This window comes from Sarcophilus harrisii, chromosome 4 (genome assembly GCF_902635505.1).
Source record: "Sarcophilus harrisii chromosome 4, mSarHar1.11, whole genome shotgun sequence".
In the NCBI taxonomy this organism is placed as follows: domain Eukaryota; kingdom Metazoa; phylum Chordata; class Mammalia; order Dasyuromorphia; family Dasyuridae; genus Sarcophilus; species Sarcophilus harrisii.
Window position 1 is genome coordinate 338,527,450 of NC_045429.1, and position 51,579 is coordinate 338,579,028.

General features: G+C 42.6%; 3 protein-coding genes across 4 annotated transcripts; 2 read left to right on the plus strand and 1 right to left on the minus strand.

Annotated features, from left to right (window-relative positions):
• Nucleotides 1–7,515: 7,515 nt before the first annotated feature.
• Nucleotides 7,516–24,325, plus strand: IFI35 (interferon induced protein 35). 2 transcript variants are annotated; one of them, XM_031966342.1, is made up of 8 exons: nucleotides 7,516–7,733; nucleotides 9,356–9,436; nucleotides 9,613–9,705; nucleotides 23,082–23,229; nucleotides 23,306–23,412; nucleotides 23,489–23,675; nucleotides 23,771–23,877; nucleotides 24,019–24,325. In XM_031966342.1, exons 1-8 carry the CDS (start codon nucleotides 7,713–7,715, stop codon nucleotides 24,208–24,210), a joined length of 936 nt encoding a protein of 311 aa, XP_031822202.1. In that variant the 5' UTR covers nucleotides 7,516–7,712; the 3' UTR covers nucleotides 24,211–24,325. The 2 variants fall into 2 exon arrangements, with proteins under 2 accessions (XP_031822202.1, XP_031822203.1); XM_031966343.1 differs by lacking the exons at nucleotides 7,516–7,733; nucleotides 9,356–9,436; nucleotides 9,613–9,705 and adding an exon at nucleotides 16,198–16,469.
• A 228-nt stretch (nucleotides 24,326–24,553) lies between these two features.
• VAT1 (vesicle amine transport 1) lies at nucleotides 24,554–34,187 on the minus strand (the record flags this gene model as incomplete). The annotated part of the gene is made up of 6 exons (XM_031968665.1): nucleotides 24,554–26,356; nucleotides 27,007–27,248; nucleotides 29,707–29,796; nucleotides 29,960–30,130; nucleotides 30,480–30,687; nucleotides 33,651–34,187. Coding segments are annotated over 6 exons (1,332 nt in total), but the record flags the coding sequence as incomplete, so codon positions are not given.
• Nucleotides 34,188–38,441: 4,254 nt separating this feature from the next.
• Nucleotides 38,442–41,672, plus strand: RND2 (Rho family GTPase 2). Its single transcript, XM_031966344.1, has 5 exons — nucleotides 38,442–38,622; nucleotides 39,018–39,105; nucleotides 39,847–39,956; nucleotides 40,569–40,703; nucleotides 40,873–41,672. The coding sequence occupies exons 1-5, from the start codon at nucleotides 38,521–38,523 to the stop codon at nucleotides 41,131–41,133; spliced, it is 696 nt and encodes a 231-aa protein (XP_031822204.1). The 5' UTR covers nucleotides 38,442–38,520; the 3' UTR covers nucleotides 41,134–41,672.
• Nucleotides 41,673–51,579: the final 9,907 nt, after the last annotated feature.

Below are 51,579 nucleotides of genomic sequence, written 5' to 3' on the forward strand. Positions count from 1 at the left end.
TTCATCTTATCCTGTACTTTAAAAAAAATGCCTAGCTGTTAAACCTGCAGAATCATAAGTGACCTTCAGGAATTGTTTAAACCTTTTTTATGCTAGTATTTTAGATCTGAACACCGATTCCAAAACACTCTTGATGGAAAATGCTATTCACAGCCAGAGAAAGAACTGAATCTTGAGTTGTGTGCTATTTTTACTTTTTTTCTTTGTAGTTTTTTTTCCTTTCTTTCACAACATGTCTAGTATGAAATAGGTTTTACATGATTGCACATATATAACCTACCAAATTGCTTTCTTAGAGAGCAGTGAGGGGAATATTTGGACCATAAAATGTTATAAAAAATGAAAATTAAAAATATACATGTAATTGGAAAAAGGTAAATGTTATTTTAAAAGGTGAGGATGAAATGAGATAAAGTGCTTTGCATGTTACATTTAAATGCTAGTTATTTAAAAGCATTTGGACATTGTAGAAGAATAGATATCTCAGATAATAAATTTTTTGTTTGCTAATAAAATAAAGTACTTTATCCTTTAAGAATTGCAAATCATTTTTTAAAAGAATTGGGATGCCTGCTAACTTGGGTCAACTCTTTGATAGGGAAAATTTTGAGCAAATCTTTCCTTTTAAAAAAAATGGTCTTATTCCAATTCCATAGTAGTTGGAAACCTTTTTGTGAAAAGAATTAAATGCCAAATAGGAGTTTGCATTTGATCCTATGGGTGATAGGGAGCCAGGCACCAGATTGGGAATGACAAGATCAGCTTAGCTTTAGAAAAATGACTGGTGGGATGGGCAGACCCTTGAGTTAAGCACCAAATAGGTTTTTTTTTTTTTTGTTTTTTTTTAAGAGTATTCTAGATAGAGGGTTATAGGGAGCCTAAACTAGATGAATGCCTTATAAATGAAAATAGTATATTCCAGGTGACTGAATAAGAAGTCAAGGTTGATAATTTGATTAGAACAATGATGTGACCCTTGAAAGTGAGAGAAGGCTTGGAACTGTTACTTGAGAGTAAAAGTAATCTGTTTCAGACATTGATAAGTTCTATGAGCTTGGCTGGACAGATGAAGTTTAGAGTGAGAAAGGTAGAAGTGGGAATTGTTCACATAAAGATAATTGAAGTTGTGAAAATTTATGAAATCAAGAAGGGGGTCTAAGCTTTGGGGTACACTCCAGTATGCCATGGAGTAGTTCAGAGAGAACCAAGCACTATAATGAAAACCCAGAGAGGAATGAACATCAGAAAAATGTGGTAAACCATATCAACAGCTTCAGAGAAGAAAAAGATGTGAATTGATTAGCTATTAGATGTGGTCATTAAGAGATAATTAGCAAGGAAAATGACAAACATTCAAGACGTGGAAAAAAAGAGGCACTAATTGGGGTTGTGAACTGATATAATCATTCACCTCACAATTCTACTTATGTCTTTTTTTAATCTGGTGTCCCAGATTCCGGGAATGCCCTTTACTCACCTATATGTGCTTACTGGCTTCCTTCAAGACTGCGCAAATCAAATCTATAGGAGGCCATTCATTGCCACTGCTGTGTACTGCCCAATCATGCCCCAGGTGCTTTGCCACTTGCTTCTGAAATTGCTTCTAATTTACCTTGTATGTGTTAAGTAGAGGCTGCTAAATGGTATGGTAGAATGCCAGACTCTTCCTGAATTCAAATCCAGCCTCAGATACTAGTTATATAATCCTAGGCAAATCACTTGACCCTGTTTCCTCATCCGTAAAATGAGCTGGAGAAGGAAATGGCAAACCTCTACAGTATCTGTTTCTTTACTATGAAAATTCTAGATAGGTCAGAGTCAAACATGACTGAATAGCAATGACCATAAGAAAAGGAAGCGGGGTTCACCAAGTCTATTGCCAAGTTTTTTGACCTACAAGCCAGAGATCTCTAAGCTCCGTGACAGTATCCCTACAGAGAGGAAAGGAAGCAGCCTTTTTTCCTGCTGGGATCATAATGACTGCAGAAGAGTTAACTTTGTGTATGACTATAACAATGCTTTATTTAGTATGGGAAACTAATTCATGCTGACCCATAACAGGATGCTTTAAATAAGAGAAACTACCTTAGAGAATCAACTAAAACACTATTTGAAATAATTCACAACAAAGTTGCAGGATGTAAAATAAATCCACATAAATCATCAGCATTTTTATATATCACTAACGAAACCCAACAGTAAGAGATACAAAGAGAAACTCCATTCAAAATAACTGTTGATAGTATAAAATATTTGGGAATCTATCTGCCAAGGGAAAGTCAGGAACTATATGAACAAAACTACATAACACTTTCCACACAAAATCAGATCTAACCAATTGGAAAAATACTAAGTGCTCTTGGATAGGCCAAGTGAATATAATAAAGATAACAATACTACCTAATCTATTTATTTAGTGCTATACTAATAAGATTCCCAAGAAACTATTTTACTGAACTAGAAAAAATAACAATTCATCTGGAAGAACATAAGGTCAAGAATGTCTAAGGATTAAATGAAGAGAAAAGCAAATGAAGGCGGCCTAGCTGTACCAGATCTAAAACTATTAAAATACAGTGGTCACCAAAATCATTTGGTACTGGCTAAGAAATAGAGAAGTTGATCAGTGGAATAGGTTAGGTTCACAGGACAAAATAATCAATTTCTATAGCAACCTAGTGTTTGACAAACCCAAAGACCTTAACTTTTGGGATAAGAATTCACTATTTGATAAAACTGCTAGGAAAATTGGAAACTAGGATGGCAGAAACTAGGAATAGACCCAACACCTAACACTGTATACCAAGATAAGGTCAAAATGGGTTCATGATCTAGACATAAAAAATGAGATTATAAACAAATTAGAACATAGTTTATCTCTCAGATTTGTGGAGGAGGAAGGAATTTGTGACCAAAGAACTAGAGATGATTATTGATCACAAAATAGATCATTTTGATTATATTGTTAAAAAGATTTTGTACAAACAAAAGTAATGCAGACAAGATTAGAAGGGAAGCAATAAACTGAGAAAACATTTTTACAGTTAAAGATTCTGATAAAGGCCTCATTTCCAAAATATATAGAGAGAATTGACTCAAATTTATAAGAAATCAAGCCATTCTCCAATTGATAAATGGTCAAAGGATATGAACAGACATTTTTCAGATGAAGAAATTGAAACTATTTCTAGTTACATGAAAAGATGTTCAAATCACTATTGATCAGAGAAAATGCAAATTAAGACAGTTCTGAGATACCACTACATACCTGCCAGATTGGCTAGAATGGCAGGGAAAGATAATGCAGAATATTGGAGGGGATGTGGGAAAACAGGGACACTGATACATTGTTGGTGGAGTTGTGAATAGATCCAACCATTCTGGAGAGCAATCTGGAACTATGCTCAAAAAGTTATCAAACTGTGCATACCCTTTGACCCAACAGTGTTACTACTGGGCTTATACCCCAAAGAGACCATAAAGGAGGGAAAGGCACCCACATGTGCAAAAATGTTTGTGGCAGGTCTCTATAGAGGCCAGAAACTGAAAACAGTGCATGCCCATCAATTGGAGAATGGCTGAATAAGTTGTGGTATATGAATGTTATGGAATATTATTGTTCTATAAGAAATGACCAGCGGGATGATTTCAGAGAGGCCCGGGGAGACTTACATGAACTGATGCTGAGTGAAATGAGCAGGACCAGGAGATCATTATCCACTTCAACAACAAGACTATACAATGATCAGTTCTGATGGACCTGGCTGTCTTCAACATTGAGATGATTTAAACCAGTTCTACTTGATCAGTGATGAAGAGAGCCAGCTACACCCAGAGACATGGTGGGAACTGAGTGAGGACCACAACATAGCATTCTCACTCTCTCTATTGTTTGCTTGCTTTTTGTTTTCTTTCTCAGTTTTTCTTTTTCTTCCTTCTTGATCTGATTTTTCTTATGCAACAAAATAGCTGTATAAATATGTGTACATATATTGGATCTAATATATATTTCAACATATTTAACATGTATTGGACTACTTGCCAGCTAGAGGAGGGAAGGAGGGGAAATATTGCAACAAAAGATTATGCAAGGATCAATGTTGGAAAAATTGCCCATGCATGTGCTTTGTAAATAAAAAAAATAAAAAATAAGGAAACTAATTCATGCCTATTCACAAGGTTACAAAATAGAAAGGAGGAAGCATTTAAGTTGCTGGTAAATGATAAGGTTTTTTTTGAACAGATCTCTGGATTTTCTTAAAAACTTTTCAGGATAAGAAAAAGGGCTTGCATTGATATTATATCAGTAGGAGAACAATGTTTGGTAAAGAGAAGAAACCAGAGTTGTTCGACTGAAGGTTTAAAAGGTGGGGTGATTTAGGGAATTTCATAGCCTCTTCAGTGGGCTGTCTGTATACCTGTAATACAGTATACAATACTGTATACCAGTAATGCAGTTGTCACTGCATATGACAACCAATTTCTTATTAATTTGAGATAATTTCTGCTTCCTGATTTTTTATGACCTGATATTTTATGAGTTTTTATGACAATTATTATTGTTCAGTCATGTCCAACTCTTCATGATCCCATTTGGGGATTTCTTTCCCTCCTTTATGGTCTCTTTGGGGTATAAGCCCAGTAGTAACACTGTTGGGTCAAAGGGTATGCACAGTTTGATAACTTTTTGAGCATAGTTCCAGATTGCTCTCCAGAATGGTTGGATCTATTCACAACTCCACCACATGTTAACATGTATACATTCTGGCTACTGCATATGACAACCAATTTCTTATTAATTTGAGATAATTTCTGCTTCCTGATTTTTTATGACCTGATATTTTATGAGTTTTTATGACAATTATTATTGTTCAGTCATGTCCAACTCTTCATGATCCCATTTGGGGATTTCTTGACAAAGATACAAATACTGAAGTAGTTTATTATTTCCTTCTTTAGCTCACTTGACAAATGGATAAACTGAGGCAAATAGAGTGAAGTGATTTACCCAGGGTTACAGAATCGGTGTCTGAAGCCAGATTTGAACTTGGGAAAATGTCTTCCTTGTGCTCTATCCACTTGGATACTTAGCTGATACTTATAGAACAATAATATTCCATAACATTCATATACCACAACTTATTCAGCCATTCTCCAATTGATGGGCATGCACTGTTTTCAGTTTCTGGCCTCTATAGAGACCTGCCACAAACATTTTTGCACATGTGGGTGCCTTTCCCTCCTTTATGGTCTCTTTGGGGTATAAGCCCAGTAGTAACACTGTTGGGTCAAAGGGTATGCACAGTTTGATAACTTTTTGAGCATAGTTCCAGATTGCTCTCCAGAATGGTTGGATCTATTCACAACTCCACCACATGTTAACATGTATACATTCTGGCTACTGCATATGACAACCAATTTCTTATTAATTTGAGATAATTTCTGCTTCCTGATTTTTTATGACCTGATATTTTATGAGTTTTTATGACAATTATTATTGTTCAGTCATGTCCAACTCTTCATGATCCCATTTGGGGATTTCTTGACAAAGATACAAATACTGAAGTAGTTTATTATTTCCTTCTTTAGCTCACTTGACAAATGGATAAACTGAGGCAAATAGAGTGAAGTGATTTACCCAGGGTTACAGAATCGGTGTCTGAAGCCAGATTTGAACTTGGGAAAATGTCTTCCTTGTGCTCTATCCACTTGGATACTTAGCTGTCTCTCCCCCCACAAAACAAACAACAAAAATCAAAACATCCCACAGATTAAGGCAAATGAGTGTAAAATGAAGACTATTTAAAATGTTTCATGCTTTTTCATGAAATTCTTTCTATTCCCTTCTGGATCAATAAGATAGTAAAGCAGAGATAGTTGTTGGGAGCTAGTGGAGCTTGAGCTCTACTATCTTGTTCTAACTCAACACTGGGGTTGCTCTCAGACCTTTATGAGTGATTAGATTTTTTAAAAAACCACCTCTTGATTTTGGAAGGAGTGTTTGCTGGAAGCTCTACCTGGCAATGCTTTTACCTGTAGAAACTTTTTGCCACTCCCACCCCTTTTGAATTTTTTGGGGGAGAGGGAATTGAAGTTAACTTATCCAGGGTTCCAGAGCTTGGAAGTGTTAAGTGTCTGAGGTCACATTTGAATTTAGGTTCTTCTGATTCAAGGGTCAGTGTTCTATTACTGTACCCTTTTTGAATTTCTTAACCTGTTTCCTCTGATGCTTTGTAGGTATACACACCATATATATATATGCAGTGTTTATGAATATGTAACCATATATGTGTGCATGCATATGTGTTTACATGCATATATAAAATATTGTATTCTTGCACATTTATATGCATACTTGTGTGTTATGTAGATATGCACACATATATATTGTGTATTTTAAAATTCCACACCCTGCCTCCTTACATGATTTAGAACAAAACCTTTGAGGTACAATTTCCAGTAACGGACCTACATTACTTTTGTATTTATTGGACTGAAGATGGGGAGGGGGGGACGGATTTTAAAAAGTAATAATGCCCAATACTCATCACTTTAATTTGTTGAAAGCAGACCCAAGAAAGGAAATCTTGGTCTCAGTTTTTGTTCTCTTGATCAATTAAATCAATCAATGGCATTTTTAATCCTCTTTATGTCCTCCATGGCTTCCTTGAATTGCTGTCATCCCCCCACTCTCACATATCTTAATTTCTGTCCTATGTTCCTTTATTAACTGCCATGTTCTAAATGAATTTTTTCAATAAAAGGAAATGTTTTTTAAAAGACTTTATTATATATAATTTGCATATAATATACATTTATATATGGCTAATATATATAAATATATAACATTTTACATAAAATATAATATATAAATATATATTATTAAAAAGGCTATTATATCAATATTAGCTATTTTTATTATTGTTTGTACATAGTTCAGTGGTACCTTTTTTGTCCACATTTATGTGATACCTCTGGGCCAAGTGCTTGAAGCAGAAAGGTAAAAGATAGTCTTTGTTTTCAGAGTGCTCACATTCTAATAGAGAAGATAGCTTGCAAACAACTGCATTAACATTATACATATGCAAGATAAATTGGGAATAATCAACTGAGGGAAGCCACCAGAATTAAGAGGATTCTTGTCTTCCTAATTAGAATGTGAGTTTAAAGCTGACTGCTTTTGCCATTCTTTATGTCCCCTGTACTTAGCACAGAACACAGTAAGCACTTAATAAATGCTTGTTGACTGACTACTTAATAGTCATTGTTTGCTTCTTGTGGGATTGAGTGGAAGCCTGAGATCAGATGAAGAGATTTACGTTCCTGTAGGTGAGGCTTCCCTGGGAGGCGGATCTCATCTCCTGTCCGTGTCAGAGTTGGAGATGGGGAGACCCAGCTTCGAGCTGGCTGGGGGTGGTGAAGGTGGGCACTTGTTACTGTTGGGCAGGGACCTGTCTCGGCTCCCTCTGAGGATAGGGAAATCAGGGAGGCGTGGTCACTGAGGGGTGGTAGTTACAAGAAATGAAAGTGGAAGTAACTTAACTGGGGAGAGGTTGGAGATCCTCCAGCTTGTGTTTCTGAAGAGGGCTGAAACCCAGGGATCAATCCTCCATAGCTCACCCCCCTTTCCTTCCTTCCCCTCCTCGAATCCTCATCTCCAGGTGGCACCCTGAGTCTTCGTGTTACCCCTAAGCAGATAAGAGAAGAACCTCATGGACCAGACAGATAATAAGGTAAGTGGCCGCCAGAATGACAGTCTTCCCGGCTGGTGGACTTACAGATAGAAAGGGGTCTGCTGTGGCTGGGAGCAGAAATCAGACTGCTTATTCAATACTTCTTTGGCTTCCTTGCAAAAGAGAGGAGAAACAGACTGAGCCCTTACCCCACATGAAATCAACCCCACGATGTCTCAAATAAAGCTCCTATTCATTAGAGTCTGAAGGTGTCTGCCTCGCTGTCTGAAGAGAAACATTAGTCCCTGGGCTCCCCCCCAAAATCTAATGACAAAGATAAATATCAATCTTCATTCTTAATTCAGTGCAATCTGTCTGCATATCGATCTATTCTCCTGTCTCAGGTGTTCTTTTTTTAAAACGAGTTGTTTTTATTTTTTTTTTCAATTAACAATCATTTATTTTCTCTCCCTCTCCTTCCCATCCCCCATCAAATCATGTTAAAGAAAAACTAAACCCTTATAATCAATATGCATAATCAGGCAAAATAAATGTCCACATTGTATACATCTAAAGAGTTATGTTCTCTTCTGTCCAACTCTCTCTCTGTCAGGAGAGAGCATTTTTCATCATCAGACTTCTAAAATTGGTCGTTGCATTGATCAGACTTAAGTCTTTTAAAGTTGTTTATCTTCTTTATTATATTATTATTATTATTATCTAATTTATTCTCCTGGTTCTGTTCACCTTCCCGTTCATCAGTTCATAGCACATGATCCCAGGTTTTTCTGAAACTGCCCCTCTATCACTTCCATTCAACAGTGTACCATAATTTGTTCAAACACTCCCTAATCAATGGGCATCTGTTTGGTTTTCACTTTTTTGTCACTTTAGAAAAAGCTATTATAAATCTTTCACACGTATAAGACTTTTCCTTCTTTCTTTCATCTCTTTCGGGCATAGAACAGGTAATGGTATTTCTGGGTCAAAAGGCATGAACTACAGAACTCTGCACAAAGTTCCAGTTTGATTGCCAAAATAGTTGTAATTCAACTAACATCATTTCCACTTTTTACTTAGGTAGCATGAAGTCATTAAACATTTTTGATCCTCATTTTCCTCATCTGTAAAATGAATCGGTGATAATTAGATCAGAGGGTCATGGACTGAATGCTAAAAGGGACCTTATGAGTCCATCTAGTCCAATCCCCTCATTTTACAGAGGAGGAAACTAAGTGACCTACTCAGGTTCACAGGCAGGATTTGAATCTAAGGTCCTCCAAAATCCACATCCAGTCATTTGCTTTTAAGGTTCCTTTTACCTCTGTCTATGATGCTCTGTGTATAAATCTTGCCACAGCATGAAAGCACCAGAATCCACATTTCTTGAGGGACCATGTTTTATATAGTGCCCAAATCCTATCCAGGGGTCCTCAAACTACGGCCCGCGGGCCAGATGCGGCAGCTGAGGACATTTATCCCCCTCACCCAGGACTATGAAGTTTCTTTATTTAAAGGCCCACAAAACAAAGTTTTTGTTTTTACTATAGTTTGGCCTTCCAACAGTCTGAGGGACAGTGAACTGCCCCCCTATTTAAAAAGTTTGAGGACCCCTGATAGCCCCTGATGTGCTGCTGGGGGGATGGGAGGTACTCAACAGGGCTTGTTGATTGAATGACAAGGATCAACTGACCCATGAGGATGCTTTGGGAGCAGACACGCACAGACCTGAGGAGGATGCATGGTGGAGATTGAAGCTTCAGGTGAGTCCCATGGAGGTCAGCCAGGGCCCTCTCCAGGAAGGAGAGAGAATGGATTGTATTCCAGGTAAGACCTTCCAGAATCGGGAACCTTTTCCTTGGGTAGGTACGTTTTTTTAGATAGACAAGTAATTAATTCAGCATCACCTGTCTCTCCCCACCTCCCCTTTATTGAGTAGGAGCTCTGCCGTCTGAAGGAAGAACAGAAGAGGTTGAAACTGAGAAAGGAGGAATTACAGCAATTCCGGACAAGAATCTTCCAAAAGGAGGAGGTAAAGGGACAAGCAGACAGAGGTGGGGGTTGGGGACTAAAGGGAACTTTTTTTTCCCCTTTTCCCTCACATCCAGTAAGGTTCCCAGTTCTGTGAGGTCTATATCTGAAAATCTCTTTCATCTACCAAAAGGTGGTCTATTCTGGTCATACCAGATTTCAAACTGTATTATAAAACTTTATTTCATAGAACTCTCCTTCACCTGCTCTATATCTCCCCAAACTGAACTACTCATTAATCTTCCGTATGAGGTCCATTTTAAATATTTAATATTAATATTTCATATTTATTTTCATATTTAACATCAATAATGAATCTTTAATAAAAATTTAAAATCTAACTATTTTCAGTATAATTGTTTTCCTTTGTAGTGCTATGTATTTTATTTTATTCATTTAAGAACATTATTCTGAAAAGCTCCCTCACCTCAGAAGGGGTCCCTAGGCTTTATCAGACCATCAAGGTGTCCATGACACCAAAAGGTTCAGAACCTATTCTTTCCCTTCACACAAGCCATCTATAGAATGGCCTCCTTCATATTCTGGCTTACCAAAAAGTCTCTTCCTTCAGGGTTCAGATCAAATGTCCTGCTCAGCTCTCCTTCCTGTTTCTATCTCTCTTTGATCTCTTCTATATATGTTTTTCCTAAATTTTATGCTAAAAATTTGTATATTTGTATTTATGTTTCATATCTAGAATCTAAAATCCTTGAAGGCAAGAACTATGTGGTTTGTGGTTCAATCTTCATATCTCCCAAGATGCCTTACAATAAGTAGGCATTTACAGCCTGAATTTTAATTAGTGAATTGTTCAATTAATTTAGGTCATCAAAGTGGATATCTTTTGTTTTTTACATTTACTACATTTCCTTCTATATCTCAATTTAAACCCCCTTTCAGAGAACCATCTTTTATAACAGTTTTGGGGGGTGGGGTGAGGGAGTGAGGCAATTAGTGTTATATAACTTGCCTAGGGTCATATAGCTAGTAAGTGTTAAATGTCTGAAGCTAGATTTGAACTCAGGTCCTTAAGACTTCAAGACTACTGCTCTATCTACTGTGCCATCTAGCTGCCCCCATATAACAAATTATTTTTAGAAAAAAAGAAAAAGAAAAATTTAGCAAAACTCACCTCTACCTCAAAAAAATCTGACATTATGTGCAATGTTCCACACCCCTGTATCTCTGAACTCTGCAAATGAATTTTTTTTTTCTCATATTTCCCCTTTCTGGCCAGGAATTCATTAGAATTTTTTCATTTAGTTTTATTTTTATAAATACATTTTTATTGATGTTTGTTTTTTACATTGTTTAACTTTCTCCTAGTATCCTTTGTCCTCCTCACTCCCAGAGAGCCATGCTATCTAATAAAGAATACTTTTAAAAAATTTTAAAACATTTTTATTTCAAGTTTTAAGTTCCAAATTCTATCCCTCCCATCTCTTCCACCCCTAGACAGTAAGCAATCAGATGCAAGTTATACATGTACAATTATATAAAACACTTCCATATTAGTTATTTTATGCAAGAACACTTGAATAAAAGAAAAAAAGTGAAAAATAGTATGCTTCAGTCTGTACTCAATATCAGTTCTTTCTCTGGAGGCAGATATTATGTTTCATGATTAATCCTTTGGGATTATCTTGGATCACTATTGCTTAGAATAGCTAAATCATTTACAATTCTTCATCAAACAATATTGTTGTTGTAGGGTACAATAGAAACCAGTCCTGTTCATTTCACTATGCATCAATTCATGTAAATCTTTCTAGGTTTTTCTGATATCATCCTACCTGTTATTTCTTATAGAACAATAATATTCCATTACAACCATATACTACATTTTGTTTAATCATTTCTTAATAGAATCCCTTTGATGAATCCCTTTGGGCATCCTTTTGATGTCCAATTCTTCACCACCATGAGAAGAACTTCTAGAAATATTTTTGTATAAATAGGTTCTTTCCCTATTTTTATGGATAGAGATCTAGCAGTATTATTGCTAGATCAAAGAATAGCATAATCTTATAGTCCTTTGGACATGTTCCCAATCGCTGTCCAGAAGGGTTTGTTCATTTCACAACTCTATCACTAGTATATTAGTATCCTAGTTTTCCCATATTCCTTCCAACCTCCAACATTTTCCTTTTTTGTCATATTAGCCATTTTGATAGGTGTGAGGTGGTACCTCAGAGTTGTTTTAATTTGTATTTCTCTGATCAATAGTGTTTTAGAGCATTTCTTCATATGTCTATAGATAGTTTTGATTTCTTTGTCTTAAAACTACTTGTTCATATCCTTTGACCATTTATCATTTGAGGAATGACTTATATTTTATAAATTTGATTCTCTTCTGTATATATTTGAGAAATGAGGCCTTTATCTTGTTTCAAAAATTTTCCCTCTAGTTTTCTGCTTTTCTTATAATTTTATTTGCATTGGTTTTGATTATTCAAAACCTTTTAAATTTTATATAATTAAAATTATCTATTTTATATTATATAATGTTCTGTATATCTTCTTTGGTCCCAGATTCTTCCCTTATTCATAAATCTGACAGATAAACTTCCATGTTCTCTTAATTTGCTTATAGTATCATCCTTTGTGCCTAGATCATTTACACATTTTAACCTTATTTTAGTATATTGTGTGAAAGTTGGTCTTTGCCTGGTTTCTGCCATTATGTTTTCTGGATTTCCTAGCAGTTTTTGTCAAATAATGAGTTTTTCTTCCAAAAGCTTGAATCTTTGGGTTTATCATATACTAGATTACTATGATCATTTACTATAATGTAATGTGTACCTAATCTATTCCACTGATCCACCACTCTTTTTTTTTTTTTTTTTTTTTTTTTTTTTTTTAAGCCAGTGCCAGATTGTTTTGGTTATTACCACTTTATAATACAGTTTGCGATCTGGTATGACTAGACCACCTTCTTTCACATTTTATTTTTCATTGATTCCTTGAATTTTTGTTCTTACAAATGAATCTTTACAACTTTTTCTAGTTTAAAAAATAAACTTTGATATATTACTGAATTAACAAATTAATTATCAAATTAAATTAATTGATAAACAATTAATTAAATTGGTTTAATTTACCCATGAGCAATTAATATTTTCCCAGTTGTTTAGCTATGAATTTATTTGCTCTGTTTGTCTTGGCACTTAGCCTGCCAAGTACTTTATATTGTCTAGTTATTTTAAATGAAATTTCTCTTTCTATTTCTTGTTACTGGACTTTGTTGGTAATATGTAGAAAGACTGATGATTTATGTGGGTTTATTTTACATCCTAAAACTTGGTAAAAGTTATTCATAATTTCAAGTAGTTTTTTAGTTGATTCTCTAGGATTTTTAAAGTATAGCATCATATCATCTACAAAAAGTGATAATTTTATTTCCTCATTCCCTGTTCTAATTCCTTTAATTTCTTTTTTCTTCTCTTATTGCCATAATTAGCACTTCTAGTACAATATTAAATAATAGAGATGAAAATTGGCGTCCTTACTTCATCTCTAATTGTATTGAGAAGGCTTTTAGCTTATCCCCATTACAGATAGTGCTTGCTGATGATTTTAGATAAATATTACTTATTTTAAGAAAAATGTCTTTATTCTTATGACCTCTGATATTTTTGATAGGAATGGATGCTATATTTTGTCAAAAAAATTTTCTGCATTTATTAAAATAATCATATGATTTCTATTGGGTTTGCCATTGATATGGTCAGTTGTGTTAATAGTTTTCCTAATATCCCTGTATTTCTGGTATAAACCCCACCTGGTCGTAATGTATAATCCTAGTGATATATTGCTGCAATCTCTGTGCTAGTATTTTATTTAAAAAATTTTGTATCACTATTTTGATCTAGAATTTTCTTTCTCTGTTTTAGCTGTTCCTGGTTTAGGGACATCATATTTGTATCATTCTCTACTTATTTTTTCAAATAGTTTAATAGTATTGAAATTCATTGTTCTTCAAATATTTGGTAGAATTCATTTGTGAATTTTAAGTTGTTCTTGGGGAATTTTTCTTCAGAAGTTTATTGATGGCTTGTTCAGTTTCTTTTTCTAAGATTAGGTTATTTAAATATTTTATTTTTATTTTTTTCTTCTGTTACTTTGGGCAATTTATATTTCTTGTAGTAATGCATGAATATTCATTCATTTTATTTAAATAGTCATATTTATTGGCATATGATTGGCAAAGTAGATCTTGACAATTGTTCTAATTCCCTTTTCATTGGTGGTGAGTTCCCCACTTTCATTTTTGATACTAGTGATTTAGTTTTCTCTTTTCTTTTAAAAACCTAATTAGCCAATGTTTTATCTATTTTATTGTTTTTTCCCCCATAAAGCCAGATTCTAGTTTTACTATCCATACTCCTAATTGCTGTTATCATACTAAAGTTGAGTTACAAATAAATCTTGCCATATAGAAATATAAACAGTTTAATAACCTTATCAAGTTTATGTTTTTTTTTTTTTTTTTTTTGGTGATTTAAAAAAAATAAATTTTCTTACCTTTTAATGTTTCCCTTGAATCTTATATTTGGAGGTTAAATTCTCTGTTCAACTCTAGTCTTTTAATTAGAAATATTTGAAAGTACTCTATTTTGTTACATATCCATTTTTCCCCTGAAAAACTATATTCAGTTTTGCTGGATAGGTGATTTTTCATTGTAAGCCTAACTCCTTTGCCTTCTGGTAAATCATATTCCAAACTCTCTGGTTCTTTAATGTGGAAGCTGTCAAATTCTGTGTAATTCTGGCTCTAGCTCCATATTTAAATTGTTTTTTTGGCTACACGCAATACTTTCTCCTTGATCTGTGAGCTCTGGAATTTGTTATGATATTGCTGGGAGTTTTCGTTTGGGAATTTCTTTCAGATGTTGGATAGTGTATTCTTTTAATTTCTATTTTACCCCTCTGCTTCTAATAGACCGGGGCAGGTTTCTTTGATAATTTCTTGAAAAATGTCCTGCCTTTTTTTCTCCTTGGTCATGCTTTTCAGATAGTCCAATAATTCTTATATTCTCTTTCCTGCATCTATTTTCTAAAGCAGTTGTTTTTCCAATGAGAAATTTCATATTTCCTTCTATTTTTTTAAACTTTTTTGATTTTGTCTTATATTTTGATGTCTCATTGAAGTTGTTAGTTTTCACTTGTTCAATTCTATTTTTTTTTCATAATTATAACTTTTTATTGACAGAACCCATGCCTGGGTAATTTTTTACAACATTATCCCTTGCACTCACTTCTGTTCCGACTTTTCCCCTCCCTCCCTCTACCCCCTCTCCCAGATGGCAAGCAGTCCTATACATGTTAAATATGTCACAGTATATCCTAGATACAATATATGTGTGCAGAACCAAACAGTTCTCTTGTTGCACAGGAAGAATTGGATTCAGAAGGTAAAAATAACCCGGCAAGAAAAATAAAAATGCAAACAGTTTACATTCATTTCTCAGTGTTCTTTCTTTGGGTGTAGCTGATTCTGTACATCATTGATCAATTGAAACTGAGTTAGATCTCTTTGTCAAAGAAATCCACTTCCTTCAGAATACATCTTCATACAGTATCGTTGTTGAGGTATATAATGATCTCCTAGTTCTGCTCATTTAAATTAGTATCAGTTCATGTAAGTCTCTCCAAGTCTCTCTATATTCATCCTGCTGGTCATTTCTTACAGAACAATAATATTCATAACAAACATATACCACAATTTACCCAACCATTCTCCAATTGATGGGCATCTATTCATTATCCAGTTTCTAGCCACTACAAACAGGGCTGCCACAAATATTTTGGCACAGACAGGTCCCTTTCCCTTCTTTATTATCTCTTTGGGGTATAAGCCCAGTAGTGATACTGCTGGATCAAAGGGTATGCACAATTTGATAACTTTTTGAGCATAGTTCCAATCAATTCTAATTTTTAAGGAATTATTTTCTTCAGTGAAATTTGGACTTTCTTTCCTGGTTCTACTCATTTCAATTAGTATCAGTTCATGTAAGTCTCTCCAAGTCTCTCTATATTCATCCTGCTGGTCATTTCCTACAGAACAATAATATTCCATATTTTAGGAAATTATTTTCCTCAGGAAATTTTTGTGTCCATTTTATTGCTTTTTTTCCATGCTTCTATTACTCTACTATTTTTTCTTTTCCAAATTTTGCCTCTATTTCTCTAACTTGTTTGTAACTCATTTTTAAGCTCTTCCAGGAATTCTTTTTGGGCCTGTGATCAAATTAAATAGTTCGTTGAGGCTTTGCACATAGCCCTTTTGACACTATTGTCCTCTTCTAAGTTTATGGCTCCTCCCTGCGACCATACTAACTTTCTGTGGTCCAGCTCTTTTGTTTGTTTTGGTTCTTGCCAGTCCCCCTGACTTTTTTGTGGCTTGCTGTTTCTATGTGAGAGTTGGGCTCTGGTTCCACACTGTCCCTAGCTTTTTGTGTTGGGGCTTTGGGTCTTACTACCAGCTTTCACTGGGCTTCAGAGCTTAGTTTCTCACTTCCTTTGGAGGACAGACTTCTCTCCTGGCTTGTACTGGGGGCTGGGGCCTCCCTGTTGGCCTCCCCTGATTGTGGGTTTAGCTGCTGGCCTGCTCCAGGGATGGGGCCTTGCTGCCGGGTTGCTATGGTAACAGAGTCTTTTGGGCATCTAGCCCTAAAGGAGGCTTCTTGTTGCTGGTCTGTCCAGGGCTGGGGCCCTGCTGTTGGATTACTATGGAAAAAAGGTCCCTCTGCTGGTAGGCCTCAGGTCAGCAATGGGGTCCAGGACCTTGCTGGTGGCTTGTGCTGGGGGTGGGACCTTACTGTGCTCAGGCTGCTCACTTGCCTCAGGGTTTGCCAGGGCAGGCCTGCTGATGGATTGCCCTGGCTCAGAGCCCTGCTATAGGTCCCGGCCGAAACTGGCTGCTGCTAATGCTCTTGAACTTCTTTCCCCTGGCATCCCACTGAAACACATCTTTCCTGATTGGGCTTGCAAGTTGCTTCCCTGCTCCTAGATCAATTCTGAAGTGATTTTCTAGTTGTTTGGAGGGGAATTTGGGAGGGCTTCAGAGGGTTCCTTCCCCCATTTTGGCACCAGAAGACAAAGAATATATATATGTATATATTTTAGAGAAAAAGAGAAAGGTAGAAAAACCATTCAAAATTAATTAAGATATTTTTTTTAAAAGGGAAAATATGGGTAATATTCCACTTATATGGCCCTCCCACCATTGCAAAAGAGTGGAGTAGGGATATCTTCTCATATTTCTTCTTTGGGAGCTATGTTTATTTTTTGAAATTCTGTGGTGCTCACTTTCAGTTGTTCTTGGTGGTGGTCCTTCTCATTTAGTTTGTTGTTGTCATCATATTTATTGTTTTATTAGCTTGCTTTACTTCAGTCTGCATCAGTTTGTGTAAGTCTTTCAAGGTTCTTTGTATTCACCTTATCTGTCTTTTAAAAAGTAGGGTGATGATCCATTGTACTTATGCATGATAATTTGTTTAATAATAATTTCTTATTTAATGAGCATCTACTTTGTTTCCAATTCTTTGTTACCACAAAAGGTATTGCTATAAATATTTTGGGACTTCCTTAGGGATGCATTTATCTAGAATGACAATCTCTGAATTAGTATAGAATTCTGAATGGCATTTTATTATAGAACTCTGAATTAGTATTTTAGCATAATTTCAAATTGATTTCCAGAATGCTTATTCTAATGCAGAACTCCACCAACAATCCATTAACATACCTGTCTTTCTACAACCCCTCCATTGTTGACTATCCATGTTTTGTTTTCTTTGCCAATTTATTGGGTGGGAAGTGAGACCTTGAGGTTGTTTTGATTTGTATTTCTCTTACAACTAGGAATTTCATGTAGTTTTGAGTAGTTGTGAGGAACAAATCTGAACCTGTGGTAATTTAACTACATTCTTTCATGTGGTAATAGTTTAAAATTCATTTTCTGAAAAGTTTATTTCTTGTCCAAGAGATGGTTAAGCCATTTTAAAGATCTCTTTCTACCTCAGTTCCTTGTCTTTAAAAGGGGTGATTCCATTCAGTTCAATAAAATTTTATTAACAATTATCTCTATGGCAAGAACTGTTCTAGAGGACATGCAAAATTTAGGTGAGGCTGGTCCTTACTTTCATGAAATTTATCAAGGGGTAGGAAATGTGACTCTTAATAGTTAATAATTTGTGAATTCATCAGTTGTCACTTTCATTGATACATACACAAATAAGTATAATATGAAATAGCATGTGATAAAGGCAGGAAAAAAGTACAATCAAAGGCAGCTTCCTGAAGGAGGATGCATTTGAACTGAACTATACAAAAGAGGCAGGAGTATGGCAGATATAGACACATTCATCATACTGATCATTTTGGATCTACTTTTCTTTTGTTTTCTTTTTGAGAATGTAGCTCCAATATTTATACTATTTATAAATTATGTACATGAAAATATATAGAAAATAGTTTCTGAAAAGGATGAGCTAATGATGAAAAAAATAATTTTTTCAAAATTTAAAAAATTTATTATAAAGTTTTTTGCTTTCACTAAAAATCTGACAGTTTTTCTAGTGAGAACAATATTAATGACTGTTTCATTATTTTTGAAAATATTGGCTTAACACTTGATGATAAAGTGATTTGAAGGATCATAAGAAAATAGATTTAAATCTAGAAGGAATGTTAGATCCTTCCTTTCACAGATGAGGAAACAGGCCTACAAAAATAAAATTACTTACTTTAAGTTACACAGATAGTAGGTGGCAAAAGATTTGAACCACAGTCTACTAATTCCAAAAATCTCTGAGTGTAAGTTCAGTTTATACTGACCCACCATGACCCAAAGATCCTCAGGGAAGAACATCTCGGGGTGCACTTGACAAATCTTGGTATAAAATTGTCAACCTCCAAAACTATCTATGAAATTGTTTTTCTTAAAATTTGTCTAATCAGTTTCCATGATATTAGGGATAGGAAGCTCATGATCTTTGAAAGTCCAGAGGGTCTCTTTTCCATCTGGGAAGAAGGGACTAGTAGCAGGTGGCAAGATATCCAACTAAGCTCTGGTCCCCTGGTGGTGGGTTGCTTCCAAGCTGACCAATGGGTTTGGGTAAGTCACGTCCTAGAACAAATCCTTGAGAATCCTGGACTTGGTTATTTAAGCCCCAGACCCACTGGCAGCAGTTGCCAACACTACTGTCTTTTGCTTCTTATTCACTCCCACTTTTGAGACATCTATGCTACTTTTTCCCAGTTGGCACAAACCTTCCTTGCTCTCTTAGAGGTAATTGGGAAGAGAGAAGAACCTGAGCAGACAGAAGCTTCCTTCTGTCTACATCCATGGGAAGCATTTCCTCCATCCTCGACAGCTGAGCTCATGGAGAACTCCTTCCCCCAGGATTCCACAGATCATGTCCCTGGTTTGTTCTAGAGTCTAGGAACTCATTGAACAGCTGTGTGGCTTTCTTTGTGACTTTAATATTTTCTTTGGATACCTCCATAGATCATCTTGCACACCTGGAGTACTCCACTTTGGAGGCAACTGCTACAGAATAGAAATAGGAGAACGCCATTTCCCAGTTTAAAAAAATCTTTAGAGGATATGAACAGTCCTCAGAAAAAACAAGTTTGGAAACGCAGCCCCACAAAAAAATGCTCCAAATCATTTATAATAAGAGAAAAAGAAATCATAACAAGCTTGAAATTTCACCTCATACCCCCAAAATGCCAAGTTAGAAAATATGACAAAAGATGGGAAGTCAACATTGGAGGGGTTACAGAAAAACAGGCACACTCATGCATTACTGCTGGAGTTGTGAATTGTATATGTTTTGTTGTTTTCAGTCTTGTCTGATTCTTTTTGAATTTTCTTGGCAAAGATACTTGAATAGTTTTGCCATTTCCTTCGCCAGCCCATTTTATAGGGGAGGAAAGTGAGACAAATAGGTTTAAGTGACTGTGACTTATTTATCATTATTTAAATTATTTGAAAAATAAGAAAACAATTTTTAAAATCTGAGTATTTTGTATCATGTACTTCTTCCCTCTCCCTAAGCAGTCTGGTAAATCCTATTGGGCCTCTTCTTTTTTTAATTAAAACTTTTTATTTTCAAAACATATGCATGGATAATTTTTCGACACTGACCCTTACAAAACCTTGTGTTCCAAGTTTTCCCTTTGCACAACCCCTCCCCTAGATGGCAAGTAATCCAATATATGTTAAACATGTTAAAATATATGTTAAACCCAATATATATTTGTATACTTATTTATACAATAATCTTGCTGCACAAGAAAAAAGGGGGAAAAAAAAGAAAAAAAAAAAAACCAAAATGCTAGCAAACAACAACAGAGAGAGTGAGAAAGCTATGTTGTGATCCATACTCAATACCCACAGTCCTCTCTCTGGGTGTAGATGGCTCTCTTCATCACAAGATCATTGGAACTAGTCTGAATCATCTTATTGTTGGAAAAAGTCACATTCATCAGAATTGATCATCATATAATCTTTTTGTTGCCATGTACAATGATCTCCTTGTTCTGCTTATTTCATTCAGCATCAGCTTATGTAAGTCTTTCCAGGACTCTCTAAAATCATCCTGCTGATCATTTCTTACAGAACAATAATATTCCATAACATTCATATACCAAAACTTATTCAGCCATTCTCCAATTGATGGGCATCCATTCAATTTCCAGTTTCTTGTCACTACAAAGAGGGCTGCCACAAACATTTTTGTATGTGTGGGTCTTAATTTGCATTTCTCTGATCAATAGTGATTTAGAGAACCTCTTCATATGACTAGAAATGGTTTTTATTTATCTGAAAATTGTTCATATCTTTGACCATTGGAGAATGGCTTGAATTCTTATAAATTTGAATCAATTCACTATATATTTTAGAAATGATGGGTCTCTTCTTAGATTAATATTTTTACATTAGGATTACAAAGAAAATATTGAAATAAAGATGCCATTTGTTTTCTGAACCAAGTTCATGGATTTATTCCTAGAACCTTTGCTAGAGAATTAGTGCAACTACAGATCAATGTTCGACAAAAAGAGCCACTGGACAATGGGTTGATCAAACAGAGTTGAAAAGGAAGAGGAGGAGAGGGAGCTAGATGGCTTTTAAGACTCTGTAAAAGCATGATGTTTGTGAAAATCTATATATAAAAATTGTATATGTTTAACATATATATTGGGTTATTTGCCATCTATGGGAGGGGGAAAACTTTATAACACAAGGTTTTGTAAAGGTGAATTGAATTGAGTTGAAGATTATCCATGTATATATTTTAAAAATAAAAAGCTTTAATAAAAAAAAAAGACTTTGCAGAGCTCCATGCCCAACCTCTCTTTTTCAATACTTCCACTTCACTATATATATATGTTGCCATATAACAATATATGATTGTTCATCACCACTGATTATAAAAAACTAAAGATGAGAATCATAAGGGAGAGGCCCTTGGGAGCAGATGCAACATAGAACTAATGAGGAGTTCTCAAGAACAGAAATAAAAGAAGTCATCAAACATTGTCTGCTAGGAAGAGCAGATGAGATGGTCATCTCCTAGAACCCCCTCAATGTCAGGAGAAAGGAGGGAAGGCCTCCAATACATTGGGCGGACCAAAAAGGTGAACTTTTGGGAAACATGGACAAAAGTTGCACTGGGTGGATGATAGTTGAAAAAGGGATTATTTCAATAGTAATCTAGTGTTTGACAAACCCTAAGACTCCAGCTTTTGGGATAAGAACTCACTATTTGACAAAAATTATTGGGAAAATTAGAAAATAGTATGGCAGCTAGGTATTGACTCACACCTAACTGTATACCAAGATAAGGTAGAAATGGGTTCATGATGTAGACATAAAGAATGATATAAACAAATTAGAAGAACATAGGATAGTTTCTCTCTCAAACCTGTGGAAGAGGAAGGAATTTGTGACTAAAGAAGAACTAGAGATCATTATTGATCACAAAATAGATAATTTTGATTATATTAAATTAAAGTTTTTGTACAAACAAAACGAATGCAGTCAAGATTAGAAGGGAAGCAATAAACTGGGAAAACATTTTTACATCCAAAGAGTCTGATAAAGGCCTTATTTCTAAAATATATAGAGGATTGACTCAAATTTATGATAGTTCAAGCCATTCTCCAATTGATAAATGGTCAAAGGATAGGAACAATTTTCAGATGAAGAAATCGAAAGTATTTCTACTCATAACAAAAGGGTTTTCCAAATCACTATTGATTAGAGAAATACAAATTAAGATAACTCTGAGGTATCACTACACACCTGTCAGATTGGCTAAGATGACAGGAAAAGATAATGATGAATGTTGGAGGGGATGTGGAAAAACTGGGACACTGATGCATTGTTGGTGGAACTTTGAAATTGGTCCAACCATTCTGGAGAGCAGTCTGGAATTATGCCCAAAAAGTTATCAAACTGTGCATACCCTTTGATCCAGCGGTGTTACTTAATTGTACACTTAACAGTGTATACTTAACTTATATCCCAAAGAGATCATAAGGAGGGAAAGGGACCTGTATGTGCAGGAATGTTTGTGGCAGCCCTGTTTGTAATGGCCAGAAACTGAAAACTGAGTGGATGCCCATCAATTGGAGAATGGCTGAATAAATTGTGGTATATGAATATTATGGAATATTATTGTTCAGTTAGAAATGACCAACAGCATGATTTCAGAAAGGCTTGGAGAGACTCATGTGAACTGATGCTGAGTGAAATGAGCAGAACCAGGAGATCATTATATACTTCAACAACGATACTGTATGAGGATCAACTCTGATGGATGTGGCTCTCTTCAGCAATGAGAGGATTCAAACCAGTTCCAATTGTTCAGTGATGAAGAGAGCCATTTACACCCAGAGAGAGAACTGTGGGAAATGAGTGTGGAACACAACATAGCAATTTCACTCTTTTTGTTGTTTGCTTGCATTTTGTTTTGCTTCACTTTTTCTCTTGTGCAGCAAGATAATTGTATAAATATATGCATATATTGGACTTAACATATATATTCTACCATATTTAACATATATTGGACAGCTTGCCATCTAGGGAAAAGCGTGGGGGCAGAGAGGGAATTGGAACACAGGGTTTTACAAGGGCTAAAGTTGAAGAATTGTCCACGCATATGTTTTGAAAAATAAAAAGAAAGAAAAGAAAGAAATTTCGAAAGAAAGAAAAAGGGACTATTTGAATTGGTGAGATCCATTTGAGACCCCAGAGGGATCACCAAAGGGGGTCTCAGCTGAATGGGATTTCGGCCACTTGCAAGTGAACTCTGGAGATGACCCGACTCGCTTTGATCTGTATCTTCTCCCCATCTTCAGGTCCCCTTCCCAGTGCCTCAGGCGGCTATGGTGTTTCGAGGACGCAAAAAGGAGAAAAAGGAAGTGCCCGAGACCCTGATTTCCAACCTCCGGATCCATTACCCGCTGCCTGGGAGTTCAGCCTTGGTCAGCTTCGAGGACGCTGGAGGTAGCGGAGGAACGCGGGAGAAGGGCTGGGCCGGGTGAGGGAAGCCCAGGCTGACCCCTCCTTGTCTGCCCCGCAGTGGCAAACGGCCTGCTGCGGCAGCGGGAGCACCGCGTCCCTCTGGAGAAGTGCCGGCTCCCCGTCCGCCTCCAGCCTGTGGAGCTGCCCGTGCCCACGGCCATCAAGGTTCTAAGGGTTCGGGTGGGCGGCTTCTCGGTCCCCGGCGGGAACGGCGGTGCTATTCTCCGCGTCCCCTGCCCAGGTCCTGACCTGGCTGTGCAGAGAGAAGGTCCTCATCATCGGGCTGCCCCCCGCCCTCCAGCTGGGCGAGGAGCAGCTGCTGGACAAGCTGGAGCTGTTCTTCAGCAAGCCCTCCAATGGCGGCGGGGAGGTGAAGACGCGGGAGCTGCTGCCCGGGGCGGCTGTTCTCAGCTTCGCTGATGACCCAGGTGACCGGTCGGAGGGGCTTCGCTGAGTAACCAGGGGGACGGGGTCTCGGGCACCGCGGGGCTCAGGAGCCTTCCCTTTGTTTCTCCCTCCCCAGTGGCTCAGCGCCTGACCAGTATATGTCACTTCTCGGTGCCCCTGGGCCCGCACTTGGTTCCCTTGAGAGTCTTTCCTTATGTCAATGGGAAGATCCAGGAGATAGAGGTAAGGGGGGGAGGGGAGGAGGAGGACGTCACACCGTTAGAGGGCGGTCCAGGCCTCTCATCTGGGGACCCGTAACCCTGTTTTACTGCTGGGGATCCCAGCCACCCCACCCCAGCCTTCATGTCTATATGCCTCTTCCAGATAAAATGCTGCCCAGCCCCCCACTCAGTGCTGGTGCGCGACATCCCAGACATCCTCGATGCCGAAGAACTGCTGGATGTCCTCGAAATCCATTTCCAGAAGCCAAGCCAAGGTGGAGGCGAAGTGGAAGCTTTGGTCTGCGTTGCCCCAGGGACACAGAAGTTGGCCCTTTTCACCCCAGTGTCTGGTTAGCGACTACAGTCCTCCCTGGGCTGCTGCTTCTCAGTCCCCATTCTGTATCTCCTTTAAGGGGAGGGGAGACGTCCTCATACCCTCCTCTTCAGAAATTAAACCTCTATTGACATCACGTTTTCATCCATTTCACTCAAACAGGTAGGGAAGAGGGGGGGAAAGGGAGTGCAAATCTTTTGTCTCTTTGCATGTCCAGAGTTTAGCAGGGGCCTGGCGCCTGGAGGCTTAATGCTTATGATCCGTGTGAGGAGAAAGGCCAAAAACCCTTGGGGCTTTCTGCGGCTTTCTCCACAGTCACATCCTCATTCCCACTCCCCAATACACACTCAGAAAACTCATTGGAGACAAGTTATAGGGACAGCGCTTTATTGACACAAAGGCAGCTTCGGCAGTGGGTGGGCGGGGAAGACAAACACAAAAGCAGAAGTCACATTTCGCGTTAGGCCTTGCTCAGAAAAAGGAGGGAAGGATATAAGCCCATCCCCTTCCCCACACTGGTCATTTGGCAGTGGCCAAGGTAGTGATCTACCTGTCCCTTATCCCCCATTCTCAATTTAGAGACGAGGGGCTGACATAGGTCACTCTCAGAATCCTGACATTTGGCTCCAGCTCAGGATGCCCAAATCTGCCTACTGTTCTCTTCCCTCTCCCCACCCCCAACCAATCCCCAATGTAAACAAGAAAGCCAGGGCTATGTTTAGAAACTTGCCTCCCAATTTGAGGAGGAAAAAAATTAGTTGGGGCCTTAACAGGACTCAAGCTGGAATGTGCTTCAAATTTTATTTTGGTCCCAGAGTTTGGAAACGGACACATTTGTTTCTAAGCCAGGCTGGTAAATTCCACAGTTATCTGCAAGGCTGAAAAAAAATTCTCCCCAACCAGAGACTGTTAAGTTAGACTGGAAAAAGGGTGGGGGAGTTTCTCACAAGCCCCAGAGACTACAGGCTGTCTGGATCCCCACCTCCTCAGACACATAGATTTTTTTTTTGGCAGCGCAGTGGGACTGGAAACCCCAGCTCCATCAGAACAAGGCACTGGGGAGTGTTGGGGTAAGAGAACGTGGGGTGGGTGGGTAGGAAATGATAGTACTCCCCATGAACACAAGAACCTTTTCAGATGCTAAGGCACTGAGAACAGATCTAAGGAACTCAGTGGAAGAGAGGAAGCTAGGGGGACTCCTGCCAGGACCCCTCAGAATCGGGGTGGGGGGAGTTGGTCCCTTCCCTAGGGTGTAAGACACAAATTAGATCAAACCTGTGGAAGAGCCCTGTGTAAGGAAAGGTCCAGTTGTGCTTTTAAAGTCAGGAATAAGGAGGGAAATGCTGACTGGACTTAGCCACTTGCTATTAATTGCTTACATTTACAGAGGGTGTCCCAGAAATCCCAGTGCCATTTTAGCAAGCTTAAAATGGCACTAAGACTTTTAGGACACCCGGTATATTATTTTAGAGAGCGGTCAACTCTGGGGCTCTTCAGACTTAGTGGGAATAGGAAGTGCACCTGAGATGGGATATGTGCTAGACTCAAAAGGACGTCCTCCCTCACCCCCATCCTGAGCTGGCATTTCAGTTTCTTTGGGGGAAATAAGAGGGTAGGATTGGGGAACAACAAGCAGAGACCAACTCATACACAACAGGGCAGGGAGAGTGGGAGAGGGGAAGAGGTTAAACTTGGCACAAGAAGGGCAGAAAGCCCAGGGGAACAAGAGAGGGTGGGGTGGGAAGAAGCAGCTGGGCCTCTGGGCGGTCCCCGCCCACTCAGCAGGGCCCATACATCCAAGTGGTCACTTCCTAACCTTCTGAGGGAAGTGGGAGGGAGGGGAGACAGCCCTGACCAAGAGAAAAGAAACAAGATTGGAGAGAGGTCATCACACCACGAAGACCATCTCTGACCCTTGGGAGGGCAGTGTATTTGGGAGAGCTGGAGAAAGAAGGCAGAGACATCAGTAGTAACCCAAAAGAATATGACTTCCTGACCTCTCCATTCTAGACCCCCCCCCCCCAAGTCTTAACCCTTGTCCTCTCTGCCCCCCAGCCTTTCTCCCCTGCCATCACCCTCCCCCCTAGTTCTTCTTCTCTGTGTTGGGCACCAAGATGACTTTGCCCACATTCTTCTTCTCTTGGATTTGCTTCATGGCGTCAGCCACCTGTGGGGGAAAGGGGAAACAAAACAAAACATTGAGGCTTTTCTTGACTCCTGGAGTTCCTTTCCCTCTACTCCCATTCGGGGAGTAATCCAAGAACAAGGTATTCCTAAGGCTCAGAGGACTAGTAGTTGAAAGAGACCATCCAGAGAGCATCAGAGCCAGGCTCAGAACACATTTCCATCCCTTCTCAGCTACCCTCGCCATTATGGTACAAGAGCTGTAGAGAAAGCACTGTACAGTGGACTTGGAGGAACAAAGTGGGGAAATAAGCATTTGTAGAGCACCCACTGTGAACCTGGCACTGAGCTTAGCACTTTTACAAAGATTATTTCACAGGACCTTTACAACAATCTTGAGAGTTGGTGCTATTATCCCTATCTTACAGCTGCGAAAATGAAGATTAAGTGGCAGAGCTAGTAAATGTCTGAAGCTACATTTGAATTCTTCCTGACTCCAGGTCCAGCACTCTGGCCGCCTTGGTATTAGGTAAGTCTTTGCCACCTGCCACCTAAGTAAACACAGGCAATGCTTTCTGAGTCTCACTGCCCTCTTACTTAAGTAAAATAATAATTCCTATGGCACCTCGTATTTGAATGTCAGCTTCATAAAGCAGGTCCCTTAAGGCCTGCTTGGGCCAGCCCCCAGCTCACCTTCTCAAAGGGCCAGACTGAGTCAATGTGAGGCTTGATGTGGCCCTCGCTGTAAAGGGTCATCAGCTGCAGCACCACCCTGCTGACCAGCTCCACCTCGTTCTCCAGGTAGTTGAGGTTGAAGCCACAGATGCCCCGGTTGGCCTGCAGCAGCTGCAAGGCAGACACGCTGAACTGATTCCACCAGGTCTTCGCCATTGCCATCAGGTTCCGTTTGGGGCCGGTCAGCAAGTTGGCCACCCCTGCGGAAAGAGGGGACACATTCATCAAAAACCACCCACATCCGCTCCTGGTGGAGGAAGGAATCCGAGGCCCACTGGAGCCTTTTCTCAAACAATCTCCACCAGGGCAGGAAGCAGCGAGTGGAGAATTCCACACCAGCGCCTGATCCTGAAGCTTTCTCCCCGGCTTATTTTAGAATGCTCCAATTTGCTCTGATTTTTTCAATCTGTGTGTGGCTCAGGTAGTTTTATTTATTTTTTTAACATAAAACCCTGTAAACACACAAAACATATACATCCATGTGTACACATGACACACAAATGTGTTAGGTATATTGAAAACAAAAAATCTGGTGCGTATACATAGCACAGATTTAATACAAGTTGTATATTAAATATGCACATTCTTTAGAGGCAGAAGCAGGGCACAGTGGGTAAAGAGTAGGCCTCAACCTTAAGGAATTAGGAAGACTTCAGTACAAATTTTGCTTCTGATCTCCATCAAGTCAATTATCCATCAGAGCCCAGAGTATAACCACCTCAGTTGGAAAGTAGGAGTTGATTTGCATTGATAGGAATGTCCTCACTGGGCATTCTTTATCATGAATAAAACTACAAATCTACTCAAGTTAAAAAACTAAATTATATATATGTAATTATGTGTACATATATATACACACATATATACATACTACACATATATTTTATGTATACACAAGTGTTAAATCAGGAATCTAAGCATTTTTAGAAGGAGAGGGACTAATTTCAGTCTTTGCCTAACTAGACTCCCTTTAAGACAATGTAGTGATTTATCATTGCTCATTTTACACATGAGGAAACTGAGGCAAACAAGATTAAGTGACTGTGTTTGCCATTTCCTTCTCCAGCTCATTTCACAGATGAGGAAACTGAAGCAAAGTTAAGGGACTTCCTTGGGCTTATACAGCCAACAAATAACTGAGGTCAAATTTGAAATCAGCTCCCCCTGACTCCAGGTCCAGAGCTCTATCTTCTTTGCCACCTGAAGGAAACCTACAGTTTTCTTAAGGCGCTCAGATAATTTCCTGATATCTGTTGATGTGTTTGTGTCTACTTTGACACACTTGTGTCACTGTATCAGAGTTGATAAGGACCATGCGGGTCCCACCCACACCTGAACAGGAATCCTCTCCTACAACATTCCTCACAAGTACTCATCCAGCTTTTATCTGAAGAACTCTAGGAAGGTCTTTTAGCCAGGGTGATTATAATCTTGGGGATTTTCTACTTTAAACGTGCTACATCTTGTCTTTTTGAACCTGAATGCTACATTAGCAGATGGTTTCTGATAGCTGTCTCAACTGGAAAATCAGCAAACCCAGGCACCATCTTTGTTGCACCTGGGTTTGTGAACAGCAGACAGGCCCATGGCCAGGCCCAGGGCTGCCTCCTTTTACCTCCACAGGACTTTGAGGCCTAGGATCTCCAGGCACTGCCAGAACTTTAGCACTGTCAACACATGTGGGCAGAGTCCACACACCTATCACTTTACAGCACACTAGTTTAGACAACCTACAACTTCAATCTAGTTGTCTGTAATTTTTCCATGATACCCAGCGCTGTTAAAAACTCCTTTGCACGACTTTCATCTCTTTTCCCCCATCTTCCTTTTGGGTTATTTTCTTGTGGAATAGTCATCAAAGTGGAATCGGTAAGCTGGTCAAAGGGTGAGCATTTTTATAACTCTTGTTACACATTTCCAGACTCCTCTCCAAAAGAAGGAAGCAATATATGATTCAGGGAATAACATTAAGATGAGGTTTGCATTCCTTGGGCAGTGAGAGTAGCAATATTTAGGGCAAGATGGTAGATGGAGGAAAATGGGAAGGAAATGAACATTTAATAAAGTCCCAGACACTTAACAAATATCTCATTTGATCCTGAACAAAATTTGGTTTTACATTTTAAAAAAAATGTCTCAAAAGCCCCTTCCTTGCCCCCAGCTGTAACTTTCCCTAAATCCCTTCAGTGGGAGTACGGAATGCTGCAGAGAATGCTGGACAGGAAGTCAGAAAGGTCTAACCTCATCTCGGGACACTTATCAGACCTGTGATCATAGGCAACATTCAGCCCCTTTCTTCACCTGCAAAATGAAATGACTAGATTTGATCCCTTTAAGGTCCTTTTCTTATCTATGACCTTATAAATGAGAGAGGAAAGGGCCAACCTCCCTTTCCTCAGAGATTTGGGAACACCTTTCCCAACTCACTTCATCTGCAGACCACTTGACTGTTTTCTCTTGAACTCATTTATTAAAAATTAAACTTTAAAATAAATTAAAAAATAAATCAGTAAAAATGTTCCCCAGTTATCCATAAAAAGGAGGATGCAATGCCAAGTAGATTGACAAGCATTTTTACCTACTATGTGCCTGATACTGCAGATCTCAACTTAACCCCTCTCCCTCAGGGTCTCCTCCCACCCCCTGAAAGAAACTCACCGTAGGTGACAACTTTACCCATTGGTTTCAGAAGGTTGTAAGCTTTGTAGGTATCTGCTCCACCCAGTGGATCCAGGACAATGTCCACTCCTGTAGGGAGGGCACAGAAAGTCAGCGGGGGGGGGGGGGGGGGGGGGGGGGGGGGGGGGGGGGGAGCTGGGCAAAGGAAGCCCCCTCCCAGGACACACACACACATGGAGCCCTCTCCCCTCTCTCTCTCTCTCACACACACATACACACAACACGTGCTCACCTTTGGGGGAGATCTTTTTGACTTCATCCACATAGTTGGACGTGTGGTAGTCGATGGGGTGACTGACCCCCTTCTCCTTCAGCACGTCGTGCTTGCTGGCTGACGCGGTCCCAAACACGGTCACGTTCTCCACTGTCTGGCACAGCTGGATGGCTGCCATCCCTACCCCTCCTACAGACAGGGGACGGTCACAAAAACAACATCTAGGAGGCCAAGTCTCCTGGCAGGCCCTCACGCACCTCACCTCACCTCCCAGCCCACTTCCACATTCACATTCCATGCCCAGATTTCCATAGGAAAGGGGCAGGGGCAAGTTGCTATGGAAACCACACCGCCAAACCCAACCTGGAGCCTGGATGTTGCCAAGGCAACACCACTGCTGAGGCCTCTGGGAGGTTCCTGGGCAGTCCAGGCCAAGGTCTGCCTGGTGTTGCCATGACAACAGCCAGCTTGGTGGCTGGGGGAGGAGGCAGGGGTGGGGGAGGGGACCAGCAGACAGAGGAGGAGAGTCCAGCATTACCTGCAGCCATGTGCACCAGGACACTGTGGCCAGGCCGAAGATTGCCACAGTCGAAAAGGACCATGTACGCGGTGATGTAATTGACTGGCAAGGCAGCTGCCTCCTCAAAGGACATGGCTTCTGGCATGGGGAATGTCTGCACTGCTGGCACAGTCACCTCTTCCTGCCACATCCCGGCCCGCACCAGCACCATCACCCGGTCCCCTACCTTGGGGGGGAGGGGGAGGGAAGAAAAAAAGACTTTTCATTCCACAAAGAAAATTATGGAGTCTGGGAGGAGTCTGACTCAAATCACCTGGTCCATGGGGTCTTCAGCTTGCCTGTATCTAACAGTCCTGTGGGTCCCTTCTCAGGGGAAAAAAAAAAGTATTTTTTTTTTATGCGTAAAATAAAATACAAAAGATTATAAAGGAAATAGATTCCACTGAAATTCAGTTATCACTATAACCTTAAAACAAATCCATGGGCCCCTACGTTAAGATCATTTTATGCAGAAAGAAACTTAGGCCCAGAGATGAAAAGGATTTACCTAAAATCACACACAGCTATTAAGTGGAGGAGGCAGGACTCAAGTCCAGCTTTCTAATTCCCAGGTCATGTTCTCTTATTTAACTATTGTCCAAGGATCCTCCGCGCTGCCAGGGGAGGAGGTATCTCTCCGCAGAGATGAATAAAACCATCCCTCCTCTTACGAACACACAAGAATAAACCAATACTATGCTATGGGAATTCAAAGAAGGCAGAGAGTGAAGATGGGGATGGGAATCAGACTGGATCCTGACAGATAGGGTAGAATTAAATATTATTCTAAAAGTTTTATCACGTTTAAGTTCAAATGGCTTTAAACCACATTAAGACTTCTGGAACATGCTACATACACAGAGAAGTTATTGGGGATTCAGAGAGATCTGTTATATTGCTTCTCATCCATCCCTTCATTCCAAGATGGAGAAACACTCCCCTTCTACCCCTAAATACTCCCAGAGCACGGTGCACACAATGCCTAGACTAAAAGCAGAACAAACTATTATTTGGTCTTCTCCTCCAGCTTGACAGCATTTTTTAGGAGGGGGGGTCCTTCTCTGGAATGGGGGTGGAAGGTTTATTCTTCCTCCATAGGGAACATAGAGATGTGGGTGGGGGCGAGATGCTCAGACAATCAGGGTCTGTCTCAGCCCTTGCCAAGAATGATGAGACTCCTGCATGATAATGAGAAGCAGCCAGTTAGTGGGGAAGGGGGAGGGGGCTAGAACTCCTACACTTATCTAACCCCCTTTCCACCAAAAAGCCTACTATCCCCAAGGCTTACATTCTCTGCATAGTAGGGAGACTAGAGCACAAAAACTCTGAAACATATATATCGCTTTCTCAGCCTGTTCCCTACAGCACAGGATGAGAGCCTTGGACTGGTCAAGGCAAGAGAATAGGAGGAAAATTCTCTTCCAGCTTCTGTTCAAAGGCTAGGAAATGGGGTAGGGTGAGGGTGGAGGATAAAAATAATTCTCTGATTTAATAGGATCATAGATTTAGACTGGGAAGGGACCTTAAGGGCCAACTTCTTCATATTTCATAGTTAAAAAACTGAGATTCCTAATTAACTTGCCGTCCCTCACACAGCTGTATCTGAAGCAGAATCTGAACTAGGTTCTTTTGGATTTCCCAGATCTCCTTTCCCCACTTCCAATAATGCATTTATTTATAGGACCTTTCTGTACAGGGCCCTGGATGTACCCTGTGTAGCGGTTCCAAGGGCCCATATCCCTTGATCTCAGGGGCGAGGTCAATTCAAAGCTTAATTCTAGACCCTCACTTCTGATTCTTCCTCGGGACAGGATATCCGTCGGAAACCCTGTGTATATTGGCTGGGGAAGATACCAAGAATGGCCTTCCACAGTTTACAAAAACAGGCCGTTCACCACCTCCAAGTCCCACACGCATCCTCCCCCATCTCTTAAGGTCAGCTTCCCAATTAAAAGGCTGGAAAGATCGGACACTGAGATGGGCTAAAAGGAAAGGACTGAATTTTAACGGGAGTTTTAGTCAGACGTTTATCAACAGCCCTTCCCCCTCGTACCTTTGGGACTTATTATAGGGTTGGGAGTGGGTAAAGGTCTCTTTATAAAATAAAGATCTCTTGATTATCTATCCCTTTGCACACGTTCCTCTTAAACTTTAATTGTTTTTCCCCCAATGAAATCAAGGGCTGTGCTGCGATAAATGATAAATTCAAACAGGATGCTGTGACCGGCGGAGCAGGGACAACCTGCTCCTTAGTGCCCTCCCCTACCCCCAGAGCTCTCCGAACCGCGGAGCCGGGGTCCCAGCGGGGGGCTGCTTTGTTCGGAGAGGGTGCTGCGAGGTTCTGGCCCTGCCGCAGCCGCCGCCGCGTAAGCCAGGCCGGCGGTGTGAGTCACGGGGAGGAGAGAGCAGGACGGTCACAGAAGGAGCCTCTCCGAACGCCGCCTCCCTTTTCTTCCCCCCCCCCCAAATTGCCTAGCTGGTTTTCGGGGGAGAAAACGCCCCTAGAAAGGGGGGAGGGGAGGAAAGGGTAATTGGTGGGGTAAGAGTTCCAAGGCTCCCTCTTCCAGGAGGTGGGCGTGTCCGTCCCTCACTCGGGCTCAGGGAGAGGTAGTCCCCTCCCTCCGCCCCCGCCAACCACGGGGGTGCATGTGACTCCGGCCCTGGCTCCCGGCTACCCCCCCAAAACCAAAGAGCTCTTGAGCAACGTTGATCCCTGCCCCACCCCTTCGCCTTAACAGAGCAGGGCGCTACAGACCTTGCCAAAAACCGGGCACAGGCCGGACCCGACTGCTTGGGGGGGGGCACACCCAAGAAGTCGTGGGGGCTAATCTTTTGGGGGGGGGCTGGATGCGTAGATCACTTTCCGCATGCGCGAGGCCACCCTATTGTTTTTCAGGCACCGGCGAAGGGCGGCGGCCGCAAGTGGACAGACACATGGGGTGGAGTCCCCTTCCTAACGATCACCCCAAGATTCCCTATCCGCAGGGACTGTGAGGGAGCGCCGGGATGGGGAGGGCTGGTTGGCAGGGCTTACCTCCATTCGCTTCCCCAAACACACGCGCCCACCCCGCTCCCCGCGCGTTTCCCCGGTGCCACACCCCCAGTCCGCATCCACTGGCCCGCAACCCCCCTCCCCGGGAGCCCGCTCACCTTGCGCTCGCTGACTCCCTCTCCCACCGCGATCACCACGCCCGCCCCCTCCATGCCGGGGGTGAAGGGCACCGGCGGCAGCCGGTCGTACACTCCCTGGCGGATCATCAGGTCAGCAAAGTTGAGGCCGCAGGCTCGGACCCGAACGGTCAGCTGCCCGGGGCCCGGGGCCGGGGGCGTAGCCGGCCGGCTCTGCAGCTTCACTTTGTCGTAGCCGCCGAAGCCCGTGAGCACCAGGCAGCGCAGCGGGGGCCGCTCCGGGGGGACCTCGTCCTTGGCCGCCTCCGACGGCGGCGGGGCGGCGGGCTCCTCCGACTTGGGGAGCTGCGGAGGGGCGTCGCCCCCCTCGCCGGCCGCGGCCGCCGCTGCAATGGCCACCTCCGCTGCCTCGCCCTCGGCGGACATGGCTCTCTCCAGCTCCGTCCGTTCGCCGCCGGTCCCGGGTGCACAGCTGTGGGGAGCGAGCTCCGGGCGCAGGGGAAGGCGCGGCGAGGGGCGCGGGGCGGAGCCGAGGCGGCGAAGGATCGCGAGGCGCGGGGCGGGGCCCGGGCGGCCGAGTTAAAGGGACGCCAGGAGCGGGCCCGACCCAGTCAGTCTGTACGCGGGCTCGGCGCGGCCTCCGCGCCCGCCCAGGCTAGCACGGAGTGTTCTCTGCCCTCAGCGCGCTTGCCTTCCGCCCGCGCTAACGTTCGACGCCCGATTCCCGGGGGGAGACGGCCAGGCGAGCCATTGTGAGCGGCAGGGAGGGGAGGGGGCCGGGAGAGGGGGTCTGTCCTTGTGAGCGAGCCGAGGCAAAGTGGGGACCTTATGGTCATTACCCACAATTATTGTTAACGAACGTGGCGCTGGGACAAACTACAAACAATGAAGCTTTTCCTCCGCCAAGTTCTTAGGGCGCTTTAGGGCTTTCCCTTAAAACGGAGATTCTTTGTAACGACGATCACTACGGAACGCTCAGCTCCTCTGCTCCAAGACAATGCCCAAAGACCTCAGACAAAAAGCTCCTCCGCCTGCCAGACAGAACTGATAAACTCTGAATGTGGACTGGAACTTCCCCCCCCCCCCATTTTATTTTTCTTGTGTTAATATTTTCTTTTGCAGCATGGATAATTTGGAAATGTGTTTTATTTGTCTATGTATATTTGAGGATTATATATGTATATATTGATATATTGTCTTCTCAAGGGGTGAGAGGGCAGGCGGGAGTAACTGAACTCAAAATTTTTTGAAAAAAGAATGATGCTTTTTAAACATATAATTGAGAAATATTTAATGAAATAAAATTTTTAAAAGGTGAACCTTTCTTGTGTCAAGAAGACCTTTGGTGACACCTGTGGAGTTTTTTTTTCCCTTCAAATAATATTTAAATGCATAAAATATGGATAACAACATGTACTGACATAGGTATCCAAAGACACACACACACACATATATATATTTTTATAAGTACCTGGACCCCAAATTAAGTAATTCATGCTTCAGAAGAACTTTCCTTTTCCTTCAAAGCTCTGATGAAAGACCACTTTCTTTTTTTTTTTTTTAAATTTAATAGCCTTTTATTTACAGGATATATACATGGGTAACTTTACAGCATTAACAATTGCCAAACCTCTTGTTCCAATTTCACCTTACCCCCCCACCCCCTCCCCTAGATGGCAGGATGACCAGTAGATGTTAAATATATTAAAATATAACTTAGATACACAATAAGTATACATGACCAAAACATTATTTTGCTGTACAAAAAGAATCAGACTCTGAATTATTGTACAATTAGCTTGTGAAGGAAATCAAAAATGCAGGTGTGCATAAATATAGGGATTGGGAATTCAATGTAATGGTTTTTAGTCATCTCCCAGAGTTCTTTTTCTGGGCATAGCTAGTTCAGTTCATTACTGCTCCATTAGAAATGATTTGGTTGATCTCGGTGCTGAGGATGGCCTGATCCATCAGAACTGGTCATCATCTAGTATTGTTGTTGAAGTATATAATGATCTCCTGGTCCTGCTCATTTCACTCAGCATCAGTTCGTGTAAGTCTCTCCAGGCCTTTCTGAAATCCTCCTGTTGGTCATTTCTTACAGAACAGTAATATTCCATAATATTCATATACCACAATTTATTCAGCCATTCTTCAACTGATGGACATCCATTCAGTTTCCAGTTTTTAGCCACTACGAAAAGGGCTGCCACAAACATTCGTGCACAGACAGGTCCCTTTCCCTTCTTTATAATCTCTTTGGGATATAATCCCAGTTAGTAACACTGCTGGATCAAAGGCTATGCACAGTTTGATAACTTTTTGAGCATAGTTCCAAACTACTCTCCAAAATGTTTGGATTCGTTCACAACTCCACCAACAATGCATCAGTCCCAGTTTTCCCCCATCCCCTCCAACAATCATCATTATTTTTTCCTGTCATCTTACCAATCTGACAGGTGTGTAGTGGTATCTTAGAGTTGTCTTAATTTGCATTTCTCTGATTAATAATGACTTGGAGCATGAAAGACCTCTTTCTACCACAGACCTTTCTGATCCTACCAGCTGTTAGTGGTTAGTGTGTGTCCTCTAAATTACCTTGAAATGAGAAAGTATATATTTTGTAATTTCTAAATTGTCTTTGTTGTCCTCAGTGCCAACTTAAAAATTTGAGTGTCGTCACTTTTTCATTTAAGTATTTGTGTCTATAGTGTCTAGCATAGCATTTTTCTGGCTTAATAGTAGAGACCTAAGAAATGCTTGTTAATGATCACATACATAATTTTAGGTTGTTTAGGGACCTGAGAGGATTTGCCAAATCCTGCTAAGGGTACCCTGAAAGAAGAAAATCCTAGGTCCCAGGACTGAATTCAAGCTTTCTCCAACTGAAGCCCCAACCCAGAAAAGATGTGACTTTATTATTATTATTATTTTTTATTTTTCCTCAGTATAGAGTCTAGGAACAATTTAGTGTACTCTCTAGTAGAAAAATTAATGAGCTGCTAGTGGGGTAATATAATATAGGGGTGCATAAGGAAACAGCTACATTGTTATATGACTTTATATAATATTGATTTCCTCTCTGTGTGCCTAGATTTTCTTCTCTAAAATGGAGATTAATTCATTATGCATTCATTAATTCAACAAGCTTGTATCAAGTACATGCAGATTCCAAGATAAAAGCAAAAGACTCAAGTCTCTGCAGTCCAGCAGCTTTTGTTTTATTGGGATATGTATACAGGTTAAAATTTTAAAGTGTGTGTGTATACAACATATATGTATGTGTGTGTGTGTGTATTTTGAAAGAATTTGGGGAGAAGCACTGTAGGAGGAAGCATGAGAACTAGGCCCTGAAGGAAGCCAGAAATTATGAAAGGCAAAGGTGAGAAGGAAGAGCCTTCTATACCCAATAAATAATTCCTGTCCCATCAAGTTTTTTTTTAGTAAATAAAAATGGGATCTGAAAACACTTAGAAAAAGTCAAATAAGGGGAGCTAGGTGGCACAGTGGATAGAGCACCAGCCCTGAAGTCAGGAGGACCTGAGTTCAAATCTGATCTCAGACACTTAATACTTCCTAGCTATGTAATCCTGGGCAAATCACAACCCCAATTGCCTCAACAACAACAACAATAAAAGAAGTCAAATAAGTAAAATTATCAAAATAAAAGTAAAATCATTAGTGCTAGAAGTAGTTAGTGGGATTAGTCAGAGGTTTACTGTGAGGAAATGGAGGCCCAGAGAAGTTCACACAGTTGATTAGTGACAGTCAGGATTAGGGCACCTGGATTTCCCGGCTCCTAGTAAGATGCTGGTTCCAAAACCATAGTGGTCTTGAGAACAATAAAAGATCACTTGCAACTGGGACTTCGTGTTACTTTCCTCACAGCCTTTAAGGGAGGAACTTACATCCATAATAGCATCTCTGTTTTGCAAAGGAAGGTACTGAAGCTGAAAAGGGTGACAATGATTTGTGTAAAGTCACAGGGCCAGTGAGGGGCAAACCCTGCACTCAGATCTCGATTTCCTTGGCTCCAAGCCCCTTCGCCTTTCCATATGCCGCAGATATTTCTGTGGGGTAACTACTAGGCAAACCGGTATTACAATCGGGCCTGACAGGGCCCAGACGCGATTTCAAGTCCAGTCAGGTGCGAGTCTGAATTCACCAGATGTCACAAAACAGCATTCTCCCCCCCTCCCATCCTCAGATTCACCGGCAGAGGGCGCCGCTCTCCAAAGTTTGCCCGCTGAGCCCGTCGCAAGGAGCGGGTGTCCGATCGGGCTCCCATTGCAGTCACCACTCCTCTCCCCTACGACCCCGCTTCTCGCCCCCGCCCCAGCCCACCGCCTGGCGCTGACCGTGACGTCATCCCCGCCTCCCCGCGCCGCGGCCGCCGCCGATCCTCAAAGCCCGTGCCCTGCTAGAGAGAGGGATGCCCTTGTTTTCTCCCGGCTCTCCGGGGGCGACAAGAATGGAGGACCCCTCCCCCTCCCCGACCCCGCAGGTCCCGGAGGCACTGTTGCATGTGCACGTGGGTGCACGCGCTGGGCGAGAGGAGGGCGCTTAATCAGTACCAGGAGGGCCTCGCCCCCAGAAAGCTTCTCCGGGGCTCGGCGCCCACCTCCCCGAGGCAGAAGCTCCCCGATAAGCCCCCCCTCCCGCCCGCAGGCACCTCCCGGCCCCGCCCCGCCCTCGCAGCCCCTCCCCGTTGCGCTGGGTGGGAGGCGGGGCCGGGGGCGCGGCTCCCGGGCCGGGGGGCGGAGGCCGCGGGAGGCGGCCCGGGGCGGGGGCTCGGCGCGGGCCCGGGAGATGCCGGTGTCGGCGGCGGCGGCCGGAGCAGCGGCTGCGGCGGCGCCCGGGCGGGGGGCCTGGCTGGCGCGTAGCTGAGACCATGGAGGGGCAGAGCGGCCGTTGCAAGATCGTGGTGGTGGGGGACGCCGAGTGCGGCAAGACGGCGCTGCTGCAGGTGTTCGCCAAGGACGCCTACCCCGGGGTGAGGGGCCGGGGACCGGGGGCGCGCTCTCGGGAGGCTCGGAGCGGGCGGCCGGGCACCGGGGGCCGCCGGGAAGCCTGCCAGCTGCGGCGGTCGGGGCGGGGGGCGCGGGCAGCGCGGTGGGGGCGGGGAGGCCGGGCACCGGGGACAGCGCTGCCAGCTTGAGGTTAGGGGTGTCCGGGGGAGACCGGAGGGAAGCGATCTCTCTCTGGGGAGCCGAGGAAGAGAAGGACGGGGCTGCAAGGGAGGGGGATCGCGCGAGGCTCCCCCCACCCCAGTCCCCCCGAAATCCCGGGGCGGCCCAGCGTCCAGGTCCTTGCTCGGGACGAGCGGGAATCTGGCCCGAGTAGTGCAGGGAAGGGTCTTCGCCGTGACCCAGCGCCTCCTGTCCGCAGAGTTACGTTCCCACCGTGTTCGAGAACTACACGGCCAGCTTTGAGATCGACAAGCGCCGCATAGAGCTCAACATGTGGGACACTTCAGGTAAGTCCCTCCCGGCGGCTCTGAGGGACCGACTCCCCCCGAGCTCCGGCCCCGCGCCGGCTCAGACCCCGGGAGCCCCCAGACGGGCACAGAGCGGCTCCGTCCCCAGAGGGCACCCATCACGCCTGCCTTTCCCACTCATTTCCGTATAAAGCGTCAGGGCCTGGGGAGAAGGCGTAAGATGGGGTTGGGTCTCATCCGCCCAGAGGGGAAACCGAGGCATAGTAAGGAACCGTTCCAGACTGACGCGGAGCCCGTATCCAAGAAGATGTGAGACGTCTGGAATATGTGTCTGTGGAACTTAAGGGAAGGAGTGATTTTTTATTTTTGCAGCCTTTTCCCTTTGAGATGAGATCTAGCTTGGAAAAGTCCCTTAATTAGTGAGTTTGGGAGGGGCGGGGGTTGCCCAGATGGTGCAGAAGACTGTCCTATAATAATTGAAAAGTTCCTACTGCAATCTAACTCCCTTACTTTTCTCCCCTCCCTGTCTCTCCCTCTGCTCCAGGAACCATGAAGGACAATTCAAGGGCTATTTGACATTATTACTTATTGATATCTTGATATTTTCCTGCCCTTTGTATTTTTGTTGGCTTTGGGGACTGAGGAAGAAGGGGAGCTCTGATTTCTTCTCCTCTACTCCAGAAGCACTGCCCATTCCCTGACTAACCAGTCTCCCCCCACTCTACCTTCAGAGCCTTCTCCTTCCAGCTCTGGACCCCTTGTTTTTTTCTCTCTCCATAGGTTCCTCCTATTATGACAATGTCCGACCGCTGGCCTACCCAGACTCTGATGCTGTCCTTATCTGCTTCGATATCAGCAGGCCAGAGACACTGGACAGTGTGCTCAAGAAGGTGGGAACTACTGGGGGAAAAATCTAGGTTCTCTCCCTTGGGAAACCTGAGGATACTTGGGGAGAGCCCTGGGCTCCAGGGACAAAGAAAGGGACTTCTGGGTTGTCTAGCCTGGCCAGCTGCACTCAGGCTCTCCACTCCTTTCCTGAAATGAATCTGGAGCGAGGGGTTGGTTCTCCCCCACCCCCAACACCCCACCCCCGCCCGGCCGGGGCTCTGTGGGAGTTTGGGAGCTCCCTGAGCTCAGGGGGTGGGGCCAGGGAAGCCCTACTCCCCAGCTGCCTTCTCCCCAGGACCTGATTTCCATGAGAAAAGTTTGTGGTGAATAGAGAGAAGTGGGCTCTTGGCCTGCTGGGTTCCTGGGAGGAGAGGGGGCAGGGGTCTGAATTAGTCCGTTCCCAGGGAAAGTTTGGGAAAGAGGGAGTTCCCTCACCCCAGCCCAAGTCTTCCTCTGAACTCCTCCATTCTCACACTTCACTTAGAAGGTTCTCACGCTCCGGCCCCACTACCCGCGGACACAGTGATCCCTAACTTCTGAAGTCAGAGAGTGAATGATTTCATGGGATGGGGGAACACCCTCCTCCAAAACAAACCGCTTCTTTGCTCCCTCAGTGGCAAGGGGAGACCCAGGAGTTCTGTCCCAATGCTAAGGTCGTTCTAGTTGGGTGTAAACTGGACATGAGGACAGACCTGGCCACGCTGAGGGAGCTCTCCAAGCAACGGCTCATCCCCGTCACACATGAGCAGGTGCGCCCCAGCCCCCTGGCCCAATCCCAGTTGGGCTCCCAGCCTGGACCCTTTGCCCATCTCTCCCCTGGCCACAACTTGTTCCGAGTTAACCTCCGCACAAGGGCCCACAGTATCCGGGGCCGGCTCTGCCAGACCATCATGACACCATGCTTACCCCCCGTCCCAGGGCAGCGTCCTGGCCCGGCAGGTGGGGGCCGTGTCCTATGTGGAGTGCTCGTCGCGGTCGTCCGAGCGCAGCGTCCGGGACGTCTTCCATGTGGCCACAGTGGCCTCCCTGGGTCGTGGCCACCGGCAGCTCCGTCGCAGTGACTCGAGGAGAGGCCTGCAGAGGTCGGCGCAGAGGTCGGCGCAGCTGCCCGGGAGGTCGGACAAAGGGGCTGAGGGCGAGATTCGCAAGGACCGGGCCAAGAGCTGCAGCATCATGTGAGGGCTCAGCGGGCACCTGGCTGAGCCTGAGGGAGCGTGCTGGGTGGGAGTTGCCTCGCCCAGGACCCCCAGACTCACCCTGATAACCTAGCTTAATCTGGCACGGGGCGGGCTGGGTAGGAGGGAGGGGGAGATTTTTGTGCCCAGCACTTTCTACCTCCCCTCCCTCTCTCTTCCTGGTGGAACTTTGGGAGCGCCCCTGATGACTAAACGATCTGGGCACATGCTACGCGAGCCCCAAGGTTGAGCCCAGAGGCATGTGTGCATGGACACAAGCATGTCCACAAACATTTATACATATGAACGTGCGGGAGATGAGGAGTGGCCCTCTCCCCTCTCCCCCCATAGTCACACCCGCCCCTTGTGGGCCCAGAGCCACCCCTCCACTCCCACCCCCCATCTGCTTCTGCTGCTGTTTTCTCTGACCCCCTAACTCCAGGCCACATGCACTAAATCAGGACAAAGGATATGTCCCCATTCAGTTCTCTTCCCTGCTGCCTTCCTCCAACAGGAGGCTAATAAAACCCATGTCCATGGAAAGCGGCTCCACTTCAGTTCATTGCATTTTTCAAACCTACAGAAGGAAGCGAGAGATGTGGAAACTAGGATTTGCTATTGTTTGAGGCTCCTACAGAGGAGAAGACTCAGAGGTTGAGCAATGGAAGTCAGACTCCCTAGGACTTGCTAATATTTGAAGGTACACAGAGGAGAGGAATCTTGGTTAAAGACTGAGCCTCTCTATGGTGGAAGTCAGAGAAAGATGGGAGACTTACTAGCTCTGGGAGGTGCTGAAGATTTTAGGACTTTAATGTGCATTGGCAAAAATTGCCCTTCCTCTTCCCCCCCCCCCCCCCCCCCCCATTTGCCACTTCCACAGAAAAAGGAAGTTCTTTGGGGAAAGTGGACTGGAACGGTTTCTCCAGCACTTCCCCCTATCTTGGACAGAGGAACAACTGTTGGGCAGATGACAACTTCCCCTGATGAGACCACAATACCCAGCTGGGTCTATTAGAATAACCACTGTCCAGGTTCCCGGGCCTGATTTCAAGTTATGAACTTACAAGTGAATTAATTCTTCTTTGCCAGTGGTCCATTGTTAAGGGATGGGAGTATGTATTCCTTTCTCCCCTGAGATTTTGGTACCCATTCTCATGGTCTTGGACTTTCTCTCTCATTCCAAATTTTCCCTCCTTGAGAGTGTATCACAGGAGAATAAAAATCACTTATATTTCCTTTTAATATCCCAAGTTGAGAAAATTCAGAAAACCTGTGATACCATTAGCTGGTTTGGAGGTTCTGGCTACTTGCACCCAATTTCTGAGCTCCCTTGAGTTCAGGAGCAGGAGTTCTAAGGTTCGATACTCACCAGGGCTGGGCAAGGTTAATCAGTTCTAAATTTCATAGGATTAAAGGATTTGGAACTAGAGAGACTTCATTCTCCTCTCATTTTATAGATTTTATAACAGGGCCTATCATAGCCCTTTATTAAGTGCATAGTAGGCGCTTAATAAATGCTTTCTATGCAAATGGGGGCTCAGAGATTATTCCCTTGCATAGGATCTCATAATATGAGGTAGCAAGTTCTAGAGGCAGAATTTGAATCCAAGTCTTCTAATCCAATGCTTTGTTTTAATCCATCCCTTTTGAAATGGAGAGTCCCCGGGGTGGAAGAGGGAAGCCCCATGGAATGGACTGTTATTATATGACCAGGAAGGTGATATCTTTGTGTGTTTTGTTAGGTATTTGGTTGCACTCTGTCCACTGGCCCTGGTGCCAAGGACAGCAACTAGCAAGGGGGTGGGGTGGGGAAAGAACTATCTTGAACTTCTGGGAAATGAGAATTTTCTCATGGCAAAAGGATGGAGAATTTCTGTATAAACTAGAAAATCACAGCTGCACATATGCGCTGATGTGGATTCCACTAATCCTCTTCCTGGGAGTATTAAATCTCCATTGTTTTGAAGGGGAAATTCCTCCTTTTCAAACCCATCCCCCAGCCCCGGCCTAGTTCCTAATAACAGGGAAATGAAAACTGGCCCACACACTGTTAGCTCTCCTAAGCAGACAGAATGGTCTCTCACTGGGAGACTTTCACTTACCTGTAGGCCCCCATCCTGCCTCTTCTTCCTCGATGGCCTTCTCAGCTTCTCCCCAACCCCAAAGAGCCCAGGTCCCTAAATCTGCCCGAACCCTACTCCTCTCCTAGTTCATAACCTATGCCCTCTTTGTTGGGATTTCCCCCTGGGAATCTGCTCTGAAATTTGTTATTTAAAGGAGTTCGCTCTCACTTCTTCCCAAACAAATTGGAAATTTCCAGTCATCTGCCTGACTCTCAGGACCTAGTTTCTGCATGAATGAAAAGCTAGGTCCCATAAGCACTTTGTATGACCAAGTCAGACTCGATTGTAGAGACACCGCTGGGACTCGGAGAATGAGCCAGCTGGTGAGTGGGCAGGAAGGGCCTTCTGGTGTATATGAAGGCCTTGGGCTCTTGTGGCTGCCCCAGCTGTGTGACTCAGACTTTATCTACTGACCATCCTGTGCGCGGCACCTGGGAAGTTCTCCGCAGGTGAGAAGCAATAGTTACCTGCCTTGGGGCTCTCCGAGAAATAATTCAAGATTGGTTTTACTGGTCTGCTAACCCAGGTGATCTTTCCTCTTTCTCCATCACCTCTCTCATCCTTCCCCCAATGGTTTGCATATAGAAAAAGAAAACTCAGAATTTCAACATCAGCTTAAAAAAGACATAATTAGGAAGACAAACCCCTTGGGGAAGAGGGTATAAAACACCGGCGTTTAGTGCATTTCCAGTGCTTGACATCCGGAAAAGGATTTCATATCCTCCTTTACTCCTGGGATTGCCTGATGTGCCCTGAGGTTGAGGGTGAGAGGGCAGACAGACAGAAAAGGGAGGGGGAAGGGGGTGAGAACGGGGGTGAGAACAGTTCTCTCTTGTTACTCTGAAGCCCCTCACAGACCGGAGGGAGGGTGGGGAACCCTGTCACCTAGGATGGGGAGGAAGCACCAGGGGCTGGTTCAGCTGCTGCTTTCCCCACCAATTAGACATCCTACAGGAAACAATGTCGCCTCAGTTAATCACTTAATGAAATAAACAGCTAATCAGATTCTGGAGAAGCTGCCACTGTTTCTGAACCTCTGAGACACTCCACTTGCATTAGGAGGGAGGAGGAAAGGGGGAGACTGGAGATTAATTGGGTAGAAGGCAGGCGGTCCTGGGAAACTTCTGATAGAAAAGACCCGTTCCGAGAGCGGAGATTTGGGACAAAACCCCCTGCTCAGAAATGCAGGCTTATTACTGAGGTCACGATGTGAAGGACTGACAAGAATTGGACGGGAGAGAGTGAGAAGAGACTTCCTAGAGAGAAGGCTGCCTTGGGAGGGAGAGGAGAGAGAGGGTTGATTTGTTCTGAGATCTGACCCAGGTGGAGGGTCTGAGGTTTGCCTGGGAGACAAGGCCCAGAGCCCCCTCTTCCAGGCCCTGATTCCTGATCACTTTTGTTACTTGATGTTTCCAGTTGTACTGTCGGGTGTTCCTCTCGTTGCCATGGTACTGCACATTCAGCTTATTTTTTTAAGTGGTCCAGGTCCAGGCTGGAAGAAAGATTGATCAAATCAGGTAGAATTGGAAGATACCTCAGAATTCACCTGGACTAATTTTGTAAATGAAACCTGCCCAAAGGGAGACAGGAAGGTTGGTACAGTGGAAAGAGCCTTTGCTCTGGAGTCCTAGGCCTTGGGCTCAAACCTCACCCCAGAGTGACTACTTCTTCCACCCATTCAGCCCCCAAGCCTCCACTCCCTCATCAGTAAAATAAAGGGGTTGAATTAGATGGCCTTTAAAGTTCCTTCCAGCCCTAGATCTATGCTCTTATGAGAAAGAGCATAAGACAGTGGTTCTCAAACTTTTGTTCTCAGTATCTTCATGTTGTTAAAAAACTATCGAGGATCTGTTCAAAGAGTTTTTGTTCACATGGGTTATATTTATAGCTATTTATTAAAAATAAAAAATCATTTTGAATTTGTAGATCCTCTGAAAGGGTTTCAGAGACCCAACAATTCTTTGGACTACACTTTGAGGACCACTGGCATAAGAGATGAGAAATAGCTGCCCTGAGCTCCCTGAGTCCCATGCTACAGAGCTACTGCTCTTATCTGAGGATACATCTGTGGAAATGGTATCAGGGCAGAACTAGGGAAAACACTGTTCCAGAAACAGCACTTTGTAGCAGAGATTTGCTGGATCTGGAATCTAGAAGTCCAGAGATCAAATGTGGCCTCAGATTGGGTGACCCATTATTACTTACTTGCCTCAGTTTCCTTAATTATACATGTGGTTTAAAACAGCACTTAGCTTTTTGGGTTCTTACAAAGATCAAATGAGATTATATATTTGTGTGGGGGTGGGTGGGTGGGATTAAAATGCTTAGCACAATGCCCAGTCCATAATAGGCATTATATAAATGCTTATTCCTTTCTTTCTGGAGAAGTTGGAGAGAAGGAACTGGTGGTCTCTTGAGTTCTGCTCCTTTTCTCCCCTCTTCCACTTGAGTTTTCTGAGTTCTCTTTCCTGCTTCCCACTCCCCAAACTTCAAAACTATGAATCAGCCGAAGAGATTAGGCCCATGGTAAGTGGTAAATATAAAGGGGAGTAAGGGGATGTCTGCAAGAGTGAAAGAGGTGGGGAAGTTCCTCCCTCCCAAAAAAAACCCTGAGTTGTGAATTCTGAAATAACAGATGTCTGTTCACATATTAATGAAATTGGGCAAATCATTGGCAAGTTTTTTATTCAGTGTCAGAATGAACCTAGAGGCCTTATGTTCTCACTTACATACACAGACACCCACTCTGCCTCTGTCTCCCTCTGTCTCTGTCTCTCTCTGTCTCTCTATCTCTCTGTGTCTATCATTTTCTTTCTGATTGTCTTTTTCTGTCTGTCTCTCTATTTCTCTCTTACACACACACATATCCTTTTAGAAAAATAGACTCAGAGATATAAGTGCACACACTCAAACAGATGCTCCCAAGTTGATTCACTCATAAATAGGAGGTGGTTAACTAAAAGTTCTAGCTGCAGCTAAGGGATGTGTATTTTGGGGAGGGGGAAATCTTTCCAAGGGGAGAGCCCCTCTGTCTAGTTTATTCTGAGGTTTTTTCTCCATACAACCCACTGGCTATCCTCCTCCTACCTCCACCCACCCCACCCCATCCCTATTCTTGCAGACTTGCTTTGTTGTTGTTCACTTGTTTTCAATCTCCTCTAAGTCTCTGTGATCCCATTGGGGATTTTCTTGGCAAAGACACTACAGTGTGTCTTTGCCTTTCCTTCTCCAGCTCATTTGACAGATGAGGAAACTGAGGCAAACAGGGTTAAGTGTCTTGCCGAGATTTGCTAGTCCTCTGATAAGTCCAGTATTCTTCAGAGAGTCATAGGATCAGTTTTAAAGAAAGATTATATCTTAGAGGTCATCCAGTCCAACCCGGTCATTTTACAGATGAGGACCTGGGGCCTGGAAGGGTTAGCTGATTCACTCTTGATAACATAGGTTGTAAGAAGAAAAGCCAAGATTGAATCTTTGTCAGGCTGAGAGTAAGAGACAGGTACTGGACAACCAGGATCTCAAGTAGGGTGAGGGGAACAATATTCAGAAAGTTTAGAGTCCCCAGAAGATTATTCTGGCTCAGACTGAATTGAAGGGTTCCCTCCTGAGTGTGTTGGTCTAGTTGGCCCAGAAAGAAACAGGCAGGTTGGTTCTATGGAAAGAACCATTGCTCTGGAGTCTGAGGACTTGGATTCAAATTTCACCTTTGATGGTGATTACCTTTTCAACTACAGGTGAGTCTCATATGTGCCTGAGCCTGGATTTCCTCATCTGTAAAATGAGATTCAACAAGAGGGCCTTTGACTTCTAGATCTATGTTCCTGTGGAGACGTAGAGAAGTGAGACTACGTGCCCCTGAACGACCTGGGTCCCTCCTCGGGGGGAACATCTGAGGAGAGGGCATCAGGGCAGAGTTTTTCCCCTTGTCAGGGAACCATATTTATCCTCCCACCCAGATGAGTGTCAAATTGCCACCTCTCCCTGCCAAATCTCAACCATGTTAGGGCAGGAGTTAATTGGACATAAGCCTGGTAATTATCCAAGCTTCACAGAGATGGGGTCAAAGGAAGAAAGACAAAATATTCACATCCATGGAGTGCTTAAGCATTTGCAAAGGCTTTCTCCCCCTTTAAAACAAACCCAAACAAAACCTCTGCAAGGTAAGTAATACAAAGCGTGGTCCTCGTTATAAAGATGAAAATTCCAAGCCTGAGAAAGGTGTAACTTCCCTGTGGATGTCACATAACTCTTATCTGTCAGAGTAAGAATTTGAACTCAATCTCTTGACTCTGGAGCATAAGGATCTTTCCATTCCACCAAGAGAGGTATTCACTGAAGTAGAAAAATCAATCAATGGTAGAGAAACAAATCAATCTATGTTTATTATATGCTTACTAACGTGCCTACCAACAATGCATAATCACAAGAAAAAGAGGAAGAGACCCTGGGACTGAGGAAGAAATACCGAAACAAAGACAAGGAGAAACAGACCTGTTTTTAAGAGAAAATGGGGGAAATGGCAGAGACAGACAGAGGGGCCAAGAGAGAAACCACAAAATGACCCGGAAAGAAGAATGTAGAAGTGGAAAGGGGTGAAAGGCCTATTTCTATCAATGACTAGCTGTGGGATCTTGCATGATCTCTGAGCCTCAGTTTCTTTCTCTGTAAAATGGTGATTGAAAATATTTTCTTTTCCGACCTCAGTAGGATCAGTAGGGGTCAGCCCCTTTTGCTTACATCTCATAGAAGCATAGTTTGTGGAGCTGTGAATTGGTCCCGCTATTCTAGAAAATAATTCAGAATTATTTCCCCTAAATTACTAAACTGCACATACCTTTTGGCCCATATATGTTACAGAAGTGAATTACAAACTTTAAATTGTTTAAAAAAAAAAAAAAGGAAGTTATTACTGATTTTGTATTTGTTTCGTGAATGACCATAAAACATATATTAATGCAGTTTTAAGCTTTAGGGGCTCAAAATTTCGGGACGTCTTATACAATCTTTATTATTGTCATTTCTTACAAGCAACAAGAAAGAGGCATAGAGATACACAGGAACAGAGAGACAGTGAGCTGACGGAAAGAATGATGCAAGGACAGCCTGGGCAGAGACGGGGGCTGGTGCTATCACCCATCAGTCACTTGTGCTCAGTTTTCTTTCTCTGGGGTAAATGGATCTGCTGCCGCAGCAAACAACTGTCCATTGTGTCCTCCTGAGGGACGAGCGGGGAAAGCCAATCACTTCTGATGCAAATGAGCCGGCCTTCTTCAGCCCTGCCCCGGTGCTTCTCCCCTAACCCTGATCCCTGCTTCTGGAGAAGGGAGTCTCGGGCCCCTTCCTTTCCATCCCTGGCCATTCAAACCCTCCCCCAAGAACTGCCCTTGGCCCACACTCTACCTCTCTCACCAGGGCTGGGCAGCGTGGCAGAAGAAAGATCTGGGATGGGTTCCCAGGGCCCAAGGGACCTTCTTCATGGCTGTTCTCTCTCCCTGAAATGTCCCGGGGACAGCCCTGAAGCATCTAAGGGGGCAGGCTAAGGAGGTGGGATAGAAGAAATTGTAAACAGGCCCAACGGTGCACTGTGGATAGAATTGTCCCCTGGTCCAGCCGTTCAGGTAAAGGATTTGGAACTAAATGAACCATGGCCTTTGACATACAGCTAAGCAACCCAGTGGGTAGATCAAAGGAACTGAATTTGAGTTAAAAATCTAACCTCAGACAGGTACTTGCTTTGTGATTCTGGTTAAGTCACTTGATCTCTGTTTGCCTCAGTTTTCTCATCTGCAAAATGAGGATAATAATATCATCTACCTTCCAAGTTTGTTGTGAGGACCAAATTAAATAATAATTGTAAAGCACTCAGAACAGTGCTTGGAACATAGTAAGAACAATATCAATATGAGCTATAGTTTTTCTTTAAAAATGATTATTATTTTATAATATTTATTAATATTCTATTATTAAAATTGTTTATTTTTATTTTCAAAATATATGCATGGATAATTTTTCGACATTGACCCTTGCAAAACCTTGTATTCCAAATTTCCTTCCCTTCTCCCCTAGATGGCAAATAATCCAATAATATCAGCTATTATTATTACTGTTAATATTTTTTAGCACAGTACGTGGCACATAGCAAGTGCTATATAAATGTTAACTATTATCATTATTATTATTATCACTTCTAGGTTTTAATTCCCAAAGAGATCAAAAAGAAGAAAAGGACTTATAATAACAAAATATAATAGCTCTTTTTGTAGTAACCAAAAGTTGGAAACTAAGAGCAAGTCCTTTTATTGAGGAAGAATGAAACTAATTATATTTGAAGATGTTAAAATATTATTGTGCCATAAGAAATTATGAAATAGGGGCAGCTAGATGGTGCAGTGGATAGAGCACTAACCCTGAAGTTAGGAGGATCTGAGTTCAAATGTGGCCTCAAACACTTAAAACTTCCTAGCTATGTGACCCTGGGCAAACCAGTTAACCCCAATTGCCTCAGCAAAAAAAAAAAAAAAAAAAAAAAAAAAAAAGGAAAAGAAAAATAAATTATGGAATGAATAGTTTCAGAGGAACCTGGGAAGAACACTAAGAACTGATGCAGAGTAAAGTAAACAGAACTAGGAGAACAATTTATACAATGACATTACAGAGAAAAACAACTGAAAAAATTTAAAATTCTAGTAGATGCAATGATAAACAATAGGTCCAGAAAACTGAAGTTGAAAGATTTACTTTCTTTCAGAAAAGTAATGAAATTTAAGTTCATAGAGATATACATTTTCAGGTATGACCAATAATGGGAATTTATTTTGTTGGAGTATGCATTTAATGATGAAGACTTAATTTTTGTATAGTTTTTTTTAAAGGGGTGGGGTGGGTATTCATTGGAAAAGGGGTAGATTTAAAATGTATATGTAAAGAAAGATTTTAAATAAGAAAATTGTCCTTTTGGTTGATGGTGAGAGTGGGGGTTCCATGTTTAATCTAAAGGGACAGTTCTGATAGGATAGGCAGACTAGTTTTAAAGTCAGACGTATTACCCTATTCTACAATTACTGTGTGATCTTAGATAAGTATTTTCCCCATTAAGAAGTTAAATATCTTCTGTAAAATGAGGACTAAATCAAAGCTTCTTAAACTGTGGGTCTGGATCCGATATGGGGTCATATAACTAAATGTGGGGGGGTCATGAAATTATGATTTATTATCAGTAAATATTTGATTTATATACCTATTTTATATAATTTTAATATACTTTTATGACCAGAATTACAAAAATTTCTCAGATAAGAAGAGGTCTGAGTAGAGAAAGTTTAAGCAAACCTGAACTAAGATCCCTTATAATTCTTTTTTTTTTTCCTGCTGAGGCAGTTGGGATTAAGTGACTTGCCCAGGATCACACAGCTAGGAAGTGTTAAATGTCTAAGACCAGATTTAAATTCAGTCCTCCTGTGTTCAGGGATGTTGCTCTGTCCATTGCACCACCTAGTTGCCCTTCCCTCCCAATTCTTAAATCCTTTTAAGAGACCCAAAGCAGGATGTCAGATATCAGATAAGGTGGGAAGTGGACTTTATCCAGGAATGTTGTGTTAGAAAAAGTTACAAGAGACATTAATAAAAATATGTAGTTCCTTATGCTCAAAAAATTATCAAACTTTGCATATTCTTTGATCCAGCAGTATTACTACTGGGCTTATATCCCAAAGAGATCATAAAGAAGGGAAAGGGACCTGAATGTGCATGAATGTTTGTGGCAGCCCTGTTTGTAGCGGCCAGAAACTGGAAACTGAGTGGATGTCCATCAATTGGAGAATGGCTGAATAAATTGTGGCATGTGAATATTATGGAATATTATTGTGCTATAAGAAATGACCAACAGGATGATTTCAGAAAGGCCTGGAGAGACTTACACGAACTAATGCTGAGTGAAATGAGCAGGACCAGGAGATCATTATTTACGTCAACAACAATACTATATGATGATCAATTCTGATGGACCTGACCCTAGTCAACAATGAGATGAACCAAATCAGTTCCAATGGAGCAGTAATGAACTGAACCAGCTACGCCCAGTGAAAGAACTCTGGGAGATGACTATGAACCACCACATAGAATTCCCAATCCCTCTATTTTTGTCCGCTTACATTTTTGATTTCCTTCACAGGTTAATTGTACAATATTTCAAAGTCCAACTTTCTCTATACAGCAAATTAACTGTTTGGACATGTATACAGATATTGTATTTAATTTATACTTTAACATATTTAACATGTATTGGTCAACCTGCTATCTGGGGGAAGGGGTGGGGGGAAAGGAGGGGA

What these genes read in the sequence shown, in the direction of transcription:
- IFI35 (XM_031966342.1), top strand. Translation starts at nt 7,713, where the DNA reads ATGGACCAGACAGATAATAAG. An exon ending in TGGACCAGACAGATAATAAG is followed by an intron (nt 7,734 to 9,355) that starts GTAAGTGGCCGC and finishes TTGAATGACAAG; the next exon opens with GATCAACTGACCCATGAGGA. An exon ending in CAGCTTCGAGGACGCTGGAG is followed by an intron (nt 23,230 to 23,305) that starts GTAGCGGAGGAA and finishes TCTGCCCCGCAG; the next exon opens with TGGCAAACGGCCTGCTGCGG.
- RND2 (XM_031966344.1), top strand. Translation starts at nt 38,521, where the DNA reads ATGGAGGGGCAGAGCGGCCGTTGCAAGATCGTGGTGGTGGGGGACGCC. An exon ending in CCAAGGACGCCTACCCCGGG is followed by an intron (nt 38,623 to 39,017) that starts GTGAGGGGCCGG and finishes TCCTGTCCGCAG; the next exon opens with AGTTACGTTCCCACCGTGTT. An exon ending in TCCCCGTCACACATGAGCAG is followed by an intron (nt 40,704 to 40,872) that starts GTGCGCCCCAGC and finishes CCCCCGTCCCAG; the next exon opens with GGCAGCGTCCTGGCCCGGCA.